A 72089-nucleotide genomic window follows, 5' to 3' on the forward strand; every position below is an offset into this window, starting at 1 on the left:
TATGCAGTTTTTCATTTGCCCCGTAAAATAACAATTATAAAAATAATAAAATCCAAGTTTATAACCCCAATTTTTCTAGACCTCTGCCTCTTCTCATGACATATTTGAGTCTCTCCTAAACTCAAATCGGATCTCTACAGCCTTAGCGAAACTCTTGTAGAAAGTGTAATAATATTTCTTAACAATCTTCCCCAGTGAATCCCTTAGTATAAGAAAATTCTTATACTAAGTGAAAATATACTAAGAAAATTCTTTTTTGGGTTCCCTTTGAAACCATGGTTTGAAACAAATATGTTTGTTCTTGCATTATGCTCGGTAAAGAGAAAAACTATGTGATAAAAACCTTATGATAAATCTATGTCCACCAGGGGGAAAAGTTTTAAGTTATTCTGCAGTCTTCACTAAATAATCCTAATCTTAAAGATTTTAGCTTTCAACTTTTAGTCATTTGAATTCTTGGGGAAGGATCCCTCATCAGTTTCTCCACATTAACATTTAAATCACCAAACTGAAAAGGAATTTTAACACATCAAATACATAACACATGAAAATAACTGGTATGCATTATGAGAGGAAAACTCCCCATGATAAAATTTATAGATAGATGTTAAAATTCTTGTATGCTGAACTCTTCAGATTAAAAGAACATAGCATTCTTTAACACTATTTTTATTTTTGTTTTATTTTATTTTATTATTTATTTATTTACTTACTTACTTACTTATTATGAATATTCATGAGATAAAAAGCTGATTGTCCCCTCCTGCCCGTGATGTGAGGGCCAGATTCATACCGGGGTTATACCCATTATCAGAAATTACTTTTGTACCCTTTGTCCCTCCCTCCCCCTCGCCCTCTTCCCTCAACTGCAATTTGTAGCCCTAGGAATGTTCCCTCCTTCTGTTGGATCATGGGACTACTGTGTTCTTTCTTTCCTGCCTTCCTTTCTCTCTTAGCTCCCACATATGAGTGAGCACATGCGGTATTTATCCCTCTGTGCTTTGCTTGTTTCACTCCACGTAAGTTTCTCCAGGTTCATCCATGTTGTTGTAAATGGGAGTATTTCATTCCTTTCTATGGCAGAGTAGTATTCCATGGTGTATATATACCACAGTTTCCTTATCCAATCTTCTGTTCATGGACATTTAGGTTGGTTCCACATCTTGGCGATTGTGAACAGAGCAGAGATAAACATGGGAGTGCAGGTGTCTCTTCGACATGATGATTTCCATTCCTCTGGATATACCCAGAAGAGGGATTGCTGGATCTTTAACACTATTTTTAAAAAGAAAGTATGGCGCAGTCCACGTCATGGCAGGATCCTAAAGGAGTCAGCTTGGGCTGCCCTCTCCGAGTCTGCAAGGCCTCTGGAGGGTTAGCGTGTCAGTTCTCTGAATTCCCAAAAGATCATAAAAATAACACAAATAATTATACGGTCATTGAACTAAACATTCCCACAGAAGATCCGAGTAAATTGGACAATTCAAAATTATCCCCTTATGATAAATTGACCACACCAACATATGTTCCAAAAGCACCGCTCATGACTAAATATGAGCTGCAGCCTAATGTAAGTTGGCAAACATCATTTACTGGAGGTTATATTAATGGCAAGAGAATGGTTGGCATTAATGAGAAATTATATGATTGGGACAAATTAAGTATATGGGAACGAAACTGTAGAACCCCCTTTACTTGGTGGTATCCAGTTTTAAATAAATCATTAAGAATTAGATATTGGGATAAAAATAGATGCTGTAAAATTATTAAACCTGCAAAATTAGACCTAAGAGGCAAATGTAACTGGTTTTGTGAGGGATGGTGCTGTGCACAAGGACTCTTGAACATTTAGATCAAGATTATAGGGCCACAGCGAATGCATAACCTCAAGATGTGCGTGATAATGCTGCTCAAATATCCCCTGTTCTTTTTCCATATCAACAGTAGGTTCATTCCATTAGAACATAAGATCATTACATCCCCATTAGAATTTAAATGTTAGCATTGTTCCTTTTAGCAAATTTGTACTTAACATTTAGCAATAGACATAGGTCATATGATAGTACTGTCTATCACTTTGTAACTGCAATAGTCCCACCCCGTTAATAGGGTAGATATTAACCACAGCTTGCCAACCGGAAAAGGTCACAGGTTAACTTCAGGACAATGAGAAGATGGTCCCAATCTGATAGATAACCTGATACCAAAAGGAGGAAGCACGAGCTAATCACCTGAGACGTGCTAACGAAGGAAAAAAAAACTGGCTTCCCCTGTCCTTTTAAAATTATTAATTCAAGCTTGCTGATGTAATAAAAATGATACCCAAAAACCCCCTGCAGAGAAAAATCTAAATAAAAGGCATTGTCTCATGCTCTACTGTGCTCCAGCTGCAACACGCTGACAGCCGCAGAGAGAGAACGTGCATATTGATGCATTGAGGTCTCCGTCTGTGTCTGTTATTTTCGACGACCCTCCCTCTCCCTTTTCGGGTACCCACAACTCGACTGGAGCTGGTCTCCGGCAAAAGTATGTAGACATGGTAAAGCTATTTTGCTTATCACATTCACATTCTTTTGAGAGGAAAGAAAGAAAATGACATGTTGGGAGTTCTTCACTTTATGTCTACAGAAATTTTAAAAAATGTTTTGACTTTCAAAGTCACTTTTACAGAGCTGTAAAACTGCCTGTCTCCTCTCTAGGGTAGTCCACACACAAATGCAGTTCTAATTTTTATAAAACACCACTTTGACTATTCAGCTCTTTGGTCAAAAGCAATAATGGCTTCTTCCTGTGTGTCAGATCATGTCTACATTTTTTAAGACCATTGGCAATCTGCACCCTCTTACCTGTCTCAAATGTTGTTTCACATTTCCCCACAATAAACGTTGCTATTTCCTTGACTGCCTTTCTCACTTCCTGTTAACTCCAGCACATATGGGTTTACACATAAAATATGCGGCCACCCACACACACACACACACATACACATTCCACACATATTCTGGTCCTGGGACTTATACTTTTCTCCTTTTTTTTTTTGCTGTCTGCTTATATCTTTTTCTTTTAGAATCTAAACTTCTTTAAAAGCCACTGCAAGTTCTATTTATTTCTAAGAAGCTCCCCTGATGACCTTTACTTGCATTATCAATCCACTTTTATGATACTATCTAGCACTTGACCGAACACCATTTTATAGGGTTTTCTAATTTTTTCATGAAGATGTAGGCTGGGATTTAACTTTTAAACTTCCTTTGAGTTTCCCACAGTCCTTTCTGGACACATGATGGAGTGTAATAAACAAACATTCAGTTTTAACAGCCCCCTTTCCACCTCTCTGTAGAGTGCTACTGCAATGACTCAATGCTAAGCACCCATCCAAGGAGTGCTAGCTGCCAAAATACCCACCAGCTACCTTCCCCTGTGCAGACTGAGGTGATCAGGTTCACTGAAGCCACCATAGCCATCACTGTCCTATGGACTGAAAAGAGAGGAAACAACTGTTACTTCTTATCCACTTCCCCTCTCTTCAAGTCTGAGTTCCCTGAGGCCCATTCTCCAGTCAGTGATCAAGACTAAAATAATAGTTCCTCATATCCCTGTTTTCCCTGGTCACCCTTCAATGAAAGACTGTCTATTTATTATGTTTTGTTCTTCTAATCTTCATAGTATTCATTTCATCTGATAATATCTCTCCTTTTCCTTCTTTTATAAGCTCTTTAATGTCTCATTGGGAACTTAGCCCAACACATTGGCTAACTGAACATTCCTTTACCACATTATATTCATATAAACTTGGTTACCTCCAAATCACTTCTCTTGAAGGTCTTACAACACAGACATCTCATGCAGGGGTTCAGGGTCCATGTCCTTTTTCTTTCCTCATGCCACCTCTCTTCCACCCTTTCATGATAAAGCCCTTAATCTTTGCAGCTCATATGCCAAGCTCCTTATTTTTTTCTCTCCACCCATCAGTCTCTTAGAAACCCTGTTTCTGTCACTGTCATAATACAGCGTGCTCATTAAATTCCTCTCCACCATAAATCTGAGCATCAGTCTATCCAAAACAAAACTTATAATCTTCATTCCCATCCCTAACCTCCCAAGGATTCTATCTCATTCTTTCCTATCTCAGAAATAGCTCCATCATTCAGCTAGGTGTATAAACCAAGAACCCAGGAATCATTCTTGATACTTTGTTTCTTCTTACCAAGCATATCCAGTTATTCACTGCCTTCTTTCAAAAAAATTTTGAAACACATACTTAAAAAATTAACATACAACAAGCTATACATATTTAAAGTGTAAATTTGATATGTTTATATAACCATTGCTACACTCAAGATAATGAACACTCCACCCACCAAAAAACATTCCTCCTTTGTAGTCTCCTTGCTCCCACCTATTCTCTCCCACCATCCAGTCAACCACTGTTCGGCTTTTCTCACTAAAGATTAGTTTTCATTTTCTAAATTTGATCTGAATGTTATCATAAAGTATATGCTTTTTTTTGTTTTAGCTTCTTTGTTCAGCATAATTGTTTTGAAAGTCATCCTTGCTGGATGTATGAATTCTTCATTTCTTTTTATTGCTGAGTAATCTACTTTTTGTATATACCAAAATTTGATTATCCATCCATCAGTTGATGGGAATTTTAATTGATTCCTATTTGGGGAGATTATGGGGAACAAAACCCGCTATAAACATTTGCATACAATCTTTGTATAGATATATTGTTTTTTCTTCTCTTGGATGTCTGGAAAGCTGGAACATATGGTAGATGTGATTTAACTATTTAAGAAACTACCAATTATTTTTCCTAAATGGTTGTTGATACGGATTGTGTCCCCAGAGTTCTATGTATTAGTAGCTTGATCCCCACTATGACTGTAAAGAGGGGGGGGAATCTTATTATGGTAATTGAAAGGCAGAGCCTTGAAGAGGTGATTGAACTGTAGGACCATGCCATAGTGAATAGATTAATAACGGTGGTCAGGGTCTTGGCTCTGAGGGCTTTAGAAAGAGAGCATGTGAGAGGCTCTCTCTCTCTGCTATGCCATTTTCTGCCATGTAAAATCCTTGCATTGTTGTAAAGCCACCACCAAAGAAAACATTCACCAGATGTATTTTCTTCCCTTTGGACTTCCCAGCCTCTAAAAGTGTAACAAATTTCATTTTCTTAGAAATCACCCAGTTCCAGGTATTTTGTTATAAGCAACAGAAATGGATTAATACAATTGTATATTCCCAACAATAGTATATGAGAGTTCCAGTTGCTCTACATCCTTGTCGACAAATGGTATAGTCAAACTTTTAACTTTAAGTCATTCTAATATGTGTGTAATGGTATCTCATATTTTTAATTTGCATTTCCCCAGTGACTGATAATGTTGAGTGTATTTTCATCACAGCATTTGTTATTCACATATCTTCGTTGATGAAGTGTCTAATCATTTGAAATTTTGGGCACCTTTTTTTTTTTTCTTATTGGATTACTTTTTTTATTATTGCACTTTAAGAGCTTTTTATATATTTCGTATATAAGTCCTTCATCAAATATATAATATACAAATATTTCTTCCAGTTTGTGGCTTGTCTTTTTTATTCTTTTAGTAGTGTCTTTTGAAGAGCAGAGGATCAATCTGTCATTTTTTACAATGAATCATGCTTTTGTGGCATGTTTTAAGAAATCTTTTCAAACCTAAGGACACAAAAATTTTTCTCCTATGTTTTTTCCTAGAAGTGGTGTTAATTTTTGTGTATGTTGTGGAAGAAGTTTACTTTTTTGCACATGGGTATCCAATTATGCCCGTTCATTTGCTGACAAGACTAAACTTCCTCCATTGATTGCTTTTGCACCTTTATCAAAAATCAATTGCTTTTATACCTGTGGGTTTCTTTCTGAACTCCCTGTATCAGTTGATTTATTTGTCTAGATGGCAAAACCACATGGCGTTGATTACTACAGATGTGAAGTAAGTCTTGTAGTCAGATACCGTTAGTCCGTCAACTGTGTTTTCCTTTTTCAAATTTGTTTTGACTATTTTAGAACTCTTGTATTTCCATAGGAATTGTAGAATGAACATGCCAATTTTCACTGAAAACCCACTGGGATTTTGATTAGCATTACATTGAATTTAAAGATTAATTTGGAGAGAATTGATTTCTTAAAAATTATGAGTCTTTTTATATATAAATCTATCTTTCCATTTATTTGCATTGTTTTTATTTTCTTTCAGCAATGTTTTGTAGTTTCAATGCATAAATCTTGTATATGTTTTATCAATTTTATCCAGAATTTTATTTTCTGATGCTACCAAAATGATACTTAAAAAATTTTAATTTTCAATTGTTCATTGCTGAAATATAGAAATATGATTGATTTTTATATGTTGATTTTATACACTGCAATGTTGTTGAACTCATTTATTATTTCCAGTAGTTTTAATTTTTTTATAGATTCCATAGACATTTCTATGTAGATGATCATGTCATCTGTGAAGAACGATAGTTTTACTTCTTCTTTTCCAATTTATATGCCCTTTTAATCTTTTTTTGTGACTCATTGCACTGGCTAAAAGATATAGCACAATATTAAATAGAAGTTGTGAGAGTAGACAGTTTAGCCTTCCTCCTGATATAAAGTTCTTTCAATTTTAACTCCTAAACAGCCATTGAATCCTTCATTTTCCCCTGTATTTATTTCTACTGCTATCCTCTTTCAGGTTATCATAGTCATCGGGAACGTTATAAACTAACTTCTTAATGCTCATCCTGCCTCCACTCTGGTCCAGCTGCAATACCTTCTTTGTGGGGCAGCCAGAGTATTATCTTCAAAACTTTAATTTGATTGTTACTCTCTCTCCTTAAAACCCATCCGTGGATTCCTAGTGCTTTTCTGATAAAGACCATTGCTCTTCATTTGGTTGACTGGGCCATATATGATTGAACTTCTGCTTTAAATCTCTTAAAATATCCATCTTGTCCCACTCTGCTTTGCCACACTGGCCTTTCTGAAGTACTTCTGAATCACTATGATTCTTCGTAATTCTACCTCAGTTTTTAGGCATATGTTGTCCCCTCTTATCAGTGACATCTTCCTCAATCCCTGTTCTACCTAGTTAACTTCTATTCATCCTTTCTTAGGGAAGCTTTCCCTGACCCCCAATTACTAAGTTAGAAATGCCTTTATGCAAGATCATAGTAAGGTGTACTTTATGTTTTATAGCCTGTAAGGTGGAAACATGTACAAGGGTACGTGAAAAAATTTATAAAAGAATTGAATTAAAAAATAATATAAATCTTTCCATAAACTTTTAAAAGACTCACTGTATTGAAATAATAATTTTTGTTCTGCTCTTACATCTGTAGGGATTTCTTCCCCTGTCGCAACCAAAAACGTGGTCAAGCTTTTGTGTTTTTTTGGTGTTCAAGGACTTTCATGTTGCTGAATTAAGAGACACGCTACTAGACTGGAGAACTTAAGTGCCCTCTTGTTTTAGTTTTTAAAATAACCTTTTTATTTTAGAATGTTTTAGATTTACAGAAAAGTTTTGAAGACAGTGCAGAGAATTCCTATATACCCCACACTCAGTTTCCTTAGTTATTAATATCTTGCATTAGTAATGTACATTTGTCATGATTAATGAACAAATATTGGTACACTGTTGATATATTAAGACCTTATTATTAATGCTACTCCATATTGGAAACTAAGATCTGGATGTTAGGTATGCTCACTGCTACTGGGGTGTCATTACTTGTAGCCCTTCACAGTCGACAGAGCAAGAAAATATATGCCTCTATATTCACATGTTTATATACATATGTTTATAAATATTTCTATATGTATCCACCTGCATATTACACTAATTATGGTTTGTACTTGTGTCAGCAACTCTAACCCATTATCACTGGGATCATTCTAACCTTCTTCCCTTGCTTATCTGTAACTTCCCACTCCAACAGCGAGAAACCTGGCTCCCACCATCTGTCATCCACTTACTTGTTTAATTACAGTATGCATGTCCACTGGTTTCAGAATAGAAACAACATTATGATTGCAGTGTGTATGTGCAGTTCCTTTTGCCTTTACCCTTGTAGACTCTTCTTATTTCCAAAGTCACTTAGATCAGCACCTTTTCTACCGCCCTCTTCAGTTGGGTTTTTTCATGCATTAGTGATAAAGTTAGATTCTTTTGTCATATTCAGAAATCATCCTGGGATTCCTTTTACCTTCTAAATTATTTTTTTTAAATTCACGTACATTAAAATTCACTTATTGTGCTGTGAAGTTTTATGGTCTTTGAAAAATACACTGCACTGTGTCATGTATCCACCACTACAGTATCATGCAAAGTAGTTTCACTGCTCTAAAAAAATCTAATGTCTCACCTATTCAATTCTCCCTGCCTCCATCCTCAAATACCTGGAAACCACTGATCTGTTTCACTGACTCAAAAGTTTTGCCTTTTTCATATGTCATGTAAATAGAATCATATGGTATGCTGACTTTTCAGACTTCTTTCACTTAGAAGATATGCATTTAAGAGTCATGTCATTTTGTGGCTTAAGAACTTGTTCCTTTTTATTGCTAAAAAGTATTCCATACATATTCCATCTTATGAATATACTACAGTTTGTTTATCATTCGCCCATTAAAGGACATTTTGGCTGCTTCTAGGTTTTGACCATCAATAAAGCTGCTATGAATATTTATATCCAGGTTTCTGTGTGAATGTAGTTTCCAGATCAGTTGGGTTACTACACAGGAGCATGATTGCTGGACTGTATGGTAAGACTATATTTAGCTTTGCAGGAAATTGCCAAACTGCCTTCCAAAGTGGCTACACCATTAGAATTCCCATTGTTCTGCATCTTCGCCAACATGTAGTATTGTCAGTGTTTTGAATTTTAGCCATTCTAGTAGGCATGTAGTGATATCTCATTTTTGTTCTAATTTGCATTTTCCTAATGACAAATGATGTTGGGCATCTTTTCATATGCTTATTTGACAGCTGTATATCTTCTTTGGTAAGTGTCTGTTTAGATCTCTTGCCCATTTTTAAATGTTTGTTTTCTTATTATTGAGTTTTAAGGGCTCTTTGTATATTTTGAATACAAGTTCTTTATCAAATGTGTGTTTTGCAAAAATATCCTTCCAGTCTGTGGTTTGTCTTTTCATCTCTTAACAGTGTCTTTCACAGAGCAGAAATTTTAACTTTAATAAAGTCCCATATATCAACTTTGTTCTTTCATATATCATACGTCTGGAATAAAGGAATGTTATATTTTTTGCATTTTTTATTGTACAAAATTTGTACCCACTTTTTATTTAAAAATTAATCTCTGTCTTTGCACCATGAGGATAGAGACTATGCTTATTTTGATTACCATTGATCAATGTTAATTAAATTTATTCACAAGTGATGAATGTTTGGTAGTGACTTCACTGTTCAGTGGACCTGATGTTTCAATTATTATTTCATACTATTCTAAACTTTATTCCATGTCATTATTTTCATCTTACCAATACTGGGAAAATCTACAGCCATAGATGTGTGTAACTATCTGTGTTTCCCTTGTTTGCATCTAGACCAAAGGTCAGCAAACCAGAGCCTGGCCAGGGAGCTAAGAACAGTTTTTACATCTTTAAAGAATTGCTTACATAGCAAAGAAAAATATGTGAAAGAGATCTTATGTTGTCCACAAAGCCCAAAATATTTGCTATCTGGTGGTTTGCAGAAAAAATGTTTGCTGACCCTTAATCTAGACTACTGAGCACCATAGGAGGAAAAAAATCACACAGTTGAGCAGATTAGTTAACAATCTCTGTATTCTCACAGCAGCTCACCTCCCTACTGCCTGCCATTATTTCAGAGTTACTCTATATCCTCAAACCTCTGATCCTCTCATCATTGCCCTTCTCTACAGATAAGCTTCGCAGCCAAGAATACAATCTACGTACATCTCACATTGTTTCCTTTTGCTGCAATGGAGGATATGTTCCTCCCCGTAGCTAATGAAAATCCCTCTGCCTGTGCCTGAGACCTCATTCTTTCCTGCCATAGTGGATGTATGCTTTTGATTTGCCACCATCCCTCCCTTTGGGAAAAAAATCTCTACACAATTTTATCATTAACCTACTCAGTTTATGTGGTTGAAATTGGGACGGTTGTCCCCACACCCCAATTTCTATAGCACTATGGGTAGAGACACATGACCCACCCTTGGTCAATCAGAATATTCCACCCCATGACTGTAGGGGATCAAATATGCCATCCTAAAATATGCCTCTTTGGCATAAGTATTATTTTGAATGTAAGGACATTTGAGATTCAACTGATGCAGAAAGAAGCCTTCTCAGAGATCTTTTACCTGACTCAAAGTGGATGCTTTTGAACAGTGAGGACTGCCTTAAATCCTCTCTCCCAGGGAAGTTGTGCGGCTGTGAGGAAAATGGAAAGTCAGTGTCGAGATGGGTTGCACACAAAAACTTTACTCCATCTGTTTCCCTGTAGATTTACCTTTGCACAGTTTGCTACCCTAGGAAGCCCAAAATGTTTTCCTTTGTCTTGTCACTTTCCTCCAAATTTATTGATCTTTCTAAAGATAAGCCCAAGTTCTAAGCACCCCTTTGAGTGACTCATTGATTCCCCTCTGTGGAAGTGTGCTGCACATGTTAAGAAACTCTGCTCTTTTTCTTTTTTCAGTCTACTTTGCAGGGTCCCAGCCAGTGAACCTGAGATGGTAGAGAAAAAAGGTTTTTTGCTTTTTTTCCCTCCTCTACATCTACATTGGTTGATTCAGAAAAAGCGTGTGACCAAAGCTGGGTCTCTTCACTGTGCTGGGGGAGGTGGTGCATATCTTTTATTCTCGAAGGACCTCAAAAGAGCAAAGACTGAAAGGATGTAAAGAAGCACGGATATTTTCATGTTTCTGCATGGTTAGGGCTTTTGAGAAAAATTTTACTGGGATCTAGGTTAAGGGACAACCTTGAAACTGAGAGATAACTGGATAGTAAGAGACCTGCCTCCCTAGAAGTGTGTATTTATAATTGAAGAGATATGAGAACCGCAGGCATGCAGACATTCCAGGGGTTGTAAGTGAGGAGACAGTTGTCTTGTATCCTCACGGGAGACATTTATTTACATTCCAAAAGGTCAGAACCCAGGACCCTTTCTGTTTTCTTTCAAAGGAGAGTTTGTATACATTAGAGAAGAGGAGCGGGGAGACAGCTGTCTGTCTTCTAGATAAACTCTCAGATTCTCTCAGGTTATTTACCTGCTCTTCATTCCTGAACAGGTGTAAAGTGACACCTGGCTCTCACTGTATCACCTTAGAAGAGGAAAGATTGGGACAAGGGGAGCCCAGGCAGTTATTACTATAAATTAGTACAAATAGTTTGTTCTTGCCCTAGAAATCTTGAATCTATTCTCAGGATCATATGAATAAATATAGATATTAAAACATAACAATATTTACAAGTTTAATTTCTATGTTTACAAATAGGCTGTAATGTCCTTGTGGTTCATTATGGTATTCCTTTTACCTAGCAGCATGTGGTGCTTAAGAAATCTTTGTAGATTGCTTGTTGAATAAGTAAATGAATTGCCTCAGTGCTTGAAGAATGCTTAAGTGTCATTCAGCAGAACGTGGGGGCTGGTCCAACAATCCAGAGTTTCTGATGGCTTCGCAAGCAGGTAGGGCTGTCTGGCAATATTTATCTGAAGAACTCTGGGGACCTGCACCTGGTGGGATTGGCCCAGTGCTGATGAGGCTAGCATGAGTGATCCTTTCCTCTGTAGATTAGCTATGGATTACTTCTTTTCATGACCTCAGACATCACTCTGACTTGATGCTGTGCTGGATGCCTTCCTTGTAGAAGGACTCTTTCTGCAGAGTAAAGTCTTGGGACTGTATACTGCCTTGGTTCCCCAATTCCAGCTCTGCCCCTTGGATGCTTTTGAACATCCAACTTACTGGATTTCAGTTAAGTTTCTCAGTTTCCTATCTATAACATTGTTAGGATAATAATTTCACAATTATTGTGAGGATAAAAGAAGTCAATTTATACAAAGGAGTTGATATAATGGGTTGTTGTGATGAAAACTGAATTAGTAAATATAAAATCCTTTGAAAAATACCTGACACATAATAAGTTCTACAGATTTTTTTTTTTTTTTTTTTGGCCTACTTACTGTTCAATTTATAAAGGGTTCAGAGAAAGAATAAAGAAAGTCTAGTAAAACCTATTTCTATTTTAAGACATGAAATAGATATTTATGGCCACTGAAAAATATATTTAAAAAAATCAAATCAACATTATTATCTTTGGTTAAGAAATTATTTCTTCAAGTTCAGTGGTAAGTTGCATCCCTTAAATAATTTCTCCCCAACTAGTGCATGGGATATGGAGATCTCGACTGGAACTATCTGGATTAGGTAAAAATAATAATAACATCTGACTCTATACAGAATGCAAGATATATTTTTAGTTATAAAGAACCATTGTCATACATTCTAAGAAAAAAAGTAAGAAAAACATTCTCTGCTTTCCAACAAACCAGGATACTGTTTTCAAAGGCTTTTGAAAAACCTCGTTTTTGCTTGTTTTTGTTATCATTTGGAAGTCTGCTTTCACATGATGAAATGTGATATTTAGAAGAGAAAAGAGGCTGCTTAGGGAACAACTGAAGACCAATTGTTAGTCTTTCATGGCTTAAGCCTCTTTTCATCCATTCGACAAACAATTATTGAGAGTACCTTTTGGGCAAAGTGCTGTGTTATGCTGTCTACATATTTATTTATAAAGGGTAGTGAGCCAGCTTCTCCTCATGTCAGGGAGGTGCAGTCTTTCAGTGCTCTCAAGGGAACCTAAAAGAGTTAACAGATCTCAGTAGGTAACACATGGCACCACCATCCACCGTTTTTTTCTTTGTGCAGTGTTACTAAAGAGGTCAAGATCGGGTTTCTTCTCTGCCTGAAAAGATCTGAATCTTGCTCAGCAATTTCAGACCACAGACCATACTTTCACTTAAACGTCTAACCGCAGGGCCACAATCTGGCAATAGGGTATATTAGAGCGAATTTGTTACTGTCACTGATACATTGCATACTCACACTGTATGCCTTCATATCTGAAGGATCATACTTTATTTTTATTGCTATCAACTCAGTTATACAGGAACTTAATACAAGGATCCAGCATCTAGAACTTAAATAACATTATTGATAAAATAGGTAATATCTATATAATATTTATCTGTCAAGCACTGTTGCAAGTGCTTCATACATATTAACTCATTTTAGTTTTCACAGCAACTGTACAAGGAAGAAGCTATAATATTATGCCCATTTCACAGATCAGAAAACTGAGGCAGAGAGAAGTTATGTAACTTCCCATAGCTATTAAGTGGCAGAGCTAGGATTGAACCTAGGCAGCCCAGGTCCAGAACCTATATACCTGACAATTATGACACTTGGGTGAAAACCCACTGTTTTCACTCATCAAATCAACACACATCAGATGCTCTCTTTAGCTATTTGAAAATTAAATTAAATTCTCATTACAGAAAATTGTACTGATTGCTGCACTGTATTTTGTAAATAAACTTACAGTTAAACACATGGTCTTGAAATTGTAGTCAACAGGACTATCTTGATAATTTCAATATCCTAGTAAATGACTCCTTGAAGCCCCAGATACCACAAACAGACATCCAAGCTATCTTCACTTGAGTTCCAACTTCCTTTCCAACCTTCTCCCCAGGCACTTTCCTCAATGGTCTTCTTTCCATTTCCCCCACATAATCTGTCTTCTTTCCACCTAGTCACTTTAGCCTGAAATAACCTTTCCTTCTTTAAGTTTAGATAGTAACTAATGTTAGTGCATTTACCTGGATATCAATGGTAGGAATTATGGCATCTCCTCTATTGTTGATTTAGATTAACAAATAAAATCCTTGGTCATGATTTCACTTCTCACATGTTTGTGTCTTGACTTTTTGCCTTTTCAACAGGACTCTAAGCTGCTTGAGGGCAAAGAGTATTATGCCTGAAATAAAAGGTTTAAGTTAGTTGTTTGTATATATTACAGTCATGATCCATCTGGAAATGAACATGGATCCTTCTCAGACTGAGAAGGAATGCTGAGGGCCATAATAAAATATTAGGAAGGGAGGGTTTGGTTTTAGATCAATAGATTAATTGGCTCAATTAGGATTTGTTCCATTGCTTTTCTTTATCTTCCCAACTCATCAAAAATACATTAATCAAGAAATATTTTTTGATCTCTGCTATACATGAGACAGGCTTAGTGTAATGGTTTTTATCTAGTTATATATAACACATGGTTCTGGATTGCCAGGAATACACAATCTATTTGGGTTTCTGGATTTTATAACTATCTATAACATTTAACTAGCAATCTTAGGAATTAAGTAAGTACTAAAATGGCCCTGACCAGGTGAGAGTTTAGAGGAGGTTGGCAAACCCAGTCTATTGAGGTGGGATTTAAGTTGGGCGTAGAAGACTGAGCAGCATTTTGAAAAATACAAAGAAGAGAGGAAGGGCATTTCAGGCAGTAATATTTACAATGAGAAAAAGAAAATGTGTTTGTGGCATGATTAGAAGACAATATACTGAACAGTTCAGTAAGGGAGGATATAAATTTTGAGGTTGGTCATGTAGGTTGGATTGTAGAAAACTATAAATATATAAATATCAGATTCTTAGGCACTGGGAAGTCGGTAAAGGATTTTGAGCTTGACAGTGATATTACATGAAGGCTGGTTCAGGAGAATTAATCTGGCACTGTTGTGCAGGTGGACTGAAGAAAGAGTCAAGGTATCTGGTAAGTGATTATAAGAAAATTTAGATTAAAAGGTTTTTAGCATTTGAAGTGCTTTACTGGTACAATAAGACCTCATTTAGATAGAAGAGAAAACTGGGTCCCAAGCAGGTAAAGAGAATGAACATGGTATAAGGTTTTTTTTTCAAACTTTTATTTCTGTTCCAGATCACATATTTATAATTTTAAACAAATTTTGTTATCTTTAAAAATGAATTTAAAGGGAAAAGATTGAATTAAAGGCAGTTCTACCAAATGTCAAAGTATATTTTTCAGCTATAAACACATTAAAAAGAGCATAGCTTAATAAAATGATTAAAAACTCAAGACTTTGCCATTCAATAGACTATTTATCTTAGACATCAAAGCATCCTCTTACATTTATGGAAAACAGTATGTTAATAAATAATTCCTAGCTATATTGCATTTTTGATAACCAGTCCTGTATTATTTCCATTACATTAAATGGTAGCAGTAAACATGAAAATGATGTCTCACAATTCGCTGGTGAACTTTATTATTTTGTTGCTTGATTTATCACTAAGACAGCTCACATCATTTTCACATCATTTAATAGAGTCAACATGTTTGCAGGACTACTGACATTTCTGTTAACTTTGAGTGGCTTTTAATGTTCATTTGCACTTGGGTAGGAACCAAAAAATCTCATCAAAAGACAATTGGTCATTTCCATTAGGGAGCCGTGATATATGGATGGTGATATGTTTTCATCTGAGTCCAAGGTGAATAAGAAGGGAGAATACGCATAAAATCTGAAACTCTGGCCTGTTTGCTTGAGAAATTTCTTTAGTAATGATAACTTGAACTATTATTTCACTTTTTGTGAAATATGTGATAATTTCCAATGGCCAAAGGCCACCAACAGAGAGTGACATTTAACAAAGATCAGTTGTAATTTAATTGGTTTGGAGACGTATTTCAGAGACTCTGCAATATTATAAAACTTCTTGAACACCACTTAAAACATAAAATCTTATAAAATTTGATGTACAGTTATTTAAAGCAGAACTCCCATCTACCCTTAAATTCAAGGATGCTGTTCTATAGCCAGAAGTTTATTCATGTGTTTATTCATATATTTATTCAGCAAGTGTTTAATGAGTGCTTAAGTAACTGTGATGTAAGGTAAAAAGTGAGAAAACCAAGAAAGAGATGTGCGCATAGAATGCTAATGGACACAGGAAACTTCTGCTGTAGGCATTTGTAGTGAGGCTCAGTGACTTCTTACATAGGCTCCTGTGAAATTACGTAAGTCCCTCAATTCTTCCACCAGGACAGACCAAAGTGACTAAGAGATTTCACATACATTTTCAGTGCTGGTGTACATCTACCTGTAAATGCAATCCCTACAAGTATAGGAGAATAAAAAAATTATCAAAGTCAATGTCAAGGTTATTAGCTCACAAGCTGCTCTCTTTGCACATGTTATGATAGTCGAGGGTAACTGATCTCACTAGTCTAGCCAATTTGAAATTTGGGAAAAATAGTCAAGATAGTTTTGATGGAACTTTGGCCCACTTTATTGAACTTTAAAATTAGCATCCTTTGGTGTACACACACTGACTTGAGTCAAAAAGACATATGTGTGCATACATAGAGTCATGGGATTCAGTCTTTCAGTTATTATGGAAACACGGGTGAAGGTTCTGAGCCTGTGGAGTGCACTAACTCCTTATCTGGCAGCTTAATCTAGCGAAACTATACAGCTAAATCTCGTGTGTGCATGTGTATGTGTACATGTGCACAGGGCTGTGCTTCCCTGATAGAAGCAGAAGAAATGAAGGTAGTTAAGGGAAAGTGTCATTGGTGAAGCGTCTTAGTATAGATTCTTTAGGGTCTAAGGCCTACAGCTGATGGCATTTTTGATTAAAATATGATTATCTGGAGAAGATTTTAGAATTTAGTTACGGCAAACTCATTCCACTAATTTTATTTTATTCTGATTTGTCTTCCTTCCTCCCTACCCTTTTTTCCCCCTGCTTCCAGAAACTTGCCAGCAAGGCATTATGAAGTTGAGCAAAGGATGTTATTTAAAGTAGGAGTACATTAGTAAAGAAAGGCACTAAAGGTAGCAAAGATAATACATGCCACAATTAATTAATAATTTCTGTCCTATTTCTTCTTTATTATTATTCAGATATTTAATCCAGAAGGCATTTGGGGACCAAATTATCTAGGTAATTATTTTGGTACTCCATTGCATTTATGCAAACACAGACATTAAATGAAACTTTAAATTTAAAAAAAAAGTATGGAACATATGTGTTGCAAAAACTATCATTGAATGTACACATGTAGGTAAACACGCCATTGTACTATGTGTTATTGAAGTATACACAAGCAAGCAAAGGATAATCAAAAATTTCTGAACTGGTATAAAGGACTTATCTGTTTGTTTAAAAATTAAGATTTTAGGTTGCTTTCAATACTTTTTAAAAGGCTATTTAATGTATAAATTATAATTCAATGTAAAGTGAAGAACATCTTTAACTCAAATTCTTAGTACTTTGAGGTAATTTCAGAAAAAAGCTTTAAAAGACAATGTCCACAATTATAATAAAAAAAAACATTTATTATAAAAATTATCACATTTCTCTGTACATAACATAAAGACAAAAACACAATTTATACACTAATAATTTAAGTGGGCCTGAGCATTCAGTATCGATCAACTAAAATCCTAAAGATCTTCCACAGATTTCACAAATATCAGTGTAGACTATTTCTATTTTATATAACTCCATTTACATGGTTGATGTTATTGAGATACTGATATTTCTTTTTCTCTAGTGTTTTAAAGATAGCTCACAATGTTTGAGTTAATTAATTAATCAACTGCTTTAAATCTTTGGTAAATACAAGTATTTACATGCAAAAAATGTTTAGGTCAAATTTCAGTAAAAAAACTGCGATGACAAATAACCTATTACAAAACAGTTTCATATAATCAATAAATGCAAGAACTGAAGTTCCACCATTAAGAAAAGTCACTGTCCATAAATTCTGATGATAAATCTGAAACCCACAGGAGTTGAGGCTTCTATTGCCACTACCAGAAGCACCATAACACTAAGCCATCACAAAATTAAACACAAACGTGAAATTCAACATATAAACAGTAATGATTATTTTACAATGCAGAAAATCCTAGGTTTTTTTCTATATACCAGTTTAAACATTAATTTGACACAGATGAGTTTCTCATAAAAGGCTATTATCTTGTAAGAGTGAGAGCCATTTAAAGAAGCCATACTGCTTCAAAAGACACCAATTTATCCTCTTGCCAATAATTTATCTGTGAAGATAAAGAACATTTACTGAAATAATTTGTGGGGAAAATAGAAAGGTGCCTGTCCTGTCCTTCCTTCATTCCCAAAGTACTGTATTTCATTCATTAGCTCTCTCTCTCAATGAATCACAAATGAACGTATCCTGGCATGAGAACCTCTTACTTCCAGGCTATTTGTTAAACAATTCTCCAAGAAGTATTTAAATTCTAATGTTCTTCAGCCATTTGATAATTACAATTTTTTAGAGACATATTAACGAGGGAGTGTACATAATATAATTAAGTATATTATAAATACATCTTTTTAAGCCTAGAAAATGGATGCCTTTGGATTACCATCATTTCAGGGTAGAATACCCCCTCCTACTGAGTTAAGTTCTGAATGCATGATTTATTTCCCTAAAATTGGTTTTTCCAATCTACTGTTTCATTTATGAACAAAGCAAGGTAAAAGATGTTTCTGCTGTCACTTTGGCAATTCTTCTCTCCTTCCAACCCCCAACATCCTGAGTTCAGTGCACATTTAAAAATTCACCCAAGACTTAGGCACCTGGCAATGTGTTCACTTATCATGAAAAATGTGGACAGAAAACGCAGCATTATCAAGGAGCTTTTTTCTGAGTTTTCACTTAGGCCCAATGCCACGGCTGCAACTTTGAATAAAATGTTTTGAGTCACTTCTCATTCAAAGCGAATGTTATTTAGTCACCAGCCTTTCTTCCATAGAGCACATAAATAGATACAAAACTGTGCATTTACATACATTTCTAATCACAGCATAAACTAAGCTCTAATCTCTTGCATGGCAGGAAAATACTGGTATATGGTCACTTGATATTCAATAAATACCAATATCTTCCGATGTCAACATGAGGCCTAAACATCACTCCATTGAAACTGCTACCCTATATCTTCACTTTCTTTCCCATTCTTGTTGATAAAGGGATGAAAAACTAAGGCTTATTTCTTTTTCAGGAATTGATATAAACTCATGAGTTATTCCACACTAAAGAATAAGGAGCTGGCCATCTGTTAATGCCTGTAGTCCTGCACCACGCTCCCTGCCTGGGTCACAGAAAAGAGCACCATTCCTCATTGGATCAATGTTCTGTTCAAGGACTTTTTGTTGTTGTCATTTATCTGTGAGGAAATAAGCGTTTGAGCACAAACATTCAGGAAACAGCACTGGCGTGGACCCACTTTGATCCCTGAGTGTCCTGCGTGTCCCTCTTCACAGGGCCACTTTTTCCTTTGCCAGATTCTTTGGTTCCTTGCTTGGGATACACCAATCGTCAGCCTCAGAGCTCATCTGATAATGTTTGAAGGCTGACTTGTTAAAGACTGGAAGTTTTTCTACAGACTCAGAAGATAAAGCCTAAAAGAAGAGGGGAAAAAAACAAAACAAAACAGACCAAAGAAATTATGCACGTTATGATTTGCAGTTGAAGTGATTATTCCAAATACATTCAGAGGTAAGTAGTCAAACATTCAAATACGTTCATTTAATTGATTTAGTAATAAGAGTGCACCAGAGCCCACAGTGTGGTAGGCACTTTATAAAATAAAACTAAAAAATAAATATTATCTCCACACAATAAGGGCTGTAGAATTTGTGTTTCATATTTATATGTCTTTTGTTCAAATATTGCTGATGTGACAGAATTAACTAGCAAAGCTATTTTTTCCAGGGAAAACCTCTGTTATCTGTGATAAAGTGAGAGTCCTAATCTGAAACTACTAGTCTATTAAAAGGCTCTTTCCCAATAGTTTGAAGACTTTTGCTCATTTAAGAAATGAAAACATTAACGATTTCAGACAATCAAAAGCCATTTGGCAAATAATTCTAGTGCACAAAATGAGAGCCTGGAAGCTTAATGTTTTAGTTGCTAATATCTGTAAACATATAATCAGTTGAAATAGTTGGCAAATGATTAACAGAATCAGGACAGTGATCTTAAATAAATTGAAGCTTTATCAGAAATAGAAGAAAACATGCACCAAGTTTTAAAGTTCAAATGGGCAATGCCTGGCATCCTTCTGATGCCTTGTGAGAAGTCAGTTTTCTTTTCCCTGGGTTTCTAATAAGGTCAGCTTAAGGTCTTGAATACCCTGATACTTGTTGTTTGCTAGGCTATTTTGTGCTAATAATATATTATTAGCATATATGTCCCACAAATTTAAGTAAAACAAAAGTATAGCTACTCTCACAGATGCCAGAAGGAGTTGCCTTAAAAAATTCCCATGAGCATGTCCTCACTCTGAAACTTTGGTAATGTGCTTCTTGGGAAACAATTTGCTTCACCTCAGGTAGGTAGCATGGCCTAGATCCCTGTTTGGTAAGTGACTCTATTAAATAATATATGTACACACATCCACACAGAAAACAGAATGACTTTGGGTCATTATTTAAATTAACTTAGTTTGGGGAATTCACTCTGGACCATACAACTCGGGGCTGTAAAAAAAAGCAATTGTTTAAGAAGTACAATTTTTTATTGAATTCAAAGAATACCTTTAAGTAGATGATAGCATCTGTTCCATATCCTGACAAAGAGTAGAGATTCAGATCTCCTTGAAAGTACTTTGCATAGAGACGAGAAATTGGCAAGCCATAACCAAAACCAGCCTGTCAAGGAAGGATCGGTCATTGGTAAAGAAGTGGACATGATCGTTGGAATACAAAACAGGAAAGATTATTATCCTCACTGTTACTGGTGTCCTAGAACTTAAATAAATACCTTCTGCTTCCAATCAGAGACCCCATGTAGAACTGTTTTACCATTTTTAGCTTGCTTGATCATTCTTTCTCATATTCCTCATGCCTAATTTAACGAAATTGATTAACTTGCCTAAATACTTCCTTGTAATCCCTGCTCTACATTTAGAACTGGGTGATTGGGATGAATTTAGCCATATAATTGATCTTACCAAAGGAGCATTCCGGGAATTATCCATCACAGGTGTTGGTGCTGTGGAATATGTGTAACTAAACAGACGGTCAATAATCCTCAGGGGAACACCACCTCCTCTGTCTGAAATCTTAAACAAACAAACAAGTTATCAGAGCTACACATTAAAAACAATGTGCATTTGTCTACATAAAAATGTCTTTCTTTCATTTAAAAGTCACGTGGTATACATGACTTGGATCTATTGCCAAAAGCAGAGAGCTTTATTATTATTGACCCTTTTTAATTCTCTTGAGAGACCAAAATAAAAACAGAGAATGGTTACCTTAATCGTAAGATCTTCTTTACCCAAGACAACAATCACTTCAATTGGTGTAAGGGAAGGCCTGTTTTCCTGGTGTTCCACTGTTGCCCTCATTGCATTCTAAGGAAAACAAAACCATAAGGAATTCAATGGCAGAGGAATGAGGAACAATAAATAACTACGTGTTTATGTTTAAAATAAAAGCAGCACAGAGGGTAATTCAAAATTCCTATTTTTTTTAAGTTAGTAGTAAAACATCTCTGTAAATAGCCATTTATGAATGTGTCATGCAGGATGTATAATGAAAAATATTCATTTACCATGTGATATAGCTCCTGGGAGTAATGTCTAATGGAAAAACAATTCTGCTAGCTGTCAAGTTCTTATTTGTAAGCTTAATTTAAATGTAGAAATTGGTTTTTATAGTCCATTTCCTAGCTCTCCGTTTTCTGTCTTTCCATTACATTTTACATTCAAACACCAAAGACTATTACATAACAAATGAACAGTGAATCATTGAACCAATTTATTGGCTTTTATAAAATTTGCTGGGAAAAAGTTGTTACTATGTAAAAGGACAGTCAATAATTCTAAATTAAATTTAAATTTGCATTTGGTTATCATCTTAACTTTTACCAATGATGGAAAAATAACTCTATGAGTTGGACCATTCCATTTAAAAATAAATCAAATCAATGAAAAAGTATCTTTTGTCCTTTAACACAACAAACTAAAACAAGTTTTCAGACTACTGGATGAATCTCATACAGATAAAGTCTTGGTTTATTTAGCCCATTTTCCTGTCTAGCCCCTTTCTACTAGGTTATCTGCTTTCTGGTTTCTAGTTAGCTGATGTGAAATAAAATAGACTAGATGTTTATAGTACAATCAATATCTCGTTGCAGATTAGAATAAGTTTGGAACAGTAATTTACAAAGAGTTTTGTCAGAATTAAAGGCAGATTTCACTTTTTTTAGGCTTCCTCCTCTCCAGTCCAGGGGATTCTTGGGAAGCATCACAAAGATTCAGGCGTTCTATTTTTTTTTTCTTTTTCGGTTTAAGTTCAGAGATTTAGTTTGATTTCAGAACCCATGAAAGGATTTGATTCTTAGCACATGGCTACCCCAGACCAGTAACATCTGCATCTTCTAATAGCTTATTAGAAATGCAAATTCTGATAAGACCTAGAGAATCAAAAGCTCTGGGGCAGAGCTTAAGAGTCTGTTTTCATAAGCACTCCAGGTGATTGTAATGCACTCTGAAGTCAGAGAAGCACCGCCCTACGGACTTGCTATGGAAAGGGTGAACTGTGGGCCCACAGCATCACTTGTTAGCTTATTAGAAATTCAGAATTTCACCCACTCCAGATTTACTGGATCAGAATTTGTATTTTAACAAAGTGTCCAGGTGATTCCTATGGACTTTAAAGTAGATGAGTGAAAGAAGTGACTCCTCTGAGCATATTCTAGACTCAGAATGGGGCCATGCCACCTACAGTAGTAATTTTGGACCTGAACCTCTGAATTTGGAGTTGGACCAGACTGTGGGGGTGGAGGTAACAAGCCTTCATTCACTGAAGCATTCTCCCCATGACCTCTCTTAATGAATGAATGAGTTAGTGCTTTGTTGGACACCTGGAAAAATAATGGGAATGTCCTCTCAGCTTTAAAGCATTGAGATAGCATGAGTCATATTGTACATTCTCAAATACATATTGATGCTACAATGAGCTGCATGCACTCTTTCAAACATCGACTATGTAGCTTCCTTCTTTTAGGAGCACAGAAGCATTCTTGGGAAAAGATACTGAGGCTCCAGCTTAGTGGGAAATGATGAAGGAAATAAAAATATAGTAAGTGAACTTTTCTAAAAGACAAAATTGCAATTATTTTGAAGTTTCATACCTTGAATAGTTCAAAGAGCATATGATGAAGGTGAGAAGGAACATACACAATATGAATTGGTTGGCCTGGAGATTTTCCTAGAAAAAATAAACTCATTTAAAATTGGGAAATGAATATTTCACTAAAATAAACCTCCATATTTATTTGATTAATCTTTAAGACTTAAACAGTGTTGGGATATTCTCCATCTTCCCCACCCCAAAATCCTGCCACAGAACTTTCCCACTTAAATAGTAAATATGATTGGCTTATTTTCAAAATGCTGTTACAGTTGCTACCTAGTGCTCTTTGATTAATTTTAATATTTCTCTACAAATGTATAAAGTTGGATGAAGTGTGATACAATGGTGCTATAAATTAAATTATATGCATTATTTATTTCTATTTTGAATACATTTGTACCGGACAATTTCAGAGTTCAAATTAATGCACTTTAAGATAGAAGAAAAAATAACTGCTTATAACATTGAAATTAACACTAGCTATAATTTTCATATTTACCATTCATGGTAAAATAACACATTTGATTTTTCTTGTTTTTTATATCATGCAAACATTAAATCTTATATGCTAAATATACTTAAATTTCACCAAGAGGCTAAAGAAAACAGAAACCAAAACCTCCTAATACTCTTTGAAAAGAAAAATAAAAGTATTATTCTTCAGTGTTCCAGGCCTTGGCAAAGTTTGAATCAGAAAACACAAGGTCTGGCACAATCCCTCTTTATTTTATCTAACAGTTCAAGCAGTTTATCTACAAGTATTATGCAACAACATTGTTTATGCTTAGGGATTTTTTCAATCTTTGTTTGTGCTCCTACTTTAGTTTAGCACACATGTCCCCAATCTATTGCACAATTTGAGTGACTTGATTTTAACTCTCAGCACTAACAGAAGTTGTTCCTGTATAAATATTACTTGGAAAAGATGTCTACTTTAAATGAAATAATTAGTCCAATTTAAGGATACTATCTTGAACTATCCAATATAAGGATACTGTCTTGCTTTGAGATGCAACTGTCTTCTAGAACAGAGTGAGACAGGATAAAAACGGTGCCTTGCGTTCATCACGTAATAACTGCAGTCAGTGTGGGAAGACCTTATCTTGTCAAATTCCCTAGAGTTGAAGCTTTTGAAGTATGTTCTGCTTGCAAAACAGTGATGTATATTTACAGTGCAATTTTTAAAAATTGTGGTAAGAACACTTAACATGAGGTCTACCCTCTTAAAAAATAATTAAGTGTACAAAACTCATACAGTATTAACTATAGACACTATGTTCTACAGCAGATCTCTAGAACTTATTTATCTTGTATAACTAAAAATTTATGCCTGTTGAATACCAATTCCCTACTTCCCTCTCCCTGCATCCCCTAGCATCCACCATTTACTCTCTGCTTCTGTGAGTATGACTGTTTTAGAGACCTCATATAAGTGGAATTATGCAGTATTTGTCCTTCTGTGACTGCTTATTTCTTATAGTGCAATTTAAAGTATTTTTGTTTTCATGTGTTATGCATAACCTCTTTAGGAGGATGTCTCCACTGCTAAGTGGTTCCCTCTATTCTGGTCTCCTTATCTCTCACATTCTGTAGTAAGCAATCTTTCCTTGATCTAAGATATTGGAATCTAGTTGCTACTCTAAATCCCAAATTATTTGCTCAAACAATTTGTCTTTATGAATTGTAATTAGCAACTGAACATTCTTAATAGGAGTTTTCCAGTCGAGACAGTTTAAGAGAACTTTGGCTTAAAAAAAAACTTATATAAATTCTAGGCGAGTTTAGAAGGGAAAAAAAGGAACACAGAAGTTGCTTTATATTTACTGAAAATAAATCATTCTGGAAGAATACTGAACTTTCTATTTGGTTAAAATATATTTTGTTTATAGCTTACCATTCACTTGTGTGAGCTTTAATTCTGGAGATGTTAAATAATACTGGTCACAAAGCATTCTTGAACACTCAAAGGCATCTGTAATAGAATTTTTTATAACAATAAAATGAATTTATGCCAAGTATAGTTCTCAAGTAATCTTCAGTGTGTACACTACCCTTAATCTAAAATATTTATATATATAAAAAAGCCTTTTTAATATTTTATTGAATAAAAAATTAAGACTGTCTAAGTTGTAGTTGTAGCAATAGAAACATGCACACTTCAAAGATCAAGTGCAATATATAAGAATATGGCACATCGGCCACTTATGTTTGCATTTTTTATAATATTATAAATAACTGTTTACACTCCTGACTCTCAAAAACAAAGGAACTGGTAACAGCATTTATAAAAATATACATGGAACACACTGTGAATATAAATAAATTCACAAAGTCACCTCAATTATAGATGAGTCAATCACATATTGTATATTTTTAATAAGGAATATGCAGAAATCTAGAAATTACCTTGAACCACTGCTGCCACATCACAGTTTGGATCAATGCTTCCAATGTGGGTTGGGTTTCCTGTTTGTGAGTCACTAAATATAAGAACTGTTGAGAAATAAAAACAAAAAGTATTGTTATAAAAATGAGGAAAATAATGATTAGACTACCACTGAGAAAGAATGTGACCCACCGATTAGTGAACCAACTAGTTATGCAGCACAGCTTGTATTCTGTACCCATCTCTATATATATCACAATCACGATGAGCTAACTTACTGTGCTGGTTCATCAGCATCCGTGTAGAAATACGGTTCATGTAAAAACGATCCAAAAAATACTGAAGATTTTGATTTGTGACTGGGTCAACCATATAACCATCTTTATATTCTATGATTCCTTGTGCCATCGTAGGGACTACATCATGGTGTCTATTTCGAACTTTGATGAGTGTATCTACAAAACTAAGCCATAACATTTTCAGTTAGTAGAAGTTCAAATAAGTTTCATTCACTTATATTCCTTAGATTACTTCAAAGAAGGCTTTTTGTGGTACCTGTTTAAACAAATCAAATGATAAAATGTTAGGGTGCAGCTTTATTAGTGCTCTCACTATAGATTCTTGCACTACAGAAGAGGAGATAGTTTCCTACACAGATTTATTTTTCTTTTTTGCTTATATATAAACTACCAGCTCTGTGACTGCTGCATTCATTATAGGTGTTCATTAAGCCTTCTCTTTAAAAAATAGTATAGAATACAGAAGATGACTCTAGAATACCACTGTGAAAAAAAACTTTCAAACTTTCTTGTCAGGTCAAGAGAAGATTTTTATTTAGGTAGGTAGAAACTGTCAGTTACTCTGAAAGAAAATGTTTAATCTCCAAAGACACTGAAATGTATTAAAGCTAATGTAAATCTTCTTGCAAATCTAATCATCAAACTTAATTTATAGTAAAAATAGGTTTCCTAAAACAACCCAAGTCCTCTACATTTGTTTATACTTGGCATAATTTTCAATGCCATATTCCTTCATTTCTAAAAACTCACCAAGCCAAAACTTGTCATCTGTAAGAGAGTAGTAATTTACTACTCAGGGTTGAAGTTCCTTTAACTTATGTCTAAAAATATCTCAGGAGTATGTCTGAAATAGCCAAAGTTTTAAATATTTATTCTAACGGTTGCAACTTACTCTGATAAGGCTTTCTGGTCATCTGGACTTCTCTCATGGAATTCCACCAAATCCATCAGGCTCTGGATATACCTATAAAATAACAGATACGCTTTAAGTTTAAAATTATTAGTCAGATACAAATGGCTAAAACTACAGTACCCTTTTCAAATTATTTGAAAAGAGAAAGTAAGCATTTTGTTTAAAATTAAAATTTTCCTCTAAAACAATTAAAAAATAACATGTTAAAGAATTTTAAAAGCTACAACTTTTAACTCTCAACTTTCCAAGTTAAAATTTCACTTAAAATGTTTCTTTGTCTTGTCTGTCAAAAGTGTTCATTTCTTATAGCAAAAACACTTATAAACAAAAATTTTAAAAGGGTTTCTTCTTTTTTTCTACTATATTCATTTGTAGGGGAGTAGAAGTCTTGAAAGCAGCAGGAAATACTACAGATTGAATATGTGTTTCAGATTGTAATTGTTTTATGAGTATATAATACATATATTTCTGGAGTCAATAAACAAAAAGCCATGCAGTCAGTGGGTTAGAGTAAGGCTCTTGTGCCATCTGCCATAGAGCATACCTCGGCTCTGTTCTTGAAAATCGGCTCCTTTGGTTACCTACCTGCTGTAAGTATGAATATCACTGTTTGTAAAATGAGATTATATCTGACACTGAGTGCTGGCTGTGTGCCAGGTGCTGTTCTACTTTATTTATTTATTTTTAATGGATTACCTCCACTTGATTACACTCAAACATCCCTTTGAGGCATAAACTTTATTCTCCTTAATAACAGATAGAGGAATTGAAGCATAGAGAGTTTGAGACACTTGCCAAGGATTCCACAACTAGGAAGTAGCAGAGGCAGGATTTATACCCAGAGTCCACTCCATTAATCACTTCATAATTAATAAAGGTTAGGGCCTCCCTAAATAGTAGTCATTTGAATCTGTTTCTAGTCATAGGATTTCTTTTGCAATATCAAACTTTTGTCTTTTATTATTTAAAGTACAAAACTAAAATTGCGTATGGCAATTATTTTTCAAATGTTCTTTTCTTCTAGGAGTCAAATTTATATTGTAAAAGGACCTGCATTTTCAGAGTAAAAATTTCTGTTTATAGTTTTATAACTGCCCTAATGATAACTCATCCTAAGTTAACAAAAAAAATTGACAAAATAATTATTTACATCTTTCAAAAGTATTTACTCTTCAGACCACCTGTTTGCCAATTATGATGTTAACATAGTATAAAAAGCCATGCGCAGGTAATTTTTAAAACTAGAGACTTCAAAATGGTTCACCACTTACCAGCTTTTAACCAGCTGCACTGAAGAGGTATTTACTAATTGATCTGGAAGGATATCAATTTCTTTCAGGATATTGGCTAGCCTCACAGGCAATTCTTGTCGCAAAAATGCAAAAGAAGTTCTTTCACATGCATTTTCTGAACCTGTAACAAATAAAATTTATTTAGTTTTTGGAACATAGAATGCCTAAATGATGTATTTGAATAGCATTAAGTATCAAATATTGAACACATATATATTATAAAATTATATTTCACTCTCAGTTGGATTACTGTTTATAGATAATTCAGAAGCAGTTATCTTCTTCATTCTCTCTCTCTCTCTCTCTCACACACCAATACAGGAGAATTGTTTTCTCCTTTTGATGAGGATTCACTTCTCAGAAGTCACAATATCCCACAGTTCATAGTATTGGTAGAAGAATGCAGGATTCAATCAACACCATGATGTAAGGAGGCAATATTCTTTAAGGACTTTAGACATGAAATCGGAGTCAGGGGATAAGGAGGTGAAGTGGGAGTCGTAATGTTTCCAGACTAGTGATAAGTAATACCACATTTAAGCCCTTGAAATTGTTCTTATAAGATTACTGCAGCAAGTGTGTATTTATAGCAGTAATGCAAATATATGGAAAATTATAATGGTAAAGAGACAAAAAAAAAAAAAAATCTCTTAGGAATGCAGAGAGTGGAGCGATGGAGGGTGACTAAGGGATAAAATCTGTTAATCTGAGGCTACTTTATTAGGACTCTTCTACAAGCACCATGCTGTGAAGGAGGGGGTAAAGTTTCTAGTCCATTGTTAAGTGGTGACTGAAAGCAAAAAGTATTTCGACTGGAAGATCTGAGCAGAAAGAAGAGGAAAGGCGAGGTCAAACTATCCCGTATCAGCAGGGCTGCAGGTGGCCATGACCTGCAGGCACAAACTATCAGAAAGCAGTCAAATCAGGCCAGGTGTGCTGCCATCATACCTTGCCCCCACGGCTCAGCAGCCCAGTGGCCCCAGTTGTCTTAGTTGTGAGTCTGGCCCTCCCTATCCCTATCCCGGGGCGGAATGTGAAGGCAGCTCCCCAGCCCCAGGCTGGGTCCTAAGTCCCCTCTCACCAAAGTCCAGCAGCTGCTTCATGGACAGCGGGGACGGGCTGTAGCGCGAGAAATGCTCCACCTCTCGGGGGACCAGGCCGGCGCCGCTCAGCGAGCCGGCGCTGCGCAGCACGAAGCGGGCCGCCTTCATCGTGACGCCCACCGGGCCCGGCGGGGACAGGGGCGGACTTGAGGCGCGGAGGCCGCCGGAGCAGAACCCGGTCCGAGGAGGGGGCGCGGCGCGTCCGGCGGGACAGCGGGAGGTGCGCTAGCCGGGCTCACCGCCCCGGCCTGGGCTGAGCTTCGGCGGCGCCGCGGGAGGAGGAGCCGGGTGGAGAGAGGGAGACGCAGGGGCTCGAGGTGCAAGTCCCGGTCTCCCCAGCACCCGCCGCCTCCCGCGCTTTTATTTGTCTCCCCGCACTCTCCCCTCACCCGAACCGGGAGGAGTCACCGGGACTTGGAGACTATCCTGAACTTGGGCCCCGCCCCTGGCCGCGGTCCCCGCGGAATGGCCTGGCACCGGTGCCCGGGCCGAGAGGCGCAAATCGTGGGAAGGAGGCCGGGAGGGAGGAAGCTGCAGCGGACATTTGGGGCGACGTGGGCCAAGACGAGCCCCTTGGGACGGGTCGCGGGTCGCGTGGGCTGGGGGCCAGCGCAGACTCGTCCTTGTTTACAAGTCCGAGGCTGTTTCAGTGTCACGCATCCGCCCCCCCCCCCCAAACTATTTCCAAGAATCTGGGCTCCGATAGCTCATTGGTCCTTGCTGAGAGCGGGACTTTTACAGTAGCCAATCAGGTACTTTAAAAAATAGGGGCTTCTCTGCCATTGGACAGCGAAAGGGAAAAACAACCGAAAGCGCTCTCCTCGGGTTTCTCCAGAAGACAACAGCGCACAGCGGGAACTGGAAGTTCTTTTGCTCAGATTTAAGGAGCTGCCCAAATACGTTTACTTTTTCCTGTGGTGATAAAAGATCATCAATTCATTTCTCTCCAGCAACACGTTCTTTCCATTAGGTTTAACTCTTTTCAGTAAAAGCAGAATAAGAAAGGGATTGATTTGTCAGTTTGACTCACTTTCCTTTTCTCCCATCAGATAATTTGTGCGCTTTGTCCCCCTGTATGAAACATCCTTATCCCAAATCTTCGCCTAAGACATCCTCAAATGTCCTGCACAAACTGCTCCAAGACGTGTTTCTTGACTGTTTCTCCCCCCTCCTTCTTTCAAGTACGGCCTTTGTCACTCATGGCCTTATATTTTAGCTGTTTATGTTCTTATATGATCTCTCCGTGACCCCCCTTCCCTGAAAGAGATCTGGATAGGGACCGTGTCTAATGAACCTTTGTGATTTCTACCCTGCTTTGTCACGACTCAATATTTTTGAATTAATGACAGAGGTTGAAACACACTACCCTGTCGTAAAAGTCCCATACTAACCTCCTTTCCCTCTCTTGCCATACTCTAAAGGGACTAGGGAATGAAGACATCGTGTTTTAGGGAAGGCGAAAATAAGAGAGTTGATTACAAATGCAATGGAACGGGAACTAATGGGGTGGTAAAATGGTGGTTTTTAGTACAAGATCCCCTTTGGCCTCTTGTTCCTGCATCTATAAGCAGAATGGGGAACTCTGAAAGTCACGGGTGATACTAGGCTCCATTGTCACTTTTTGCCCTCTTTCCCTAGGAGATTTTAGTCACAGGACGGATTCCCAATTTCTATCTCTAGTGCAAACTCTCCTGTATTCAGGTACCTATTTGAGTTCTCCACTCGTATGTCTAAAGAGCATGAGTTTTGCTCCTCTCAAATCCACCACCATTATTGGGCATCTGAACCAGCCCTGGCAAACCCTCTATTACTTGTGTGGCCTGTGCAGAGGCATCATATTAGCTCTCCTACTGTTACCCACCTTGTGTGTGTGTAGTAAATAGTTGCTGTAGGTTGAATGCCCCCCATTCCCAAACTCACTGGACCTTAAACCCCACTGTAACAGTCCAGGTTGGGAAATCCTATTATGGTAATGGAAAGGTGGGACCTTGAAGAGGGGATTAGATTGTGAGGACTATACCCTCATGAATGGATTGATCCATTCTTGGAATAAAGGGAGTGGTTCTGGTGGCTTTAAAAGGAGAGTGAATGAGGAGATGAGTCTCTCTCTGCTCTGCCATTTTGCCATGTGAGACCTCTGCATTGCTGTCACCACCACCAAGGCCTTCACTCTGGACTTTGGACTTCCCAGCCTCCGAAATTGTAAGCAATAAATTTTGTTCTCTTATAAATTACCCAGTTTCAAGTATTTATGCTATAAACAACAGAAATAGACTAATATAATAGTCAACGTTTGTGACTTCCCTTTGTGAACAAATATTTTGCTTAGACCTATGAGAAACAGCCCTGTGAAGACATTCAGCATTCACAATCTTCTGGTGATGAGGGTGGGCTTAGGTTCTTAGAGACATTGAGGGATGATCCTGGAGTGAACAAAAAGTCTCCAGCAATTGCACCTGGGTAAGGCAGAAACAAACCAAAAACATAACATCTCAGGCACTTATCTTAAGCTGAAACCATGTGGGAACGTGGACAAGTTTCAAATGGCATCTCTACTTCCAGATAGGTTTTGATACCAATATAATTTATATTTTTGTACTTGGGATTCTTTATCAAATATTTACATAGCTTGATGAGACAAAGAAATGTGTTCAAGAAGCCAAAATATTAAATAAGACTCTTTGATGAAGCAAGTAAATTTAAGGTAAAAATTTCTCTTTTCTTTTTTCCTGGATGACATCCTAAGAAGGAAAGAAAAAAAAAGCATGCATTTGCTTCCCCCCACCGCTTGTGTCGGATCTGGAATAGGCAAAAATATATATTACAAAGAATTATATTCTAATGTGTGGCAAAAAGGCAATGGGAATTATGCATTGCAGGCAGGTCTAATTTAGGAAAGTCCCACTTCCCTAAGTCCACCAAGTTGCCGGCCTGGCTTATCCAGTGCTACTGCTCTGTATGAGGTGAATCAAAGATCAGGTGCAGTCATGTGATGTTCACAGAGATGGCTAAGGACTGAATGTGAACTGAGGTTACCAAAATTTTGCCTCAATGTCATCTCATCCAATTATATTTACCAGATTACTCTCATAGTACATTGCATTCTTCTATGTCATTTCTGTATGATGGGAACTGTTGTTATAATTGGCAACACTTATGGTAGCTGGGCTGGAATGGTCAGGTCAAGTTGTTTACCCAGTTGGCTAAGATGCTCTGTATTACCGTGATTGGAGAGTGACCTGGAAAGAGAGAGGCACTTCTATTCTCAGGGTGACCACAGATTTTGTAGGTGATCCAGTTGGGACAAAGGTAAACAACATTATCTGGTGGAAATGGGTATGGACAAATCCATGCATTTATTTGAGTAAAGGCAAACTATGAAAAGGCTATTACATGATTTAGTGCTGGGGTGGGGAGTGGTAATCAAAGCTGCCCCCCTGCAGACAGTGCTCAACACAACATCCCTGCTTGAGACACCTGATCCCTGAAGTTTCCAGGACACTCTTACCTAGCATTAAATGAATTCAGTCTAGCTTGCCTGGCAAAATCTAAAAATATAATCCCGCTGGTAGAGCTATGAGAATACAAGTCACACTTTTGCTAGAGGGTGGGGGATGTTCAATTTGAAAAAATATATCAGGACTGTTAAAGACAAGCCCATTCGATTTTTCCACCACTAGAAACATTCAAAGAAAGCAATGAAAAATACACGTAACAGGAACTCCAAAGTCATGATGAAAAGATGAACAGATTTGACCACTGAATATCGAAAGTCAAAAAATAAAGAGAAGATTTGGAGAAAATATTTGCAAGATATGCAACAGACAAATGATTACATAAGAAATGGCTGTTTTAGTAGGGAGCAAAATAGTCATCACCTGTACCCTCATGGTAATTATACACTTGCAGAGAAATAGGCATGACAGAAGCCTAGACATTAAACGAGGACAAGGGCTATGAAGAAAATGGACTCAAAGAATGTAATGGTCTGGAACTACCTTAGATTTGGAGACCAGGGAAGTTCTCCCTGAGAAATGGACAATTAAAAGAGATGGGGCACGGGCACTAGGGTGAGGGCTGACCTGGTTGACTTTTGGTCCTGGAGTCACTCCCTCACTCCTAAATCTCGGAGGAAGTCCTTGCCTGGGGCACAGATTCCATGAGAAGGCCAGGACAGTGGCAATCAGGACAGTGGCAATGGAAGGACCAGAGAATTTGGTTCTGGTCCTGGGGGAGGCAGTAGATCCAGAGGGAGGAGGCACGTACCCAGGCACTGCTGCCTTCTCCACCTGCGGTGTGACTTTGGACTGCTTGTTTATCGTCTCTGAGCATTGATTAATAAATGAGATTAAAAAAAAAAGATGGGGCAGCCTTCTATTGGGAATGAGAGAGAATACTGGTGAAAGCATATTAGTGAAGATATTGGGGAAAGCAGGGCCTCAGTTACCATTTGGCTTCTGTTTTTTATAATTGGTGTTAACCTAAAGCATGGTGGTTACCAGGAGCAGAACTAGATGCCTTGGTGGGTGCGAAAACAATTGCTCTCAAGTAACTCAGACTAATAGTGCATGATGGAAAACAGTAGCCAATTATTTTTCAATTTATGGGATTTTCACTTAGTCCTCAGGGCAAAAAGCTATAATTCAATGCATTTTTAAAACAGTTCATGAGAGTTTCAATCAACGAGCCACACTGGCTGTGGTGGTGTTGGTGGTGACAGTGATGGTGCCAGACAGTGGTGATGCCAATGGCACTCAGGGTTGTTTGGGGGAAGAGCTATGTTGGGGATCAGGGAATGCTCCCAATGAAAACTGGCATTTGGAATGACCAGTGAAGGATGAGCAAGATTTCAGCAAATTGGTAGATAGTGGTGAAGAATGCCCGTGCCTGGGCAGAAGCACAGATGCAGGAGCTAGGGATATATTGGACAAGCAATGACTAGTTTAGTCTGCTGTCTAGATTACCCCAGGGAAGAGCGAATGGGAGATCAGGATTATATCATGAACACTTGAAATCCAGGTATGAGGACTTTGAGATTCCTGGAGTAGGCAACATAAAACTGTTGAAGCTTTTTAAGAGGGGAGAAATGTGTTCCTTGCTCAAATTTGTTAACAGCTAAACAATCAATTCAACTAAACTTTATTGAACGCCTACTATGCTCCAGGCACTATGATAGATGCTGGGAGCGGGAAGATGAAAAGATAAAGTCCCTGTCTTCAAAGATGGGAGAAAGACATGTAAATAATCTTTTAAAAAGGGTCCCGGGTGACCACTCGGGAGGCAGAGCCATTCACCCCCGGCTCTGAAGACCCCGGCCTCGGCTGCACCCACCGCCTCCGCAGCCAGCCCTACCTCGGGGCCCTGCGGTGGGGTCTGAGGGCCTGAGCCCCGGCCCCTGGTCCCCTCCCCACACGACATCTTAGAGTGTACTTATTAGACACCAGTGTTTCTGGGGGGGTGTGTAACTTATCTGCTCACCAAGTTTCTGCTTAGATTTTTCCAATTCATTTTTAAGAGCTCTTTTTCATTAAGGATGTTAATCTTTGTGCTACATTTGTTCCTTATCAATTGACATTAAAATTAATAAAAAATAAAAGTCAAAAATGAAAAAAATCGAAAAAAAATAATCTTGTGATGCATGTAAGGTATGCGTGTGCGAGGGTCAAGCAGCCCAGGAACGCTTCCTTGGAGGAGGTGACATGTCCTTCAAATAAAAAGGTGGAATAGACGTTCATAGGCAGACAAAGAGGAAAGGGGTTGGGGCAGTGGGGAGAGGGAAAGAAAATAGCCATTTTGTTGGTAGGATGTCTAGGCTTTAACAAAACTGAAAATGAATTTTCAAAAAATTTCTATGATGTTCTAATCCTGTACTACTAGGAGGAGGTGATTTCACTAATACAAGCAGGGAAGTCAAAAGAGTCAGGAGGAAAGGATAGGTTGACTAAGGAGGGGTAGCATAAATGATAAGCTTGTTTGGGACCACTTTGAATTAATGAGAAACCATGGGAGAGTGATAGTGTAATTTCTGGTGACGGGAAGATGAGAACTCAAAGTCTGTTCAGCCATTGCCGAGAAGACAGATGGGTAAGATACGTTCCCCAGCTTCTCTGTACAAGGCTCCTCTCTCCCATTAACCTACAGATATAGCTCACTTTTTTCCATGCACAATAGTTCCTTCTGCATCAGCCCTTTGTTTCATTTTTGGCCTCCTCGCACGTATCAAGGCCAAAATCTCTCCCCTCACTAAAGCAACAACACAGCAAAACAATTCATTCTTCTTTTTGCCTTTATAGCTCTAAAGTTATCAGAAAAGAAGGAAGAGAATCCTGAAGCTAACACATATTGATATTTGGTGGGAAAACAAGCATAATTTTTGCCTCAGCTCCAAATTCAGTCACAACATTCTTTTGTTCCCCCAGAAATTTCCCAGTTGTGTTTGATGTCTGATTGTACAAAACAGTAAGGAAAGGCGAGCAAAGGAAATAAAAACTTAACTAAAGAAAGAAAACAAATGTGTACTAAGCATGTGAAAACGTGCTCACAGTAATGAGTGAATAGCAAAATAAAAACTAATAAGATGATAAGACATCATTGTTCTTATTGGCAAATAACAAAAAAGAAGCTAACATCTGTTGGCAAGTGTAAAGTGAGGCAAATCATAACTAAAGCCAAAATATTTCATTATTTTAGTTATTATTTTAGTTATAATAAGTTTCCACTTATAGTGTCAGAGCTAGGACTCAGACCCGTCAAACCCATTGTACAGACTGGGTCACCAGATCCCTCACATGCAGGTCCATGCTAGGTAACTGGGAAAGATTCCAGGAGCTGTTGGCAGATGACACGAGCTCAGTCCTCAGCTGCCTCAGCGGCAGCAGCTTACAGGTCCAGCAGCTTACAGGTCCAGTGGTGGCGGTGACCTTGCAGAGGGTCCCAGGCGCACTAGCAGTAGCAGCCTCTAGTAAAAGTAGTGGCCTCCCCAACTCAAAAAATTCTTCAAAAAATTAAAAATAGAACTACCATATGATTCAGAAATCTCACGTCTGGTTATATATCCAAATGAAATAAAATAATCATGTCGAAGAGATGTCTGAACTCTCATGTTCATTGGAGTTATTCACAATAGCCAAGATGTGGAATAACCTAAGTGTCCATCAATAGGTGAATGGATAATGAAAATGTATGTATACAAAATGATATACTATTCAGCCTAATTCAGATTAGTGACAATGTGATGAACATGGAAGACATTATGTTATGTGGAATAAGCCAGGCACACGAAGATAAATACCACATGGTCTCACTTACATGTGAAATCTGAAAAAGTTGAACTGATAGAAACAGAGAGTAAAATGGTGGTTACCAGAGGCTGGGGGTGGGTAGATTAGGAAGATGTCGGCTAAAGGACACAAAATTTCAGTGAGATAAGAAGAATAAGTTCAAGAGATCTCTTGTACAACATGGCGAATATAGTTAATAATGTTTTGTATACTTGGAAATTGCTAAGAGAGTAGATTTTTAGTCTTCTCACCACAAGAAATGATAGGTGTGGGAGGTCATGCATATATTAATTAGCTCCATTTAGCCATTTCACAATTCGTGCGTATTTAAAAATATCATGTTGTACACCATAAATGTATACAATTTTTATTTGTCAATTAAAAACATAAAAAATAAAAAGTAATAGAAGTTGATATTCAAAATTTAAAAAATATGGCCTCAGGTACACACATGTTCTATAGATACTGATTTGGTGAATTTATCCATTTGTTCCTACCAGAAGAAAATTCCAAAACCTCTAGCATTTGTGTTTCAGCATCAACTTGCCAGGGGATGGAGACTGACACTGTCCATATGTATCGACTTAAATTGTCCTCTGTATTTTGCTAGTTGTAAAAAGCATGCTGCAGACCAATATGTAGATGATATGATCTAATTTTTATTTAAAAGGGAAAGAAAAAAAATAAAAACTGTATTTGTGAATATGGATTGATATAAGCATGCAAAGAGTCTGGGAAGGAAACACACCAAACACTCAATCATGGCATTGGAATTATGTGGAAGGAGGAATTTTCATTTCTTACTTTACACCTCCATACTATATTCTCCATGGTGCATGGCTCAGTGCTTTGTACACTAAGGCCTGTAATAGCTCTTAAACAAATGAATGGTGCATAGAACTCACTGCTCTGGGAAAGGATGTTCCTGGTCACTTATTTGCCTATGTTTTCCTTCTCTCGTGGGGTTAGGGGATGAAACAACAGTGAATTGAGGCAGCTAGGAACTTGTCCACTGCTACTGCTAACGATGCCACTGTCAGTTACAGTGGTCCTGTGTGACTGTGTTTTGCCTCAGTGCAAAGAATTGGAATGGTAAAGTGGACAGTATTTCTAGAAATAAATGCAGTGCAAGGGTGATGATGGTCCAGCCATAGGGTATCTTGGCCCACTGTCACTGAATTTGAAGGCTGTCACTGAATCTGAGGCTCTGAAGAGCCATATAATCCTGAGCAACTTCAAAGGTCAGGCACATGAATTATCCAACTCTCTTTCCTCATGGTTCCTTGACCCTTTAATCCTAGTAACCTTGGCCCCTACTGCACTTTTGTTACCCATTTCCATGGGCACTTCACATACGTGATGCTGATGCTATGGTTTGAATGTCCTCTCTAAAATTCACCTTGAAACTTAATGCCAACTGAGGTGATATTAAGAAGTGGGGCCTTTACAGAAGTGATTAAGTCGTGAGGGCTCTGCCCTCATGAATGAACTAGTGTCTTATAAAAGGGCTGGATGGAACTAGCTTAGGCCCTTTTTGCTCTTCTGCTCTTCTGCCACATGAGGACGTGGTATTTGTCCCCTCTAGAGGTTACAGCAACAAGATGCCATCTTGGAAGCAGAGAGCAGCCCTCACCAGACACCAAACTTGCCAGCAACTTGATCTCAGATTTCCCAGACTCTAAAAATGAAAAAAATAAAATTCTGTTCTTTATAAATTACCCAGTCTAAGGCATTTTGTTATAGCAGCACAGACAGACTAAGACACCTGATCACCAGTCTGGATTACCTTGTCTCTGAAAACATGAAGGCCAGTGATTCACCTCACTCTGATCCCAACACATTATCTCCTCTTTTTCCATTTTATTCATCCCCCACTCTCTCTAATCCTGCTCTGGTGATCCTGGAGATCTGGCCCTTCATCCATCCCTTTTGTCACTCATCTTGTTTTCCATTTCTTCCCTCTCTGGCCTAGATCCCCTGCTTCATTACTTCTTTCATTTTTATCTCTATTACTTTTTCTTCTGCTGCTTCTGTCTTGCAATCTCTTGTCCATTAAACAGGCATGTTTATTTTCCCTGTGAGATTTTCTCCCCCAGACTACCACATCATAGCACTACAGGAAATAATAAGCACCCAGGCCTTCCCTGAGCCTTGTGTTCCTGGTGGGATCCCTCTCCCCCAGTCTATGTTAACACTTCTAGGGTACAGAGGTGAACAGTTGCCTTTTGGTTCCAGTAATCCAGCTAAATGACTCTCTGGACTCTATGTTGTACCGTTGGACCTCAGAGTCTACCTGGATCCATTCCATCATGCCTCAAGTCCTGATTTAACTGAATTTCTTCCCCTTAGTTCATCCATCTTTGATTAGTTTCTTCTCCAAATTGTTTTGAGTATCTGTCCAGTCTGACCTACTCTCTCACTCTCTTTGCACTTTTTCCAATCGATTTTATTTTGCCTTTAGGAACACAACATTGGTCTTTAAAATCCCTATATCCCCAATTTATTCTCTGAATACTTCCTTCATATTCTTACCACAACTTGAGGATACCATGTCTTAAGTGTACACAACTTTTTCTTCAACCCAAAGTACTTCATGTCCTGAAGGTGAGATGGGTGTTCTCCTCCTCCCATGCCTTGTCTGTTACTTGTCTACATTCAAAGCATTTCTCCTCCATTCTCGAAAATCACAGGTTCTTTGAAGGACATGTCATCAGATAATGTGGTGTATGCATAAAGCATATGTACTTCATAGGGCGTGGTTTTCCAAAGCCTTGCAGTTTCAAATATTGACCTTGCGAAGGACAGGAAATTTTCCCCAGGCTATCAGTCTCTGGTGTAAGATAAAGAACTGTAACACAGCAAGGTTCTGGCTCAAAGACAGACAGGTTACCGATTGATATGTAAAGATACTGGGAAATTGCTGTAAGAAGAGAATGTTTGCTAAAATCAAGCTTCTGTTAGTGGATCGACTTAATTGCATTATAGAATGGCACCTCTATTGTCTTACTGAATGTTACCAGCTTCTATTGTTAAACTTGTTAAACTATACTTAGCAAAAACCCCGCCTGTGTTCTCTTCCTGTAACTTCCTGGTCTGGAGAATAAACGTGGGAAGAGAACCCCAATTCATGGCTAATTTCCCAAATGGAAGGAATGCCTCTCTCTTGAGGGTTCTCAGAGATTAACCCCTTTTCGGGGCTTCTCACTGCTCAGAAGAGATGGGCTTTGAGTAATCTTTGGTGGCTTTGTCACCCAGGGGAAGTGGGATGACAAATCCATGGGGGGCAAAGCAACAAGATAATATCACCCACTACCTTTTTTTTGCTTTTATTTATAGAATGACTGACTAGTGTCTTCCTTGCCAGTGTGATTCCAGTCATCTTTCTTGTGGATTGTAACATCTCTGTGAATAACACAGCTACAGTTTCACCTCTCAAACTCATGAATCTCTTCACCTTATCAATACCTATCAACAGTCCACCTTAGTTCCCCATTTCCATGATCACACCTTGGAACTTGTCTTCACAAATGATACCACCATGTCCAAAATATCAAATATAAGTATCCCACTTCCTGGTCCCACCTGCCAGACTTCTAGAGTATTTAATGTAACTATTCTCTCAAGTAGAATACCTTAAACTCAATGAGTCTTCCATTTCACCATTTCATTTATTCTTCTTATGTCTTTATTTTTATCCAATGTGGATTCCATGGTCCAACACTTTAATTATACTCTTGGGAAAACCCTAAACTTTCTTTTTCTCAGTTTTACTCACTTGGCAAACCAACCTTACTTATGCCACTCTAAACATAGAGAATGGGTATAAATTTCAGTCCATAAATGTCAAATGTGCAAATGTTGATATTTTCATTTGTTTTCCTATGTCAGTCTAATGTCTATTTTAAGGCTCTTTGGTTAATGTGAGATTTCATTGTTCTTTTCCCCAGGACTGCATCTATGTTGCCAGGAGTTAATGTAGGCCCAAGGTTTCCCATCATATCTGGTCCTAGATTGTTGGTTCATACAAATTGTTGTTCCATCATACCTCATTCCCATCCAAAAGACATGTTTGGGCTTGGCTCTGTCTGTCTGTGGCCTCTGATTATTCTCAGGTCCATGGGCAGCAGTTCATTTGGCTGCTCCTGGAACACACTGAACCAGTCTTGTACCCCGTGTACCTCAGTGCCCCTCTCTTGTGACTGAAACACGTGGGCCTGAAGGAAACTCTACAAAGCTGTCTCATACCTGTCTGCCTAGATGTCCCATGCAGCAAGTTCTATTTCTGCTATCTTCCTGGGGCCTTGGTGCAGAAAATGAATTTCAAAAGTATAGACCTTGAAGGGATTTGTAGCATAGTGAACATTTAATAAATCACATAAAGGTTCTCACTACATACTTTTGAACTAGTAGAGATTCTCTGGTTATGCAAGTGCAGAAGAGGATAATATTTGGAGGAGACTTGAGAATAAGCTCAGACAAGCCCAAAGAGGAGGTTAGTAGGTGAATCATAAAAACCATACATAGGTTTTGTGGATTTGAGAAAAAGTAAAACCTATATCTCAATTCCTCAGTAAAGCAGATTTCTCAAACCCATGTAAGTATTTTTGGCTTCTTCTGTGAATCATGGTCCAGCTACCCAAATAGGGGAGAGGATCATGGGACCATAAGAAATGTTGGCATAAAACACACATGGTTAATATCTTGAATATCGATAGTATGCACAAACATACCCACCATGTATGCATAAAGAAAATATACCAGATTGTCCGTAGTGATTTTCTGGGGTGGTAGAATTACCAATATTTACATTTGCTTTTTAAATACTTTTCCAAATGCTAATCAACAAAATATGTTTTACATCTTAATTGTAAGAAAAATAAATGTTATTTCAAAAGTTGAAATGAAAATAGATGTAGCAAGAGAACAGGAAGAAGAATTTGGCAAATATCTGTTCAGAACAACCTTTTGACCAAATCGGAAGGCAGAATCAGGAAGTGGGTCAGAAGCTCTTCTGCCTTCTATTTCTACCCCCCTTGGGCATACCAAAAGGTCTGGAGACTCAAGACCTGAGGAGCTGCAATCAGCTCTTTCTCTCCCTTGTCATTCTGTCCCATCATCTTCTGTAGACTGATAAGCAGCCACTGCCAGCTGAAACGTTGCTTTCAGTTCTCTTATTCCTTTCCTCTGATTGCCAGTCATTGTGTAAATTTCCTGAGATTATCACTGAACAAGACAGTTTTTTCTCCCCCTACCTCCACCATACACAGAGTCCAAATAGAATTCCTTTGCTTGGAAAACTCCAGGTTTTCCCAAGGCCCAGCCTTGTTTTGCATAGTATGGGTTTGCTGCCTTAGACAACATTTTCTGGGGTTCCGGATAATAAAAAGGCCACAATCAAGCACCAGGTCATCTGGAAGACATTACCTGACCATCCAGATAAAAATGGAAAAACTCAGTCAGTTCTACAAATATTCCTTACTACCTGGTTAATTCAATGAACTCATTTGCACTGGCCTATTAGCATGAACAATGCATTATGTGTTCACAGGTTTTGCTGTAAAAGGACAGATACCCAGATGTCACACTAAAATTCTCTGCTTGTTTGAAAATACTAGTTTAAGCATGTATATATTATGCAAGTGATCTTCCAACTGTGGCTGCCACCACTTACGCTATATCATAACATCCTTTCCTGTTTGGTCTGGCTTGGCCTCAGAATTCTTTTCAACACAGCACTCTAGAGATCAATGAATCAGTGAATTAGGTTTGGGAGATTCAGTCCCTTATTATTCTCAGGCTGGGGGTCTAAGCGGCCTGAGGGTGGGGCTTTCTGGCCTGTAGCATGACCCCTGCCTCCACCCTTCTTTTTCCATTTGGAAGAACTGCCCCTTAGCAAGACTGCCAGTGGCAAACATGAAAACCATTCATTTAGTCCACATTTGCACTTGCAGAGGAGAGACGGAGGCAGAAAAGTTAAATCACGTAGCTAGTAGGAAACACGAGTTTTCTAAATCTCAATTTAAACAGAAATCTTTGCCACAATCTTTTAGCGCTGAGAATTCTAAGATTTTTTTTACCTTAACCTTTCTGACACTTGAGAACTAAGAAAGCCTGTTTGCTCTCTTGGTCAAAACCAGGCCACTGTGTGAAACTGAGTTCAAAAACAAAGCAAACAGATGCTGGAAACTCAATGGCTTATTTCTTGAGGGACTATGATTTTACCTGCAGTACATTCACACGTGGAGCATTGGCTTACACTTTGCCAGAGAGTACACTAGATTGTCTTCAACTTTAACAGAAATCACACAGACACACTGTCCTTTCCTCTTTAGTCCTTCTGCTTTGAAAATAAACTTGCATATCTGACAATGGTGAGTTTGGGCAACATTTTACGTTCTTGATCCAGGAAAGGGGCTTGGCTGTGTTTCAACAGTCAGCACCGAGTCCAAAGAGTAAGTACATAGAGGAAGGGTTTGGGTTCCCTTTTTTTGTTCCTTCTTTTATTCCTTTTATTCTCTCACCTCTTCTTTCAACTAACAGGCTCCTCAAAATGCACTATGTATTGAAGCAAAGGGATTGTTTTTCTTTGCTAGGGCACGAATTCATGGGTTTCATTTCTTGTTTAAAAGTAAAAATAGTCACGCTTTGCTGCGCACAGCTTTCATCAGCCAACATTGTGTTGAAGGAAGAAACAAACAGCCCGTCTTGCAGAAGCTAAGCAGATGCCGGGCCTCCCTTTAGCGAGGCTAAGTGGGTGCAAGGTCAGCCCCACACGCACAGCCTGGGCGGACCGCCTGGCGGTGCAGTCAACAAGGGGAAGTTTAGTAGGTGAAGGGTCACTGCAGTGAAGCAGCAATAACTTTCCATGCGTCAGCTCTCAGGCATCTAGTTTCTGTTCATGGAAATAAAGCTCACTAGGGGAAAGGTCACAGAGACCCGAGGCGGCTGTATAATAACCCAGGCCTAATCCAACGCTGTGTTTATGCCACAAGGCTAAGCTGTCCACCTCCTGGCTGATAGGAATTCTGCTGCTCAAGTGGAAAAACAGATTGTGAAGTGCTTTGTAGGTCATCCTGTACTGAGTACGGCAAACTGGGAAACAGGCTATTTGTTTATTTATTTTTTAAAATTTTATTATATTTATTTTTGTAGGGTGCAGTGTGTTGTTTCAATACATTCATACACTGCACAATGATTCACTTAAGGTAGATTGCATAGTTTTGTCCCTGTTAGTCCACCACTTCTCCTCCTTTCCCCCCACCCCTCCCATCCTCTGTTAACCATCATTCTACTCTCTACTTCTAGGAGAACCACTTTTTTTTTTTTTTTTTTTAGATTCCACATATGAGTGAGACCATGAGGTATTTGTCTTTCTGTGCCTGACTTACTTCACTTAACGTGATGGTTTCCAGTTCCATTCAGGTTGCTGCAAATGATAGGCTATCATTTCTTATCTAACTGAATAGTCTTCCATTGTGTATATATACCATGGGTTTTATTAACCCATTAATCTTTCGATGAGCATTTAGGTTGACTTCAACTCTTTGCTATCGTAAATAGCGCTGTGATGAATGTGGGAATGCAGATGTCTTTTTGATATATTGATTCATTTTCTTTGGGTATATATCCAGTAGTGGGATAGCTGGGTCATAAGGTAGATCTATTTTTAGTCCTCTGAGGAACCTCCATACTGTTTTCCACAATGGCTGTAGCAATTTACACTCCCACCAATAATGTAGAAGGGTTCCCTTCACTCCACACCCTGGCCAGCATTTGTTATTTTCTATCTTGTCAATAATAGCCATTCTAACAGGGATGAGACCATATCTCATTGTGGTTTTAATTTGCATTTCCCAGATGATTAGTGATGCGGAGCATTTTTTCATGTGCTTGTCAGCCATTTGTATTTCTTCTTTTGAGTAATATCTGTTCAGGTCCTCTGGCCATTTTTAATTGAGTTATTTATTTATTTATTTATTTTGCTGTTGAGTTGTTTGAGTTCTTTACATTTTCTGGATATTGTCCCCTTGTCTGATGTGTAGTTTGCAAACACTTTCTCCATTTTGTAGGTTGTCTCTTCTCCTTTGCTGTGCAGAGCTTTTTAGTTTAATGTAGTCCCATTTGCATATTTTTGCTTTAGTTTCCTGTGCCTTTATGGTCTCACTCAAAAAAGCGCTGCCCATTCCCATTTCATGTAGCATTTCCCTTATGTTTTCTTACAGTAGTTTCATAATTTTGAGTCTTAAATTTAGGTCTTTAATCCATTTTGAGTTGGTTTTTGTGTATGGTGAGAGATAGGGGTCTAGTTTTGCACTTCTTTGTGTGGATATCCAGTTTTCCCAGCACCAATTATCGAAAAGGCTGTCCTTTCTCCACTGTTATGTTCTTGGCACTTTTGTCAAAAATCAGTTGTTTCTGGGCTCACTATTCTGTTCCATTGGTCTGTTTGTCTATGTTTATGCCAGTACCATGCTGTTTTGGTTACTATCAGTTTTTTAGTATATTTTGACGTCAGGAAGTGTGATGCCTCCAACTCTGTTCTTTTTGTTCAAGATTGCTTTAGCTGTATGGGGTCTTTTGTGATTCCATACAAATTTTAAGGTCTTTTTTTCTATTTCTGTGAAGTTGTTGGTATTTTGATAGGAATTTCATTGAATATATAGATTTCTTTGAGTAATATGTGAAAGAAAGTGAGCTGAGATGCTGGGTACCGTTCAAGCTTCATTAAAGAAAGAAATCTGTTGGGCTGTGCTCAAAGTAGCAGGCAGCCCAGGGCTGCCCTGGAAAGGGGACAGCACCAGGTGTGGGGGTGGTAGAGCTTATATTGGTATGTTGGCGGCAAGAACTGGGTTATACCATCAAGGAGGGTCATTATGCTAATGTGGATCAGGGTGGAGAACTGCGTCCTTTCAGAAGCAAAAGGGGCTTCTGTTTAAGTCAGGAGGCTTCTTGTAAAGGGAAGGGGGGAGGGACAGGAGGAGGTGGGCAGTGCCATTTTATACTTGGGCTTGTCTATAGTGGTGCTGGTTATGTTGCAGATCCATTAATATGGGCATTTGGGTGACGTTAATTCTTCAACTCATGAACAGGAGATATCTTTTCATTTGTTAGTGTCCTCTTCGGTTTTTTTCACCAATGTTTTGTAGTTTTTTTTTTTTTTGTCTTTTTGTGACCCAGCCGTACCGCACTCAGCCAGTGAGCGAACCAGCCATCCTTATATAGGATCCGAACCGCGGTGGGAGCACTGCTGCGCTCCCAGCGCCGCACTCTCCCGAGTGGGCCACGGGGTCAGCCCCCAATGATTTGTAGTTTTCACTGTAGAGGTCTTTCACCTCCTTGGTTAAATTTACTCCTAGATATTTCATTTTTTGGTAGCTATTGTGAATAGGATTACTTTCTTAATTTCTTCTTCAGTTATTTTTTTAGCAGCCTATAGGAAGGCTATTGATATTTGTGTGTTGATTTTGTATCCTGGTACTACACTGAATTCATTTATTAGTTCTACTAATTTTTTGGTGGAGTCTTCAGGTTTTTCTATGTATATAGTCATGTCATCTGCAAATAGGTATAGTTTGACTTCCTCCTTTCCGATTTGGATGCCCTTTATTGCTTTCTCTTGCCTTATTGTGCTGGCTTGAACTTCCAGTACTATGGTGAATAAGAGTGAGGAAAGTGGGCATCCTTGTCTTGTTCCAGATCATAAAGGAAAAAGCCTCCAGTTTTTGTCCACTTGGTATGAAATTAGCTGTGGGTTTGTTGTATATGATCTTTATTGTGTTGAGATGCATTCCTTTACACCTAGTTTGTTCAGTGTTTTTATCATGAAGGGGTATTGGATTATATCAAGTGCTTTTTTATGCATCTATTGAAATGACCATTTTTTTTCTTCATTCTAAACAGCCTGTATACTAGCAGCTTATATTATGTAAAATAACTTCACAGGGAGAGGTTCTTGTAAAAAGTGTATTTCAATAAAAACTTGTAGGTTTTCTTATCAGTTGCTCTAGACTAAAGCAATGTTTCCTAATCTTCACATGGGTATAGCCTACAGTATTGCTGTAGAATCTTTAAAGTATGCTGTTTGAGATGATTCTGAATTAGGAGGTAAGTTCTCCGTTTTCTAGAGCAGTGCTTTTTAGATTGTGGTTTGTAACCAATCAGTGGGTCATGAAATCAGTTTAATGGGTCACAAATGACATTAAAATTAAATAGAATAGAGGGAAAAAGAAGCATGTTTAAGATAAGTGAGGGTGTTTTTTGGAGTCGAACTTTCGCTTCAAATCTATCTGGATCATGATGTAAGAAGACCACTCTTCCGTATTCTAGAAACAAGAATTTTGCTGCTGTGAACCCCCAAAGAATTACTCTAATTCATACTGGTTGTTGAGGCTGCGCTGCTTCCACAGGATGTTGTGGCTGTGAATTGGGAAGCCTGCCATGCTATTATTTTGAAAATGCTGTGCAGACAGTGTTTCTCCCAGATGGTTTCCAGAGTTAGTTCAGTATGAGCATTTCCTCTTGAAACATCAGGGATGTCAAAAAAGGTCATGACTAAAATCCGAAGGTAAATAAATTAAAATGAGAAAAAAGTAGGTTGCTCACAAGCCTGGATGAATACTTTCTCAATGTGATCTCCACTCGAAGACTGGGGCAGCTAGGAGGGAGCCGCGATAGCCGTTCCTACCTGTGAAATTGTGGGGTGTGAACACGCTGTTACTGACAATGTCTAGAATCAACCAAATGGTATGATTCAAACTCTGAGAGGATGGGGCATTCCCACTGGAGACGATGAGCAACAGAATAGAGGGCTATCTAGCTGCTATTAGAGGAGGAACCCAGAATTTGTGTGGAGGAAATAGTAATGGTGATGACAGGCTCTAATTTTTGGGTGGCCTCTTTTCCCCACTAGTTTCTTTTTTATTTTTCCCATTAATGTAATTTCTTCTTTTTTATTTTTTATTTTCTTTTAACTGAGTGTTCTGGGTTGTGTTAATCCTTCCTTAGCTGCTAATGAACACTATATTTCAGGATGCAGTTGGAGAATCTATACCTTACATCAATTTGACAGGAGATAGGAGGCCACAGTTCTTAGACATATTTATGATGTCTCTGAATGACTGAGATTTTTATATTTTATCTTGATATTTTGAGAAGGAAGAATTAATATAATGTACTATGACTTTCAGAGAAGGTGTCTAATGGTTTAATCCACCAATTTCATATTCTGATTTATGAAAGAATTGCTCAAAACCGGTGAATAATAGCATTTGTCCTTCTTTCTCAAGAAAGGAAGATTTGCTAGCTTCTGACAACCAAAGGAATAATAAAGCTAATTTCTCCATGGACCATGGAAAAAGTGGCAACAATAATGGGTTTGTCTTTCAAAAAAACATTTAAATCAAACATCTTATCAGCTACAAATCCATTTAAGGCAGTTCCAGATCAGCCGTAGGCTATTTTTCTCATTAAAGTAGTGTTTAAACTGTTGTGTCCAGATGACATAGGAGACATATCAGACAAACACCTCCAAGAAGAGCTGGTGAAGTATTGATTTTTCATCAGTCAAAAAGTTTGCTAAAGAGATGAAAAATCATTTGTGTTCACAGTGACATTTTCTTGAGGTCTTGCTAGTAGTCAAAGGCATTGTATTCCCTTTAACACTCAAACTTTAATTACCACAAAAGGTTAGCATCAAAACCAAGGACACATTGGTGAATTAGAGGTCATATCAAAAAAATAAATTCATTTAGGTTTGAATAAATTTTTCATCTTGAATCCTCCAGCCCCTTCCATTTCCTCCCTCTCACCAACATGACCACATTTTGCTGTGTTCATATTAATGCTATCGACAACAATGGGTAGATTTGGAGATTTCAGTATGTTTTATATTTCTATCACTAAATGAAATTTCTCAGTTAGAAAAGGGAGTATTTTGTAACAGAAGAGGATGGGTTGAGGGCAGAGAGATCCTGGTTTCTACATTTCTTTCATACTCACTCACTGAGGGCCCTTGGGGGATGGGGGAATCATTTTCTCTCTTTAGGTCTCAGTTTCCATGTTGATAAAAATAAATGTTATTCTAGATGACCTCTGAGGTGCACTTCAGTTTTAAAATCTCCTTGTTTGCTCACTATTGATTTTCAAATACTCACTAAGTAAATCTGAATAATTGTTGCCTTTTCCACCTTGAGGAAGAATCTTTGATTAGAGTTCATTTAGCATAAACTACTTCTCCAAACAGGGGCATCCTTACAGTGTCCCAGACAACATCCATCTCATTGCTGCTGGCATACTTTAGGTGACACAGTATTCCCTATCCTGTAAGGGGGTCTTTATTTCCTTTTGGTGGAGCAAGAATTGTCAATAAGTTCTTTATGCTAACATGTTGACTTCACTCTATCTGCCTCATTTTTTTTTAGTTCTGTCCTGGAACTCAAAATAAATCCAGCCCCTTGTAGTTTTTTCATCTAACATTTAGTAGTTTTGGCTGTCTCATAGCCAAACCTTCAGCTTCCAAGTAGCACACTGATTTCCTCTTGGAGAATACCCCTATAGCATTTTGTCTTGGAAAAGAAGGTGTTTATTTTCCACAATAGAGCCAGGACCTCTCTTTTTTTCATTCCCTGTTACAGCCAGACCCAGGTTACATGATTTTGGTCAAACTCATTGAACGTTTTCTAATGGGATTTGGCTCTTGAGAGAGCTCCACAACTGCAAGAACATGGGGGCAGGTGCTGGTCATTTACCATTAGCAATAGTGGCAGGAGTATGGGGACCAGACTATTAATGTGTGCCCCTGCTGGGCTCTGGCTGCTCTGTCCCAGAGCTCCCTTCATTTTTACTGAGCCTGATCCTCCTACCACCTGTGGATTTTGTCAAGTAATTTCCCTTTTGATTAAGATAGCCCTGGTTAGGTACAAACCAGAGCTTTTAAAAATGGGCCTAGAAGCTGGCAATCAAGATGCCTGAATGACATTCCATAAAATTAACCTACAGTACCATTATGCCTGTATATTCTTTTCCCTGGACATTGCACCCCTCTCCTTTGGCATCATTGCCAAACCTTTTACCATCTTGTAGATTTATGGGGGCACTTAGCTATAATGGTTCTCTTACTTCTTATTGTTCTTGACACCATTATCTTAATAATGTGGAGTAGGATTGAATTGTCTTTTGATGCGGTAATGTTATGCTTTTGCTTGGGTTTACTGTCAATTAATGCTCCAATGCCTGGTTTTCCTGTCCTCCCCAAAGCATAAACAATTAACAGTTTTTCCAACCTCAATAAATTCTTTTATTTTATCTTATCAATCTTGCCTGTCCAGATCTTAGTGAATTCAAATTCTATCATATTGCCCATCTTTAAAGAAAAAAAAAACTAGCTTTTATCATTTGAAAATTTGACAATTCTGTTTTTGTCGTTTGGCCAAATTGTTTATAAGGATAAGTTCAAGGTCCAAGCTTTTTGGAAGAAACCCAGAAAACTGTTTCTTGAAGGAAATGGAATAGAACACCAATTTTGCCACATGCAGCTGAAAAAAAGAATGCCATGCTCAAATACATGTGAAAATTCTGCATACTAAATCACCTTATTTTGAGATTTAAAATATATATTGATGATTAAAATCTCTAAGGAGAATTGAGTTAAAAACTTCCCTCCAGATTGACATTCATGAACTAATTTAGCATTTCCCAAACTATTCCACTAAGTATTTCTTGATCAAATAAGTTAAGAAAGGCTGGCAAAAATAAACATTTATTTGCTATAGAACTTTTAGAGCTATTTTTATGGTGGTGTATTGGTAGAATATTTAGTCTTTCCATAATTTACTGGACCACCGAGACTTCTTTTTCTCATAGAGCATCTTTCGAGACTGCTTTGGTAAATTTGGTAAAACTGTGTCAGTGAATATTTTGGGCTATAGTGGTTATGCCAGCACCTCCACATCTGCCTTACTTTCTAATCTCAAATCTTGTGAATTGATCTACTGAATGACGTACATATACCAATGCTACGAGCAAACATTAAGACTGATCCTTGGCATCCAAGTGATATCATCAAGATGGTAGAATAGATGATTCCCAGTGTTGCTCCTCTCCACAAGTAAACAATTTAAAACTATTAAAATGCAAAGACTGCCAACCTGGGACTGCTGGAGCTGAGGGAAGAGGATGAGAGGCCTGAAGAGTTTGTGAAGGTGCGAGAGGCCACAGCAAGAGCGTATAGGGACGGTGCCTATGGTTCTGAGCCCTCGATGCTTCTGAGTTACCCTGGCCACTTCCAAGCCACCCTGGTAGGGGACAGGAAGTGGCTGCTGCACACAGACTGAAGCCTGAAATATCCACAGTGGCACCGTTTGCATAAACCTGCCTGGAGTCTTCAGGGGAGAGGAGGGCTTTGTAAAGACCACTGGCAGGATTCCCCTGGGCCTGCACAGGAGCAAGTGACCACAGCCAATGGAGAAAGGAGCTGCCCAGAGGCTGGTTAGTTATGGCAAGGGATCTGTACACAGCCTGCACCAGGAGAAGCAGTTGGAATGCACAAAAAAGGGCTCACTGGGGGAACGTTGGGTGCAGTGAGGGCGGATGGTATCAGTGGAAATAGGTCAAGGCAATAGAACTGCATGGAACATAATCTATAGGAAAGAGTCCTGGGTCAGAATTTCCACACAGGCCCGACCCTGAAGTGACTAACAAATGATCTGCACATAAAGCCTTCCCCAGAGAATCAGCAGCAAAGCAGCAATTTAGCTCAAGTACAGAGCTCAAGGTGTCGTCCCCACCGGAGGTTTCCCCAACTCAAAACAGCACATTAGTTCCTGTGCAGGGTCTAGGTGGTAATGGTAGCTGTTAATCCACCACAGAACAGAAAGAAAAACAAACAAACAAACAAACAATAAAACAACCCACCGACCAGAGACAAAGCTCTGGATGATAACCACCTATAAAACCTAGAAGAGGTAGCAGTCTCTTCAAATGCTCAGATATCAATGTAAAGACACAAAGATCCAGAAAGTACAGAGAAATATGTTACCAACAAAGGAAATAAACAAAGCACCAGCAATGGACCCAGAGGAACAGCAGATCTATGAAATGTCTCACAGAGAATTCAGAATAACCCTCTTAATGATGTACAGAGAATCACAAGAAAATACAGATAGAAAATTAAATGATAACTGGAAAAAAAATTTAGGAGCAAAACAAGAAACTTGACAAAGGAATAGAATCAATTTGAAAAGACCAAATAGAAATTCTAGAAATAAAGAATAAGAAATAAAGAATTATCTGAATTGAAAAACTCAATAGAAAGCTCCAACAGCAGACTTAATCAGAGGAAAGAATCAGTGAGCTCAAAGATAAAACACATGGAATTATCAAATCAGAGGAGCAAAAAGAAAGAAGAATAAGAAAAAATGAAACAGAAGTACAGCAAATACAGGACTCCCTCAAGCAAAGTAACCTCCACATAATTAGCATACCTGAAGGTGAAGAAAAAGGAAAGGACCTAGCAAGCATATTCAAGGAAATGATGTTGGGAATCTACATCAGCTAACGTAGCTAATGGGCAATGATTAGGCCCAGTTTTAAAAGAACACAGGGAACGTTTATAACATGTTAAACCTTACACCAGATGAGGATTCTAAGAGGCCCTATCAATAAGGTTTCTCAAGTTACTCTCTATCATATCACCTTGGGAATTTTCTTCAAGGCAGAATTGTCTTTGATTTTTTTAAAAATTCATTTACCTGTTTCTCATTTGACTGTAAGATTTTCTGCCTTGTTCATCTGTGGTGAATGAGTAAATGAACCAGTAGAGGCCATGTTGCCATGTCGCTAACTGTATTGACTTCAATTTGGGGTTTGTGGCTCCCATCACTTCATCCTCCAAAGCCTTCCTTCTCTTTCACTGTTACCCACTACATTTGTAAATTACTCTATGGGGGTAAGACCTTTGCATGATCTTTTACAGAGGCAATCTCTCTCTTTTCTCACTTTAATGAGAACTGGGATTCTCTGAAACTTCTATCTCCACCCATTAGTGGGTAAAGAAGGATTCAGGAGAAGGGTAACGGGGGAATTATTAATAAGATTGCTTCTCTTTGTAATTTCCTCTCTAGCCTTTTAGATTGATAATTAGCAGTAGAATATTGGTTTTCTTAGATTGTTGCCTAGTGGCATAAGTTTGGGTAAAGCAGTCCTGCTGGCATTCTAGAAAAGGGTTTCTTTTACTGGTGTTTATCATTCAGCTGCTGAAATTCACACTGAGTGAAACTTGGCATGACAGCTCTCAGCTCAGTTGCAACTTAGAAGAAAACAGATTCTGCTTTGCTTAAATTGTTTTCGATTGACTGGGTAAGAATAAATTAAAGGTTCTCGTAGGTAATAGCTTCTGAATTCAATTAAAAATATCATCAGGCAGCTGCTTTCTTTTTTCCCTGAAAGCGCAGAAATGATTTTGAGCTACTTAATTGATTTTCTTATGAAGTTTTTGACTGACAGATTGAGCCTAATTCTTCCTAAACATTTTTCAGTCAAACCAATATAGGAATAGAGAATTGGAATTGGTAGAAAAGTGTAATTATCATGCTATGGTAGGAATCCTAGAGTTATAAAATCTGAAAGGTCAGTCAATTCATCTCTTTATTTGTTCATTCATACAAACACTGATTCATCGATCAAACATTTATGTCTTAATTTGGGCCAGGTTTGCTGCACAAGCATTTAATATTTATCACACTTGGGATTTTTTGTTTACAAATGACCCTAGTATGCTAGCCTGTAAGCTCCAAGAAGGCAAGGGCCATGTCTGTTTTATTTACTGCTGAATAGTAAGTACCCAGAATAGTGGATGATGTATTGTTGACTTTGAATATGCATTTATTAGAAGGACAGAAGGACGGAAGGAAGGGAGAGTGGGAGGGATAAAGGAAGCTAGCAAGAGCAGGAGCTTAAAGACGTGGATTATGAAATCTCTTGTTGATATGGACTGAATTGTGTCCCCCAAGTTTTATGCATTAGAAGCTTGATCCCCACTGTGACTGTCAAGAGGGTGGGAAATCTTATTATGGTAATTGAAAGGTGAGGCATTGAAGAGGTGATTAGATTCTGAGGGCCATGCCCTAATGAATGGATTAATAATGGTGGTCTTGGGCATAGTTCTGAGGGTTTTAAAAAGAGAGCATGTGAGAGACCCTCACTTTCTGGGTCAGTATTGCCACCACCAAGTCCTTCACTAGATGTGTTGCCTAGACTTTGGACTTCACAGCCTCTGAAACTGTAAGCAATAAATTTCATTTTCTTTATAAATTACCTAGTTCCAAGTATTTTGTTATAAGCAACAGAAACAGACTAACACACCTGTGCTCTGCAGAGCCATGGACTATCAGGCAGGAGGAGGCTGGGAACACACATATCCAGAGTCCAAGGTTATCCAGACCTTTCTCTTCTTTGTTCTCTATAGGTCAAAGAGAGATTCCACAAGAGCTCTTTCCCCTTATCCATGTAGGCAAGTCATGTCTCCTAATCCAAAAGGGAAATTCATTGTGAGTCACACTATGCCATAGAGGTCAGGCTGCAATCTTCATATTGAGAGGATGGTACATGTGCATATTCTTCTCTAGCTGGTGGGAAGGTGTCTGGACTCAGAGGTGAGAGCCTGGAATTCTATTCTACCTCCACCCACAACTCACTGTGAGACTACAGGCAACTCGCCTAGTTTCCTGTGCCTCAGTTTCTTCACTTCAAAAATGAGAATAATGATGACAGGAATACTTGCTTCATTGAGTTTTGTGAGGGTAAAACGTGCATCTGTGTGAAGGCACTTGACCAAAAGTAATTATTAAGAGTAATTTGTGCTGGCACTATAAAGAAGAACTGGAACAACTTTGCATGCTTCAACCCCAAAAGACTATATATATCTAATTGACAAGTAGAGGCATTGTAAAAGAAACTAGCCACCAAAATATTCCTTTTATCTAAATATCAGAACCAATCAAATCTAACTCACAGCGCTAGAAGTAAACGTATGAAGGATGGAAGGAGGAGCTTTTGTGGAGCGGGCAAGTTCTATTTCTTTACCTGAAAGGTGATTACATGGGTGGTTATATCTGATAATTAACTGACCTACATACACTTACATTTTGCCCTTTTCTTTATGAGTGTTATACTTCAATAAAATAACGTTTAAAATATGATACAGGAAATAATGAAGAATAAAATCACCCATAATTCAGATATAACTCAGATGTAACTCACCCATAACTCAGATATAACAACTATTAACATATTGGTCTCTGCTTGTCTAGATTTATTTTCTTTTTATATACAAATACTTCTACAGAGACACAGACAAAAACAAGCAAAAAAAACCCCCCAAAAAACCCACCATAACCAGGTACAAATATAGACACACATAGTCACACATATACCGCTTTAAAATTTTTATATAAAAACAGGATTTTACTCCATATAAAGTATGGTTTTATCACCTGTTTATAAAAATTAAAATGAAAAATGCCTTTGATATTTTACATGATTACTAAAAATGCTCAAAAAAAGTAAATAATGAAGGATATATGCAAAGAAGAGAATACAATTCACCTTAAATCTCATCACTCTGAGATCACTGGTGTCCTGCAAATTTTGTAACGGATGACGTTACAAGTCTTTCTAAAAATACCTTAAAGAAATAGATCTTCAGATCTGATTCTGTAGCTTATCATTGTAAGGATGTCGTTTTAAAAATAGAAAGCCCTTTCTTCTAGGCCTAATGGGGTGTCTGCATCTTGATCAAGTCACTGAAGCATGCCCAGACTTGGGTCTTGGCTTGGTAGGTTCACAAAGTTAATATTACAAGTTAACCAGTAGCTGGGAGTCAAATTCTAAAGACTCATATTTGCAAGACACAAACTCCTATCTGGAATGCCATACCTTGGTACCTGCTGTTCCCTACCAGAACCCTTTTTCTCCAATTACCTACATGACTCTTTGCCTCTTCATTCAGATCTCTAAATGTCACCTCATTGGAGGTCTTCCCTGATTATCCTCCTCAAAGTTGCATACCCCCTCCATGGATGCTATCCATCCCCTGTTTTATTTTTCTTCTTGGCACTACCATTACCTGACATTATATTAAGCATTTAGATTGTAGAATATTAGGCAGGGACTTTTGGTTTTGTTCACCTGTGTCTGGCACCCAATAGATGCTTAATCAGTTTTTGCTGAAGGAAGAAATTGTCTCCCTAAATGTGACACAGCAAGTTAATTGCCCTCTTTCCTCACTCTGTACCTCTAGAAATTTTTTTGGGGGGGGGCAGTGTGGTCAAGAGCATTATGTTACGTTAATAGTATCACCATGAAGAATGACGTTATCAGTAACACACATTTTTATTCATTGATGAAATTTTGGAGATAACTTAGTTCACCAGATACCAACTTTGAGCACGTTGAGGCCAGAAGGTTCGTAGAGCTCCTTTTAATATTTCACAAAACCTAATAAAACCCATCTAGTTATCTTTAATAGGCCTGTAGGAGAAAACTGAAATAGATAATTCAGAGGTTTCAAAAGTTTCTCAGGGTACAGAGATTCAGTAATTTTTTCATGGTGTTCCTAGGCCAGAAAAAATTCCTAACAGTTCTGTGTATTAAATATGTACATCCAAATAACTCAATAGTAACAATTTATATCATATCTGAGAGATGTTGCTATGTTTCCCTGGAAAATTTAAAATATCCTGAAGTGCCCTTGTGAATTTGTTGCAGTAATATGGGGTGCCTTGGCAAAGAGTTTGGGAACTATGGAGCTGACCAGTATGACCAGAGCTTCTAAACAGTATGTATTTACCAGTATTACTAAGACCAGGTTGCTATGATTCCTTTTTATTTCGGCCGTTGATGACATCACAGAAATTCCTAACACAAGAATGCTGAGCCATATATAACTCTCTGGGCACAAGTCAGGTGGTTTTAGTGTTTGACTTGAACAGGTAGAATCCTGCCACTGTCATAACGAGTCTTAAGCAACCAGGAGTTCTATGTTCTAAAGAGCTAGATTCTTATTTAATCTTGTTTATTAGCAGCTTTACAATCCTGACAGCCATTTATGTGATTTTGTGATACTATCATAAAGTTTGCTGCTAATACATCATTTGCAATCTGAATTAATACTGACCGAAAAAATAGTAATAATACAGGAATAATAAATTGTTTATTACATATGCAGTTTGCGTGACAGACAAAATCTTTTAAAGATTCCACTGACATGGGGCACAAATGAAGTAAATAAAGCAAATAAAGTAAAGTTACATTTGCGGTGAAAAATCTTTGAATAATTGCATAATTGCTCTAGTTCTTTCATTAGATGGGGATGCAACTTAGTCTGATAAATGAAGCATTCACAAACTCACTTTAGGGAGAAAGAGCAGAGGCTACATCTGCAGAATACTATTGGATTTCATTACGTGGTGATTTTCATGAAGACCACCGTCAGAGGGTGACATTTCTTTACTTTCCTCTCAGACTTTGGATTCTGGATTCCTATACACATAAACTAATTGTGCAGTAGTTGCTTGAACTTGAGAGTGTAGGGATGGTTTGACACAATAACAAGCTTTCTTACAGTCTTGAGTTTTGGGCCTTGCTTATTTTCATTCACAAGATTGGATTACAAAAAGATATAGCTTAGGCTTCCCTTCTCATTTTGGCAAAAAGAGGTAACACAGTATCCCTGTTTTAGGGAACTAATCACCCGGGGCAGAGAAGACCAGAACTTGAAGAGAAAGTGGATACAAACATATGGAGGAAGAGTCACAATTTAAAATTTGCTTAAGAAGTTTCCTGATTTGGCATTCACAATTCTAGGAAGGTCAACAAGGCAATATAAGATCTGAACAGCACTATAAACCAAGTAGACCTATCAGGCATCTGTAGAACACTCTCTGCAGCAACAGCAGAAAATACACTTTTTCCTCAAGTTTACATGGAACATTCTCAAGGATAGACCATATGCTAGGCTATAAAACAAGTCTCATTATATTTGAAAAGACTGCAGTCATATAAAGCATGTTCTTTGAATTAGAAATCAACAACAGAAAGAAATTAGGAAATCTGTAAACATGTGAAAATTAAACAACACACTCCTAAAAAATAATGGGTTAAAGAGGAAATTTAAAAAAAAAATAGAAAATACTCAGATAAAAGAAAATGAAGACACAATCTATCAAAACTTATGGGATGCAGATAAAGTCTATATTAATAAAGAAGAAATATCACAAATTAATTACCTTAACTTCCACTTTAAGACACTGAAAAGGCCAAACTAAACCTGAAGCAAGAATAAGGAAAGAAATAATAAAGATTAGAGCAGAAATGAAAAAAATAGAGAATTAAAAAAATAGAGAAATATTAATGAAATCAAAAGTTGGATCTGAAAAAGAACAAAATTGGTATAACTTAAACTACTCTGGCACTTACAAATCATTGTTGAAAACAATTAAGACTAAAATAAATGGAAAGATATCCCGTGTACATGGATCAGAAGACTTAATGTTGGTATAATGGCAATACTCCCCCAAATGATTTGCAGATTCAATGCAATCCCTTTCAATCTCTCACATGGTTTCTCTGCAAAAACTGACAAACTGATTCTAAAATTCATATGGAAATTCAAGTATACCAGAATAGCCAAAATAATCTTGAAAAAGAACAAAGTTGAAGGACTCAGGCTTCCTACTTTTGAAACTTAGTATAAAGCTACAATGATCCAGACAGTGTGATACTACCATAAGGATATAGATCAATAGACTAGAATTCAGAGTCCAGAAATAAACCCTCTAATTTACAATTAATCGACTTTTGACAGGGGTGCCAAAACAATTAAACAGAAAGGAAATAGTCTTTTCAATACTGAAACAACTGGGTATCTGCCTGGGGGAGATGAAGTTGGATTCATAATTTACACCATATACAAAAATTGAGTAAAAATGGATCATAGATCTAAATGTAACAGCGGAAACTATAACCTTCTTAGCAGAAAACATAGGCATAAATCTTTATTATCTTGGATTTGGCAATGGTTTCTCAAATATGACACCAAATGCACAAGTAACAAAAGAAGAAATAGGATAACCGATTTACCAAAATTAAAAGTATTGTGCTGCAAAGAACACCTTCAAGAAAGCGAAAAGGCAATCCACTAAATGGGAGAAAATATTTGTAAGTCATGTATCTAATAAGAGACTTGTGTCTAGAATATATAAAGGACTCTAACAACTCAATAATAAAAAGATAGTCTAAATAAAAGTGGCAAAGGATCTGAGTATACATTTATGATCAAACTTGATGTTGAACAGATTTGGAGCCTTAGACTATACTGAGTTTTTACAGATGTGTTTGTGTGTGTACGTGTGTGTGTGTATGTGTGTGAGTGTGTGTGTGTTTTGGAGTGGGGTGTGTCTAGTTTACTAACACATCTTTTTTCTCTTCCACTCAGGGAATTCGTGGTCAGCAGAGGAGCAAATGATTGAAATACAGGCTCTGGTGCTCCTAGCACTGTTTTTTCCCTTGGGTCTTTACTTTCTCCCTTATTCCCTAGGTCTTAGACTTCATTCTTTTCACCCCCTTTCCCTGTTCTCTACCCCTGTTGGTAGTGATTCCTCCATTGATTGCTAGACACAGGGTGAAAAGCAAAAAATCTATTCGGTGTATCAATATTGTGGAATCCATTTAGCAGTTAGTTACATCTAATTTATAGTTACCATTAAAAGTCGATTTTGCCCCCCTTTTTTCTATCATAGTATGTTCAATCTATGACTTGAATAAGAGACGAAATCGCTAACTGTTGGCCAGACTTTGGAGAAGCGAGTTTCCTGTAAATTACACAATGTACCTAGCTCAAGGGTTCAGAGAATATGTGGGTCATTAGTCTTGTGATACGCTGCAGTACTGCTAAGTGCCTCTTCATATCATCCGCCAAGTTCTCATGCAATCCTCTTTTGAGAAAACCCACTTTCCTGGGGTCCAGGCCGGGCATCATTGGATGCTGATGATTGGTATTCCTGCTTCAGTGACCTGATCCATCGCCTCCAGCCTCATTCTCTTCTCAGAACACACTGTTTACTTTTCGTTTTTATCTTGTGAGGGACTACAGCTTTTACAGCATTGACGTCAATGATCTGATGGCTTCCATGCAGTTGACGAAGATCAGCTCACAGTTCTATCATTCATCCGCTTGAACAGTCACAAACAGAAAGCCACGCAGACCCCCTTCTGTTCTAGTGCTATATTTGTTCTTAGCACTCTGCTGAGACTTGGCAGCAACTGATGGAACCAGGAGATAATTTGTGTGGATTAGGTCAATAGCTATCCTTTGAGATTTTCATCTATCTTGTTTGTTATGCTGCAGTGGCCTATGTTCCAACATTCCATCCAACTCATAAGTGGCTTGGATAAATCTGTCTCGTGAATGACATAGAGAGCTGAATCACTGGTATTTATTTATTTTTGAAATTCACATTTAAATCAATCATTATTAATAGGATGACATTGATATGTGCTTATCAATCTTATTTTCTTAGTTAAGAAAATATGGATGCAAACTCGCAAAGAATTCCAGTTCCCCTAAACTATCCAGAGATATGTAAACATGTAGCTTCTTAGAAAGATCATTGTCACTGCCCTTATAACTTCAATTATTCTGGAGGTGTTTTTCTTTCTTTTCCTGATATATTAAGTTTAGTAACTGTTTTTTAAAGAAAGAGAATAGTTAGGGAAATGAGGAATACTCTGTAGAATAAAGCTAGGCTCTACTTTCTAAAGTTCCTATGTAACTCTCTAACCATACTTTGATTTTTACTTTCATATGTCTCTTTCCATTAAAAAAAAACACAGATTGCCTATATTAGATATTGACACTCATTCATGCGTTCTAGTGCTTGTGCAATATGTCTCTTATTGCATCACCACATCATCTAACTCTCTTTGTTGTGCAGCACTCCACAGTTTTCAACTTCTGTATCTACTCTGGAGTTTACAACAATCCTCCGAGGTAGGGGAGTCAGATATTGTGTGTCTTTCTGCTTACCTCTGTGTGAAATGTTTTTCTTTTGATAATTTGTGTAATTACAATACAAGAATTTCACAATGCCCAGTGAAGAAATGGTAATTGTATTGTAAAAACAGGTTGGGGAATTTCTGGCTTAAGAGGCAGAGCCATCCTGAGTGTACAAGTGGAATAAATTTGGAACTAAGCTAATAGAAAAGAGGGTGGCATCTAACTAGTACCAGAATGGCCTGGAGCCATACATAAAACAACGGCTTGTTTGACTTCTTAGCTTTTTCCATGTTTTTCATGCATTCCTCTTAGACCATGTTTTGATCTTTAATTACATTTTCTTTCCTTCCCCCTCCCCTCAGCAACAGTGTTTTCTTTTTTAAAAAAAATTTACCTACATAAAAACATTGAGATATGGGGTATCGAGGAGCTTGAGTATTATATAAGTCAGGGTAAGTAACTGCTAGCTGCTTTAACAGTCAAACTTCAAAATCTCATTTGCTTAACACAGCAAAGAATTATTTCTTGCATTTGAAGGCCAGGCAGATTTTCCCCAGTAGTTTTATAAAGATCCAGGCTGCTTCTGTATTATAACAATGCTATCTGAAAATTCTTTGCTTCCAGTTTTAGCTATGAAAAAGAAAGAATATGGTGAATTTACACTGGCTTACAACTGCCTTGGACTCAGAGCAGCACATCATGCACACTCACATTTCCATTGGTCAGAACTTGTCGTGAGGTCCCTGCCTAATGACAGTGCTGCAAAATGTACAGGAGCACGTAGAGTACTTGGTGAGTACTACCTCTGCTACAAATGTACAGAATGATTTTGATTCATGGAAAATTAGAACTGAAAAAGATTTTATAGATTATTTAGACTAGTCTATTTTCTTCATTTTAAAGATGAGTGAAGAATCAGAGGTCAGAGAGGTTGAGGGACTTGGCAAAAGTCTCATATCTAAGACATGGCAGAGAGGGAAGTATCTATCATAATAGAGTATTTATTTAACTCTTGCTATGTGCCGGGTATTACGCTAACACATTTATGTGCCTTGTCTTTCTGAACCCTCACACTGACCCTATAAGTCAAACTCTGTTCTTATGTTCATTTTAAGATGAGAAAAATGACAAGTAAAACATTTCAGGTCACCCAGGTAATAAAGAGCAGAAGGGAGATTCAAACCTAGGTTGCCCATCGTCAAAGCACCACCTGATGCTCTTCACCTGATGGCCACTCTTTCCACTTTGGTCTCCAAATCCCCCTTCTGATCATATCACCCAACTACAAAGGTTTGGGATTAAATGTAAAAGTCTTCATCAAAGAAGAATGCTATAGAAACTTAATGAGAGAAACTGCTCCAATATCTTTAATTTTCTAGACAACAGGTTGAAGTTACTTGTGAGAACAGAGAGAAAGCATTGCTATAAACGCAGGCAAATCACTACTGGATTAGGATGGTGAAACTTGCTGCTGGCTATAACCAGAATCTTTCCTGTAGGCTGTAGGAGCATTTCCTGTCACATGGGAAGTAGCCATTTCAGAGCACCAGATAACAAACATTAACCTACACCCACAAGGTGAATGGATAGAAAAAATAAGTGTTGCAACATATGTTTAAGAAGCAAATGCACAATCAAATATCATGGTCATTTCTTGTGGTTCTTGTTTTTATACATGACACCAGTACTGGGAGTTTCAGTCATAATTTTTCACATTAGAACAAGTGCTAGGGCACGGTGCTGATAACGCCAAGGTCCAGGGTTCGACACCTGTACCAGCCAGCTGTGGAAAAAAAAAAAAAGAAAAAATTACAAGTAGTAGAGATCAAAGCCTAGAATTTTAAAGTCGCAACTCTGTCATCAAAACAGAGTTCTTTATTAATGTTGTGAAAATGTCTGTACTACCCAAAGTGATCCATAGGTTCAATGCAATCCCCATCAAAATACTAATGACATTCTTCACAAAAATAGAAAAAGAATCCTAACATTCATATGGAACAACAAAAGACCCCAAATACCAAATAGCCAAAGCAACCCTGAGCAAAAAAATAAAGCCAGAGGCATATCACTCTGACTTCAAACTATACTACAAAGCTATGGCAACCAAAACAGCATGATTCATGAAAACAGACACTCAGACCAATGTAATAGGATAGAGAACTCAGAAATTAACCCACATACTTACAGCCAACTGATCTTTGACAAAGGCAACAAGAACATACATTGGGAAAAAGTCTGCCTCTTCAATAAATGATTCTGGGAAAACTGGACATCCATATGTAGAAAAATGAAACCAGACCCATTCTTCTCACCATATACCAAATTCAACTCAAAATGGATTAAAGATTTAAATATAAGACCTGAAACTATAAAACTTCTAAAAGAAAACATAGGAGAGACACTTCAGCATATAGAACTGGACAGAGACTTTATGAATAAGACCCCAAAAGCACAGGCAACAAAAGAAAAAATAAACAAATATGATTGTATCAAACTAAAAAGCTTCTGCACAGCAAAAGAAACAACTAACAGAGAGAAATGACAGCCTACAGATTGGGAGAAAATATTTGCAAACTGTGCATTTGACAAGGGATTAATATGCAGAATATACAAGGAACTCAAACAACTCAACAGGAAGAAAACTAGTAACCCAATTAAAAAATGGGCAAAGAAGCTTAATAGACATTTCTCACATGAAGATATACAAATGGCCAACAGACACATGAAAAAATGCTCAGCATCACTTAGCATCAGGGAAATGCAATCAAAACCACACTGAGATACCACCTCACCCCAGTTAGACAAATGTTGGTGCAGGTGTGGAGAAAGGGGAGCCCTCCTACAGTGTTTGTGGGACTGTATATTGGTGCAGCCATTATGGAAAATAGTATGGAGTTTCCTCAGACAACTACAGATAGAACTGCCATATGATCCATTGCTGGGTACATACCCAAAGGAATCGAAATCATCATGTAGAGGGGTTACCTGCGCTCTCACGTTTATTGCAGCTGTATTTACCACAGCCAAGATATGGAATCAACCTAAATGTCCACTGACAGATGACTAGATAAGGAAAATGTGATACGTATACTCAATGGAATACTATGTTGCCATTAAAAAGAATGAAATTCTGCCATTCACAGCAACATGGATGAACTTAGAGAAAATTATGTTAAGTGAAATAAACCAGGCACAGAAAGAGAAATACCTCATGTCCTCACTCATAAGTGGGAGCTAAAATAAAGAAAGAAAGGAAAGGAAGAAAGAAAAAAATCACAATAATACATTGAACTTCCAAAACAACAACAAAAAAAGAGAGAGAACAGAACTGTGGTTATTAGAGAAGGAAAAGGGGGTGAGGGGCGTTAGCGAGAAATTAGTTAAAGGTCACAAAGATTGATTATGTTTTTGTAAACATGAGTATACTAATTATCCTGATTGGATCGCCATATATTGTATATATGTATTGATATTTGATACTGTACCCTACAAATATATATAATCAATTATTTTTCAATAAAAATGAAATACTATTAGACTTGAAAAAAAAGACTGAATTCCTCATTTATTAAAAAAAGACAAAAACAGATTTATAAAATTGTTTCAAATTAAGATCAAATTATATGATGTGTTTAGCACAGTACCTAGAATATAGTATTAGATGAAAGCTTTTGCTGTAGTTCCTATTTTTATTGCACATCTTGGTGAAGTTACTATAGAACCAATTTTTCCCCACTTTCAACCTTGATATTATTACAAAATTCTTTATCCAAGTGGAAAATTTAAATTTCACTGGGGGGTGGATGGGAATGACATAAAATTACCCGTCTTATTTATCTAACAGAGGTGACTCTGCTTGATTGAATTCACCAAACTGCCAGGTTGTTTGGCATGGTGTAGACCCTGGTTGCAATTGGAGGGCCACTAATAGGAAGGCATGGGACCACATAGGCTCTAAACCATGTGAACACACTCCAGGAGAAACATGAGATAATTAACTGAGTACCAGTCCAAATATGTGTTTTGAAGGAACAAGAAGCTTCTGTTATTTAGTATTGATGAGGTCTCCTGGGGAAGGAAGCACGCTGTCCAGGAAAAATCAGTATAGTTGCCATCAGAAGAACTGGTAGGAGGCCCAACTCTTACTGCTACTTTGTTAAGTACTTTCTTCAGAATGATCTGTTTTTCTTTTCTTTTCTTTTCTTTTCCTTTCATTTCCTTTTCTTTCTCTTTCTTTCTTTCTTTCTTTCTTTCTTTCTTTCTTTCTTTCTTTCTTTCTTTCTTTCTTTCTTTCTTTCTTTCTTTCTTTCTTTCTTTCTTTCTTTCTTTCTTCTCTCTCTCTCTCTCTCTTTCTTTCTTTCTTTCTAGTGGGTATTTTGAGAATACAATAAGATTACATAATTAAGGTCTTTAAAAATAATTCCACATGCATCTAAAACCCCACCATAACATGATAAATGAAGTCTAAAAATTCGGTTGTGTAAAACACGGAGTCACCTTATTGCATGATTAATGAAATGCAGGAAGTTCCAGGGTCCAAGTGTGACATCCACATCTGCCCATTGTGAAAAGACAAAAATCACAACAAATTTAGTTCAAAGATTTCAATTGGCTTATTTGTGATTCTAGAATTAGGCAATGCTTCATTCCATAACAAGAATAAGTGTTCCAATGAGTCCAGCAAAGGTTGGCTTTATAGACAGAGAAGGGCTGAAGAAAGCAGAAACAAAGAACAAAGGATTGGTCATTTCAAAGTTACTTTCCTTGTAAGGCGGTAACAGGGAGACAACAATAGGGAAATAACTGATTGGTTACTATCAGGTTACCTTTTTTTGGTAAGGATTAAAGCAGAGGGAACTTCATTATCATGCTGATTGAAACATGCCTGTTTGAGGAATTAGGCTATTATCTCTCTCTCTCTCTCTCTCTCTCTCTCTCTCTCTCTCTCTCTCTCTCTCTCTCGATTTCTTAGAACGTCAGGTAACGATTTAGTTTGAATTTGATGAAGTGGAGCCACAGCATGAGGGGCTCCATTTTGGCTTTTAGCCTTGTTGGTTGGGACCTAGTGCAGGCTTCTTATACCTTTTACTTAAAACCAGGTCCTGTTAAGGTTTGACATGTCTGGTCTCTCCCAGTTAGTTGACCAGACTGAGCCAGAAAAATATTCAGATTTCAAGAACCCATTTTCTTCCCCCTATTAGCCCCTGAATGGTTGGAGATTGTTTGCTATTTCCCCTTCTGGCTTTTCCTTCTTTTCCCCCACCCAAATAAACATTAGCTTGCCCTGATTGAGAATGGAGTTGATCAAAGGATGGAGTTCATTGCCAATCTTGTTATATCCAATCCACTTTATGGGGGGATCTCAGTATTCCTTCAGAGAGGTTAAGTTACCCACAGCCACACGTGTAATGGAATAGAGAAAAGTTTATTCTCCTGATTTTTTCTTCCGGAAAGCATTACATTTACTTGAGGGAATAATTTGATACCCTGTAATTCACGTTATGCAAAGAGTGAGAGGAGAAATTCACATTGTTGCTGAGGGAAGGTGTGGCTTGGGTAAGGGTGTAGTGTAGAGAAAACACAGAAAGGAACAAGTGAGAAAAGAGCGTAGGAGAAAGGGGGCTTAAGAACTGGCAGAACTGTTGTGCTCTGGGCTCCTAGTAATCCTTGGTTCTTCAGTGTGTGTACAATATCCAAATACATACTTGAAGTCACTGGAATTCGTGTGGAAATCTGGGAAAGAGTTGAATTCTGGGTCTAGGTTTCCACTTGGCTGATATGGAAAGAGCACAGATGATCACAGGCATATAGGCACCCTTCTGCCATCTGAATTATTTGTGAAAGGCCTAATACTACTGTATAAGGTAATTACACATATCCAAGTCATTCGATTTCAATATGTGTGCAAGAATTTCTGTGAAATGCTCTCAAGTTAATATCGACTTTTGAGTCTGGGTTCATATAACCCACAGAAAGCTTAATTTATGTCTTCTGTTTGATCTAATTCTAGAATATGGTAAAGTCTTGTGTCGTATAGATGGAAACACCACTTCCCTTAAATACTTTTCTATTGTAAGCTTAGCAAGAATTCACAACTGGTTTCTCTACTTCACATCAAATTACCAGGGCTCTATGGAATAGCATCTTAGAACCCTTAGAATTCTTCACATGAAATTGAAGTGCAGGGAATGGAATTTTACAGAAATAAATCCATTCTGTGGCCACTACATATAAACTTTCTACTTTGTTCTTAAGCCAAAAAGGAATATTACTTTCAGCTTTTCACCCACATGTAGTTGACATATGGAGAAAAAAAGCTCACTTGAAAAGTATATAAAATATTTATTATCTAGACTATTAAAACATTACTCAAGAACAGTGGTTCCTGGCTTCGTTGCAATATCCCCTGAAAGATATGACACATTCTAGGCAGTAATAGTGGCTTCTCAAGGCATGATACTCCTGTAGGGAATGGGCAGAGAGGGGAAGAAAGAGGAACACCTATCCATTTGTGAGAAATGTAGGAGGGTCATACAAGAATTTCCAGGCCTTTGTGTGCAATTAGAAAGAGCTCCTCCTGCTCATTTTGAGAATCTGTCTGATTTTTCTGTTTATATTCTAGTCTAGATTCATTCTTAATTTCTCTTGTGTTTAACCATAATGTGGAAGCAACTCTGTAGTACAATGTTCCCCTTTAACAGTGGTTCTCAACCAGCATCCTCTTGCCCATCCCCCCCGCTCCCCAGCCCAGGACTTTTGGCAATACCTGGAGACATGTTTGGTTGTCACATCTGGTGTGGTGGTGCTGCTGGCATCTTGTGGGCAAAGACCAGTGATGCTGCTAATGCTCCAGCAATACACAGGGCTGTCCTCCAACCCTCACAAGAATAATCTGGTCCAAAACATCAATAGTGCTGAGGTAGAAAAATTTTGCCTTTTAATAAGATATCATAAATGTTTTCCATGTTGATGCTACATGGTCTTCATAATCCTTACTTTTATGGATGCATAATTTTCCATTGAATTGATGTATTATAATTTATTTAACCCATTAACATGCGGTATGTTATTCAGATTGTTGCCAACTTTTCACTACAGTAAAAAATGGTGTGAGTATCTTTCTATTTATGTCATTTTTTAGATGGTCTTGAAGAAAAATTCCCTATAGTAGGATTTAGATGAACGATTATGAATAAGACAAATATCAGTGATTTTACTTATCAGTCAGAAACTGCTATTAGCTTCACTTACTAAAATATATGCTCTCCTTTCAGGGGAAGTGCTTTTATTTTTCTCATTTCTTAGTTGCCTCAGGACTTTCCCAGTTGTGCTCTAGTATTGTCCTCTGGTCTTTTCCACAACTGAGGAATGAGGAACCTTGTAAAAAAAGACCATTCATTGCCTGTTACCTCATTGCAGAGGTCATACTGGCCTACATTCGCTCAGTTCCATCCTGTAATCATCACTACTCCTTGGCTCTGAATAGCCTTTCTCAAAGCAGAACCACATAACCTCCTCTTGATGACAGCGCTGTCCTAACTCACTCACACGAAGTAATGAGTTAACTTATCCCAAGTTATCACAGGCTAACTTCTTAAAGTGGCTTCTCCCTTCCTCTTTGTAATGATGTAAAGGTTATCTTTCATTACGAAAGAATAAGATAGCAAGTTATAAAGCACTAGCTGTGAAACTCAAGAGTGTGTTCAAAAGTGAGTTGGTTATTAGAACAAAAGAAACATATGAGGACCTTTGTCCTTTCTTCTTGCTACTAAAGTCTCTTCTCCAGGGACTTAGACATTCCTTCAAGGGTAAAATAAATAGTTACATGTAATAAAAGGTACTTTTTCCATGGCCCTGAGAGAAAAACCACCACTTCACACCCTGTCTCTCCTTGCCAGACACTTCTAACTAGGTGAAAGACTGTGCTGGCCAGGTCTCCGGGCAGGTGGTATCCAGTACCACACTAAAATATATGCTCAGTGCAGTAATGAAACGAGAATGGAGACAGCTAATGAATGATGAGTGTGGGAATGAACAAAAGTGAAGTGATGAAAAGGTACAGAGAAACCTGCCTTCACTGCCCACGTGGGAAGAGGCAGTATTCTAATATTAACTTTTGGAGTATTACAGATATTTGCTGCCTATCTGCAATGCCCCCATCATGGCTAGCCACTGAAGGTGTATCATAATTACTTATCTTTGACCCTCTAACTCCAATTTCCATGAACTCCCAGGAACCAGGCAGCAACAGCACACAACAAACCCTAAGACTTAATTTTTACTGAGGCATTTCAGAGCCCTACATTTTGTTTTAAAGCATAATGAGGACAGTACATGCGTAGATGGTCAGAATTTCCAAGAGTCCAGAGACAACTCTGGGAAATCTGACATTAGGTTCTATCAAAACCATCTCACATAATGCAGCAAAACAAGTGTCGAGTGTAAAAGTAAGTCAACATACTAAGTAGAAATAAATGCAAAGCCAGATCTAAAGTTAATCTAAATTAATTAAAAGATAACTTGGAAAGTTCTATTTAGATTGTCAGGAACAAAACCGACTGAAAATATTTTAAATGTCTATAGATTATTTTTAAAAATGCAAACTTGAAACTGATTAATTAGAGATTAAATTAATCTGCATGACATTTTATGTCAGGCAATGAAGAGGTGTAAAGGACAATTTATCACACCATATGTTTGTCTTTCCTGAATTTCTTGAGAGAGACTATAAAATAAGCATAACGAAATAAAAACAAAACTATTTTATTTTCTGGCATACCCTGGAGACATTGTGGGTTTGGTTCCAGACCATCATAATAAAGTGAATATCACAATAAAGTGAGTCACACAAAGTTTTTGGTTTCCCAGTGTATATAAAAGTTATGTTTACACTATACTATAGTCTATTAAGTGTGCAATAGCATTATGTTTGAAAAATGTACATACCTTAATTAAAAAATACTTTACTGCTAAGAAATGCTAATGATTATTTAAGCCTTTGGTGAGTTGTAATCTTTTGCTGGTGGAGGTTCTTGCCTCTATGTTGGTGGCTGCTGACTGGTCCACGTGGGGTGGCTGAAGGCTGGGGTGGCTGTGGCAACTTCCTGAAATGAGACTACAATGAAGTTTGCTACATTGATTGACTCTACCTCTCACAAAAGATTTCTCTGTAGCATGCGATGCTGTTTGATAGCACTTTACCCACTGTAGAATTTCTTTCAAAATTGGATTGAATCCTGTCAAACACTGCAGTTGCTTTTTAAACTAAGTTTAGGTAATATCCTAAATCCTTTGTTGTCATTTTAACAATGTTCAGAGCATCTTCACCAGAAGTAGCTCCCATCTCAAGAAACTGCTCTCTTTGCTCATTCATAAGAAGCAACTCCTCATCTGTAAAAGTTTTATTATGAGACTGCAGCAGTTCAGCTATACTTTTGGGCTCCACTTCTTATTCTGGTTCTCTTGCTATTTCTACCACATCTGTAGTTACTTCCTCCACTGAAGTCTTGAACCCCTCAAAGTCATCCATGAGGATAAATTTATCCCAAATGCCTGTTAGTGTTGATATTTTGACCTCCTCCCATGAATCATGAATGTTCTTAAATGGCTTCTAGAATGGTGAATCCTTTCCAGCAGGTTTTCAATTTACTTTGTCCAGATACATGAGAGGACTCATTATCTATGGCAACTATAGCCTTACAAAATGTATGTCTTAAATAACAAGACTTGAAAGTCAAAATGACTACTTGATTCATGGGCTGCAGAGTGAATGCGTGTTAGGCATGAAAACAACATTAATCTCCTGGTACATCTCCACCAGAGCTCTTGGGTGACCAAGGGCATTGTCCATAAGCAGTAATATTTTGGAAGATATTTTTTTTCTGAGTAGTATGTCTCAACAGTGGGCTTAAAATGTTCAGTAAACTATGCTGTAAGCAGATGGGCTGTCATCTAGGCTTTGTTTTTCCATTTACAGAGCACAAGCAGAGTAGATTAGCATAATTCTTAAGGGCCCTAAGATTTTCAGAATGATAAATGAGCATTGGTTTCAACTTTTAGTTACCATCTGCATTAGACTCTAACAAGAGGGTCAGTCTACCCTTTAAAGCTTTGAAAACAAGTATTGACTTCTCTTCTCTAGCTATGAAAGTCCTAGAGGGCATCTTCTTCCAATACAAGACTGTTTTGTCTACACTGAAGATCTGTTGTTTAGTGTGGCCACCCTCATCAATGATCTTAGCTACATCTTCTGGGTCATGTGCCGCAGCTTCTACATCAGCACTTGCTGCTTCACCTTGCACTTGAACGCTATGGAGACGGCTTCTTTCCGTAAACCTCATGAACCAACCTCTGCTAGCTTCAAACTTTTCTTCTGCAGCTTCCTCAGCCTTCTTGGCCTTCATAGAATTGAAGAGAGTCTTGCCCTGGATTAGGGTTTGGCTTAAGGGAATGTTGTGGCTGGTTTCATCTTCTATCCAGACCCCCAAAAACTTTCTTTGTATCAGCAATGAGGCTGTTTCACTTTATCACTTTTTTGTTCACTGGAGTAGCACTTTTTTCTTCAAAAACTTTTCCTTTGCATTCACAACTTGGCTGTTTGGCATAAAAGGCCTCGCTTTCCACCTGTCTCAGCTCTCAACATGCCTTCCTCACTAAGCTTAATCATTTCTAGCTCTTGACTTAAAGTGAGAAACGTGCGACACTTCCTTTCACTTGAACACTGAGAGCCGATGCAGGGTTATTAGTTGGCCTAATTTCAATATTGTTGTGTCTCAGGGAATAGGGAGGCCTGGGGAGAGGGAGAGAGATGGAAGAACAGCTGGTCAGTGGAGCAGTCAGAACACATCTAACATTTGTTGATTAAGTTCAATGTCATATGGGTGTGCTTCGTGGAGCCCCAAAACACAACAGCAACATCAAGGATCACTGATCACAGATCACCATAACAGATATAGTAATAATAAAAAAAGTTTGAAACACCATGAAAATTACCAAAATGTGACAAGAGACACGAAGTGAGCACATGCTGTTGGAAAAATGGCTCCGGAAGACTTGCAGGTTGCTGCAAAACTTCAATTTGTAAAAAAACACAGTGTCTGTGAAGCACAGTAACGTGATGTGCAATACAACGAGCCTGTGTAACGCTGGCTGCGTTTCACCGAAGTGTGGTTTGCTTAGCCTGTTTTTCCCCTCAGTAAGTGAGGACTTGTGCACCGGGAGTTTGCTTGGGAAAGCTAGACCTAAAAATGGGAGCAGAGGGAGGGAAGCAGGGAGAGGAGGAAGGCCGGTGTGGGGGACGGTCTTGGGCTGGCCACTGCTCTGGGCCACGGAGACTCTCTGCTAAGCATTGTGGACTGTTCCTCAGGCTGGAGCACCCAGGGATGGAAGTGGGGGACACTCGTCCACCAGCTCCCACACGCATACTCAGCAGCGAAGAGCCCAGCATCGGGGAGGCAGGCTGTGGCGCTTCTGAAGTTCATACACATTTCA

The 72089-nt window shown here is 37.8% G+C and overlaps 1 protein-coding gene and 1 pseudogene across 1 annotated transcript; both read right to left on the reverse strand.

The window, feature by feature from the left end:
* Positions 1 to 17420: 17420 nt before the first annotated feature.
* Positions 17421 to 29620, reverse strand: PDK4 (pyruvate dehydrogenase kinase 4). Its single transcript, XM_063098547.1, has 11 exons — positions 29249 to 29620; positions 28147 to 28288; positions 26855 to 26926; positions 25942 to 26126; positions 25684 to 25770; positions 25172 to 25249; positions 23276 to 23352; positions 21393 to 21491; positions 21087 to 21197; positions 20671 to 20784; positions 17421 to 19533 (listed from the first exon to the last, which is right to left on the reverse strand). Exons 1-11 carry the CDS (start codon positions 29376 to 29378, stop codon positions 19390 to 19392), a joined length of 1239 nt encoding a protein of 412 aa, XP_062954617.1. The 5' UTR covers positions 29379 to 29620; the 3' UTR covers positions 17421 to 19389.
* A 39969-nt stretch (positions 29621 to 69589) lies between these two features.
* LOC134380935 (tigger transposable element-derived protein 1-like) lies at positions 69590 to 71334 on the reverse strand (annotated as a pseudogene).
* Positions 71335 to 72089: the final 755 nt, after the last annotated feature.

Source organism: Cynocephalus volans, chromosome 6 (assembly GCF_027409185.1).
Source record: "Cynocephalus volans isolate mCynVol1 chromosome 6, mCynVol1.pri, whole genome shotgun sequence".
NCBI lineage: Eukaryota > Metazoa > Chordata > Mammalia > Dermoptera > Cynocephalidae > Cynocephalus > Cynocephalus volans.

What these genes read in the sequence shown, in the direction of transcription:
- PDK4 (XM_063098547.1), bottom strand. Translation starts at nt 29,378, where the DNA reads ATGAAGGCGGCCCGCTTCGTGCTGCGCAGCGCCGGCTCGCTGAGCGGC. An exon ending in GACCAGAAAGCCTTATCAGA is followed by an intron (nt 26,127 to 26,854) that starts GTAAGTTGCAAC and finishes GTTATGGCTTAG; the next exon opens with TTTTGTAGATACACTCATCA. An exon ending in GATGCTGATGAACCAGCACA is followed by an intron (nt 25,771 to 25,941) that starts GTAAGTTAGCTC and finishes ATTTCTCAACAG; the next exon opens with TTCTTATATTTAGTGACTCA.